Source organism: Dendronephthya gigantea, unplaced genomic scaffold, assembly GCF_004324835.1.
Source record: "Dendronephthya gigantea isolate DGI-Jeju-01 unplaced genomic scaffold, DenGig_1.0 000019F, whole genome shotgun sequence".
Lineage (NCBI taxonomy): Eukaryota > Metazoa > Cnidaria > Anthozoa > Malacalcyonacea > Nephtheidae > Dendronephthya > Dendronephthya gigantea.
In genome coordinates this window covers 1,334,401-1,406,489 of record NW_021163029.1, presented here as the reverse complement: position 1 = coordinate 1,406,489, position 72,089 = coordinate 1,334,401, and the positions used below count along the sequence as shown (strand labels likewise).

The 72,089-nt window shown below is 36.8% G+C and overlaps 1 protein-coding gene and 1 long non-coding RNA gene across 4 annotated transcripts; one reads left to right on the top strand and one right to left on the bottom strand.

Annotated features, from left to right (window-relative positions):
- The first annotated feature begins 11,126 nt into the window (after nt 1-11,126).
- On the top strand, nt 11,127-12,842 carry LOC114521070. Its single transcript, XR_003686753.1, has 3 exons — nt 11,127-11,540; nt 11,871-12,068; nt 12,304-12,842. It is a non-coding gene; the product is annotated as an uncharacterized LOC114521070 (long non-coding RNA).
- A 19,607-nt stretch (nt 12,843-32,449) lies between these two features.
- On the bottom strand, nt 32,450-46,840 carry LOC114521069. 3 transcript variants are annotated; one of them, XM_028541468.1, is made up of 12 exons: nt 46,691-46,840; nt 45,409-45,558; nt 44,901-44,990; nt 44,458-44,624; nt 43,283-43,557; nt 43,014-43,092; nt 42,432-42,771; nt 41,853-42,304; nt 41,287-41,352; nt 40,478-40,689; nt 38,066-38,125; nt 32,450-34,220 (listed from the first exon to the last, which is right to left on the bottom strand). In XM_028541468.1, the coding sequence occupies exons 6-10, from the start codon at nt 43,027-43,029 to the stop codon at nt 40,601-40,603; spliced, it is 963 nt and encodes a 320-aa protein (XP_028397269.1). In that variant the 5' UTR covers nt 43,030-43,092; nt 43,283-43,557; nt 44,458-44,624; nt 44,901-44,990; nt 45,409-45,558; nt 46,691-46,840; the 3' UTR covers nt 32,450-34,220; nt 38,066-38,125; nt 40,478-40,600. The 3 variants fall into 3 exon arrangements, 2 of the variants coding, with proteins under 2 accessions (XP_028397269.1, XP_028397270.1); XR_003686752.1 differs by lacking the exon at nt 43,014-43,092; XM_028541469.1 differs by lacking the exons at nt 32,450-34,220; nt 38,066-38,125 and adding an exon at nt 39,741-40,371.
- Nucleotides 46,841-72,089: the final 25,249 nt, after the last annotated feature.

Genomic DNA, 72,089 nt, shown 5'->3' with positions numbered 1-72,089 from the left:
CGATGAAGATCACACAACCTTGTGCTTAGATCAGTGTGAAGACTCATCGGACTCCGTCTATTTCAACGATACACACGTAGTCGAAAATATGGCAGTTCCACATGAAAAAACACCTCCCTCTGCAAAGACTGTAAACCCCCCATCTAACCTGGAACAACTTTTGCTCGAGCTCGAAATTGATACCAATCCCAACCTTACCAACCCTCAAAAAGTTGAGCTAAAAAATCTTGTCAGTGAATATGCTGACATTTTCCAACCACCAACCCAAGGCCTTACGCAAACTGATTGCGTGCACCATCACATTGACACAGGAAATGCTCAGCCCAGCAATTCACCTCCGTACCGAGTCAGCCCAAAGGAGAGACAACTTATCAGTGAACAAATCGACAGCATGTTGTGTGATAATATCATCCGTCCTTCACAGAGTCCATGGGCTTCGCCAGTTATCCTCGTTGCAAAAAAAGACGGAACTAAACGTTTCTGCGTGGACTACCGGCGCCTCAATAACGTAACCAAACGCGACGTTTACCCTCTCCCACGTATTGACGACGCCCTTGACGCTTTAGGTGGTGCAAAGTTCCTGTCTGTCCTCGACTTGCGATCTGGCTACTGGCAAATACCAATGGCCCAAGAAGACCGCGAAAAAACCGCCTTTATCACACACGAGGGATTGTATGAATTCAATGTGATGCCCTTCGGCCTTTCAAACGCACCTGCAACGTTTCAGCGGTTCATCGATGCGGTTTTCGCGGGATTGAAGTGGCGAATCTGCCTGCCGTACCTTGACGACAACATCATCCACTCACCGTTCTGGCACCGCCATCTTACCGACCTACGCCTGGTGTTTGATCGACTACGAAAGACCAGACTAACTCTCCAGCCAAAGAAGTGTAAGCTTGCATGCCAGACGGTCGTTTTTGTTGGCCACGTTGTCACTGCTCAAGGGGATATTAAACCCGATCCAGCTAAGGTAAAAGCTGTTCTTGAATTCCCCATTCCTACTTCACTGAAAGCACTCCGTTCATTCCTCGGATTAACCTCGTACTATCGACGATTTATTCAGGGATATGCAAAAATCTCATATCCTCTCCGTCAGGCTTTACAGAAGGAACACAAGTTTGAATGGACGAAAACGATGAACCACAGCTTTGACGAGCTCAAACACCGGATAACTAGCGACCCAGTGGTAGTTTGTCCTAACTTCGACTTACCTTTCTTCCTGCAAACTGACGCATCGCTACAAGGACTTGGAGCAGTGTTAGCCCAGAAGGACAACAACGGCGTGGAACACGTTATTGCCTATCTCAGTCGCTCTCTTTCACCTGCAGAACAGAAATGGCACATTCGGGAACTAGAGGCGCTGGCTATTGTCTGGGCCTGCGAACTGTTACGCCCATATTTGTACGGCCGAAAGTTTACAATCCAAACGGACCACGATAGTCTACGGTGGTTCTTAAATGTGAAACATACCAGCGGTCGTTTGGCACGATGGGCTTTGAAATTGGGCGAATACGACTTCACAATCGAGCACCGCCGAGGAAAACTGAACGACAACGCCGACGCTTTGTCACGCTCGCCAGCTGGTGCAACCAACACTCCCACATCTGCTACAGACGTTGTTCCGCCTAATATTGAACCACAAACCGAGCCCCTCCTTCAACCAACTACCCAGCCATTATGCATGAATATACCAACGACTTTCCCTTCACCGCAGATTATAGGCGAAGCCCAGCTCACGGACTATAAGTTACAGCCACTTATTCGGTACTAAGCGGCGAAGCACTCCCCACCTCAAATCCAGCACGCGCCGCCGTTCAGCGCATGGCCCGCCATTATACTATCGAAGATGGCTTACTTTATCACCACGACGACATAGGTGAAAGCCAACCAATTCGGCAACTTGTTATCCCTAGTTCCTTAAAATAGAGGATTCTCTACGCATTTCATAATTCACCGCTAGCTGCCCATCTCGGACGTACTAAAACTTATGATCGTATTCGACAGCGTTTCTTTTGGGAAGGCATGTATGCTGACGTTAAGAAATGGATAAAAACATGCCTCGATTGCCGCAAAGCTAAAACGACTTTACAGCGTCACTCTGGCTACCTCCACCCTCAACTTTACGAGCAACCATTCGACACCGTAGGCATTGACCTTCTAGGTCCGTTCCCTTTAAGCAAACGCGGTAATCTTTATGTTCTAACGGTCATCGATGGCTTTACCCACTGGCCCGAATTTATTGCAATTCCAGACGCCACAGCAAAAACTATTGCCCGCGTTTTTTTTGAACAAATCATCTGTCGTCATGGCTGCCCGAAACGATTGTTGTCCGACAGAGGACCGCAATTCCTCTCCAACCTGATCAAAGAAGTATGTTGTTTACTAGATGTCAGTCAAGTGTATACCAGTGGATACCACCCACAAACTAACGGACAGACTGAGAGAATCCATCGTATCATCTCGGCAACCTTAAAAATATTTGTAAGTAAATTCCAAGAGGATTGGGACCAGTACCTCCCTACCTGTGCATTCGCATACCGGAGCAGTAAGATCGAAGGTCTGGACTACAGCCCCTTTCACCTTATGCATGGCCGCGAACCAAAAGTTCCAGAAGATATTCTCTTTGGGCCAAAACCAACTCTACCACAGGACCGTACCGTCTACGCCACAGAACTCTCCAACCGTATGACGATCACCTTCGAACATCTTAAAATGGCTCAGCGAGAGGCTCGTCGAGCTCAGCGCGACAACTATGATGCTCACCAGCATAGTACCATTCTCCAAGAAAACGAACTTGTTTTACTCTATAAACCGTCTCGTCAAGTCGGACTAGCTACAAAGCTGCTTACACATTGGAGTGGTCCCTTCAGAGTTGTTCGTCGTGTCCGGGATGAGTTATATATTATAGAAGACGAGACCACTCACGCTCGTCAATCAGCACACATTCAACGCCTCGCGCGGTACCCGTATGCCGATCCTGCGCCTCCGGACCCACCTGAACCGGTAGAACCACCGCCCGACAGTCAAACGACTCCGCCTATTGAATGCGAGATTGGTGACTTCTTAATCTTCCGTGACTCCGATGACGACTCTAAGTGGCACTTAGCACAAGCCATCGAAACGACTCGCGACAGCAATGAAGTGACTATTCACCTTTTTCAAACTTATAATAAAACTGCTCCCATCCACCGCCGCAGTTACAAACCCTCTTATGTCGATCCCAAGGATGGTAAACAAGTTTTCACGCATCGTCCCATGCCTCGTTACCAAGCAGTATCCGCTACTATTTCCACGGACAGAGTCCTCCGTTGCAAAATCCAGCTAACCAAATCGGGCCATATCCCGAAAACTGTTTGTAAAGACCTGCCAGACAATTAACTGTTGGCTATAACATGCGATAAACCTTATACACCTATCTTGGTGACCTGTTCCCTAGTTAATATTGTTTTTGTAGTTGGTCGTTTATAGTCTTCCTTCTAACAAGAGGAGAATCGTAGCGAACTGTTTCATATTGTTTCGTTGACTCTCATAAGCTGAGGACAGCTTTCTTCTAACAAGAGGAGAATTGTAGCGAACTACATGACGTAGCACATAATGTTTATATTGGTGTTCGTGGGCGCTAGGCCTACGTTTTGGATACGTTTGGGGGTGTTCTTAAAGTTCGGACAAGTCTTGTGTAGTGTAAAAGAAATATACTTATAATTTACAGTTTTGTGTTATTCGCGTACCGTCACAATATAGGCCATTAGGCCATAGGGCTATATATAGGCCATTAAGCCTTTTTGAAATGTCAAGAAGCTTTTTAGTCTAAGTTGGGCAGTTGCCTAACCACAGTCATGCATTGGAATCTTTTGACAAAATAAAAAGTATAATGCGGTTATCGATGCGCCATAGTTAAGCCTCTTTTTCATTCATCACGAAGACTAACATGGAAGTTCGCTACAATTAAGTGTTTTTCTTGAGGGAGGCAGGGGTATATTTGCGAGACTCAGGATTTCCCATTTGTGCGCACCGTGATTCGTTATACTTAAACGATTATGCATGTGAATCAAATACTAGCTACGTCGTTTAATTCAAAACGTGTGCTGAATGCAAATTTTTACGAGCTCAGCTTATACAATTGCCAAATATATAGCAAACTGCCATTAAATTTTCCTCCTATATAGCTATATAGAATATTCATTGGTAACTATTCTTCAAGAGGTTCAAATCTTTTTGTTTAGAAACGTTTCGAACAGTTTTAGACAATCTTCAGCTACAACAGATACAACGTCAACAATCCTAACATTTATATAAAAGTTGTAGCCTGACGGCGGTACGCTCCTCGGTGAGTTCGGGAAATTTCATGCGATCTCTATAGTATAAGGGAGGAAATCCCAGAAACATCTCCATGCATTTATGTAGTGACAGCGGATCCATAGAGGATGAATGAGGCAGAATATAAATTACTAAAGTTAAAATCGCAATCGCATTGGTAATTTTTTATTCTCATTTTCATTGGTAATTTTTTATTTTTTTAGATACGTTCCAGTATAACCAGGGAGCAGCGTGGCAGCGTCTTCAAACAACTTAGCATCAAGTGTGGTATAACAACTGCCTAAAATAAGCAAGAACACTTCTCGACGTTTCGACCTGAGGGGCCTTCGTCTCTAACTCTAATGACGAAGGCCCTCAGGTCGAAACGTTGAGAGGTATTCTTGTATATTTTATAGACAGTTGTTATACCACATGCATTTGATGCTAAAGTTACGGTATACTGAATTTAAAATTAAGCTGTAATTTATGTTCTGCCTAAGCTTTGATCCCTCACCGGGTTATACATTGATATATAATTTTTATCATTCTTGAAATTATATTGATGTTATATTTTCAAGACCAAAAAAAATGATATGGTTCTAAATGGCTTATAGAGCATGTGCGAATTAGAATAATGGTATAAACATATTGTGTATTAACAAAAGGCACATTTTTAATGGTCATTCGAAGATTGGCCTGTCTAGAAAATATATTTATCTACTTAACTCCGCCCATGCAAATACAACTAGATTCTACCTTACTTAATCGCTGGACTCTATACAAACAATACAGAGTACATATATATTCAAGCGCGAACAAGTCTCAGGAAACCTAACATAGCATGAGCAATTACTGCGGAAGCCTAGCACAAAATTTAAAGACATGCACATAAACGTGCATGACGTACAATATAAATTATATCAATTGAGATTGCAGAGTATAATCTGTGTCATACAGAATGTAGATTTCATCGATCAAAGAAGGAATGCTAATAATTATGTGTAAATTAAGCGATTAAAAACTTTGTTATTTGCAAAGTGCTATTTTATAACTTCAGCTGGTGTTATTTTGAACTACACTGACACTGTAAATTTAACCCGAATATTGTGTTAAATTTAATAATAACAACAAATGGATATTTAGTTTGAAAACAACAACACTATTTCATCAGAAACGGCGTTCAAAAACAGGTATAGAACGCAGGGCCTTTTTTTAAGAATTTTTTAGTGGGGGGCGAAATGACAAAAGGGACTTTGTATTTTTTTTAAGTAATTTTTTAGCACTTACTTGCCTCTTCGGAAGTTTGTTTCGTTTTCTGCACTTCGCTTAGAAGCGTAAAGGCCGACACAGACCGGACGCGAAGCGGCAACGCGGCGCGAATTTTCAGTTTTCAGAAGCATATATAAGTTAAATTCTGGGATCAAAATTTGGAATCTATGGACGCTAGACCAATCAAAATTTATTATTTTAATGCAATCTACAAGAAAATTTTAGTAAGTTAAAATTTATTTGCTTTTGAAAAATATAAAACGTTGAAAAACGAATTCCTCCAATGCATAATGATCATGGCGGCTGCTGGTCAACAACGGGTCGTCTTTATATTTTTTGGTTATTTAATTTTGTCCTTGCTCAATACTCAATCAAATTGTAAGGGAAATGCTTTTAAACAGTTTCCTCAGCGAGATATTGATGGATTGCTCTACGATGGTTATCCTGCTTGGAGTTATCTACAATTTATTCAGGCACAAGTTGGTTTCAAGCGTGAGTCGCTGCCACCTAAATGTGGAGTGTCGCTTCCCATTTATAAAAGTACCAAGCATGGCAAAGTCTGTTTATCTCTACCAGCCAGTTTGTTTGTTATGGATCTAACGATATATGTTGATATATCCCGTAACCCTGGACCTTCTTATGAGTCTATTCATCGGCAAAGTTTGCCTTCTTTTCCAAATACACCTCGGTCATGCTACGATGCCCACACTGCTCAACAGAATGTAAATTATTCTATGGAAATGCTGAGTTCAGGTTCAGGTTTTAAACCTTTTAATGTTGCTCTGAATGTACCTAACATATGTGTGAATATACCAGTTCGTGTTACTAATAGAACAAGCGCTCGCAACTATCGTCATGTAAGACCTAGAAATCTGATCAAAATTAAAATTTCTACGTCTTGTTTTGAAGACAAGACTCGGACACAGACTCGGAATACCAATAAACTTCACCTGTCTGTTCTTAATGCCAGGTCAATCAACAATAAGTCCTTATTGATTAAGGATTATGTTGTTGAGAGGCAGGTTGACATTTTGGCTATCACTGAAACATGGTTAAAAGCGGGTGAAACCAGCGATTATATCACGCGTGATATTTGCCCAAAAGGTTACAAATTTATTCATTGCCCAAGGGAGTATGCTCGTGGGGGCGGTACTGGTTTACTTTTCAAACAAAACCTCAAGATTAAGAAGTTGAAATCACGATCTTTCCAGTCGTTTGAATTGATGGAATTATTGTTAAATGCAAACTCGTCTACTTTCAGAATTGTTGTTATTTACCGTCCTCCTATATCATCTATAAACATGCAAACTGACATATTCTGCATTTTTTGAAGAATTTACAACGTTACTGGAGCATATTTCTCTAGCTTCTGGAAAACTTATAATGGTAGGAGATTTTAATTGTCATGTAGACGAAGGAAAGTCGTCCAATGCTCTCAAGTTTTTGGAGCTTCTGCAGATTTTTAATCTTGAGCAACATGTGAATTTCCCCACACACAATAGTGGTCATACACTTGATCTTATTATTACCAGGAAAGGTGAAACTGTCATTAACAATCTTAAAGTATTTGATGCTGTTATTTCTGATCATTTTGCGCTGCACTGTAATGTAGAGCTGGCTAAACCTCGTAACATGAAGTCGGATATTTCGTATCGAAAGCTGGGAGACATCGATACAGCTAAGTTTCGTCAAAGCGTTCTTAGTTCGGAGTTATATACAAGACCTGCATCTACTCTTGAGGAACGTTGTGACCAATATGATTTGGTATTATCAGCGTTGCTGGAGAGCCATGCTCCACTTCGTAAAAAGACCATAACGATCCGACCGATGGCCCCATGGTATAATGAAGATATTAGAGATCAGAAAATAGTACGGCGATGCAAGGAACGAAGATGGCGTAAAAGTGGCCTAGAAGTTGATAGAAAGGCGTATGTTGACCAGTGTATTCGGGTAAAGAACACAATTAGTGAAGCAAAAATGGAATATTATTCATCACTTGTCCAGGATGCTGGTAGCAGACGACTTTTTCAGATTGTTGATCGACTCCTTCATAGGAAACCCGAAAAGCTATATCCTGCATCTGGTTCTTCCACAAGGTTAGCAAACCAGTTTGCACATTTCTTTGATAATAAAATTTCCAAGATCAAGCAAGGATTGCAAATTCTATCGTCAAGGAACACCTTGTCTTTTTCGCGGCTGGATAATCCAAAGCTAAGTTGCTGTTTGGACAAGTTCACCAACACAACAATTGAGGAGCTATCTGAAATTCTGAAAAAAACTAAACTTAAATCCTGTCTGCTAGATCCCATACCAGCAAAGGTACTCTCTTCCAACATTGATGCGATTTTACCTATTCTTATGGATATTGTTAATTCATCTTTGGAAACTAGCCATGTTCCATCGTCTTTTAAGAAGGCCGCTCTATACCCTACTCTCAAAAAGTCTGCCACGGATTACGAAGAATATTCCAATTTTCGTCCGATTTCGAACTTCAAGTTTGTCTCGAAAATGACTAAAAAAGTGATTGCTTTACGTCTACTACATTATCTTCGTAGCAATGGCTTTGAAGAATTATATCAATCTGCCTACAAGCAATTCCATAGTTGTGAAACTGCACTCATTCGTGTACAGAGTGACATTTTACGTGAGATAGACGGAAACTCGGGTGTCATTCTGCTACTATTGGATATATCGGCTGCATTCGACACGGTGGATCACGCGATCTTGCTTCAACGAATGTCTACTAAATTTGGTATCAAGGGTGAAGCATTAAACTGGTTTAAGTCATATCTATCTGGTCGTTCCCAGACTGTCTATGTTAATGACGCTACCTCAGACAGTTACGATGTGTTCTGCGGTGTCCCCCAGGGATCAGTTTTAGGTCCTATCCTATATCTGATCTATACTTCACCGATAGGAGACATTTTACGATCTCATGGCATGAAATTTCATTTGTATGCTGATGACATTCAAATTTATGTCTCGTTTAATTATAAAGATCAGAATGACCTTGAGCAAGTCAAATCGCGCGTGGAAGCCTGCCTCGTGGATATCATGAACTGGATGTCAGAGAATAAATTAAAGCTTAACACTGATAAGACGGAACTACTTATTTTGAGTTCCAAATTTCGGGCTGAGCCTGCATTCCCTTCGTTGACTGTGGGCCCCGATATCATTATCCCAACAACCCACGCTCGTAACATTGGTGTTACATTTGATAAATTTCTTACAATGTCTATACATATTAATGAGATATGTAAGTCAGCATTTTATCACCTACGGAACATCTTCTGCTAGAAGATACCTGTCTTTCCATACTACCGAACAGCTTATTCACGCTTTTGTGACTATTAAACTAGATAATGGGAATGCACTGCTGTATGGTCTGCCTAAAGATCAGATTGGAAAGTTACAACGCGTTCTAAATTCAGCAGCACGACTGTTAACCGGATCTTACAAGTATAATCGCATTACACCTATTTTAATACAACTGCACTGGCTGCCAGTTGAGCAACGGATTATCTATAAGATAATTTTATTGACATTTAAAGCGTTAAATGGACTTGCTCCGCAATACATTGCAGAGATGATCAGCCATTACGAACCTTCTAGATGCCTTAGATCCTCTAAAGCTAATTTACTTAATGAACCAAGATTTAATGTTAACAGCTATGGCGGTAGAGCCTTTCATGCAAGTAGTCCTAGGTTATGGAATAAACTACCTGCCTCTATCAGAGCATGCACAGATTTTTCCGAATTTAAGAGTGAACTCAAGACTCGCATGTTTAAAATAGCTTATGATTTATAGATGTATATAAATAATTTTAGTTTGTCATATTTTTATTGTAAATTTTTAGACTGACGATTGTAAAGCGCTTAGATCTATGTGTTATAAGCGCTATATAAACTTGTAATAATAAAAAAAAAACAGCTTTAGTTATAGTGGTGCGGTCTTGTGGAACAGCCTACCTACTAATATCAGACAAGCTGCAGAATCCCTAAATGAATTTCAAAGATTGTTGAAACGACATATTCGTTGAAAACGGCATTCATGGAAAACAGGTTTATTTGTATTTGTATTATATATTTTAGTGTGTATATACACTGTTATTTTCAGGGAGTTATTTTAACACCCCCAAATTTCATTTTTCGGGGTGTTAAATTTTGATGCTATTTTGACACCACTTTTAGAGTTATATTAACTCCTCGGTGGAGTAACGAGGTCTTCGAACGTTGATTAGTATGCAAAAATAATCCCATCTAGAGGGGTTAGAGGAATTAACTCCATTTTTGGAGTTGAATTCCTCTCATTATATATTCATAATGGAGATTTGAAAACAAGGAGTGAAGATTGGTGATGCACATCGCGTTAATGATAATTTTTATTGAAATTGAACAAAACCTTGTATTGAAATCATTTACTACATCAGAATACGTGATGAAAGATTGCCTCGGATAGTTCTGGTAAGTTTATAACGATAAATGTCATAGAATCAATCATTAAATAGCGAAATACATGGTCGATCGGCTGGAGTAAAGCATTGACAACCGATCGTTATACATCGTATAGCGCATTATTATATAAGGTATTCAGCGCATTAAAAATATCATAACTTACGGTCTTGTAGTTCTAGCCTGGAAGGCCTTAATTGAAGTTTTTTCGAAATCAAATTTTCAAACAAACTATATAAAAGAGCTCATTTGATATATTTATGGAATGCGAATTCCCCAGGTTTATTTTTGGTACTTTAAAACATGATTTATTCATGAATTATTCAATAAAACTATTTTTAACCTCTTTATGTGCAAGAAATCCAAGCATGCTTGTTTATTTCAGTTTATAATAAATCAAATAATAAAAATTTTCCTGTTTTTTGTTAATTATTTTGCCATGAATCTTCTTTATTTTTATATTCAGGATCACCTTAAAATAACCAGGTAATATGGGACATTGTAATATCCATTCCTGGTTCTTTTTAATAATTGTCTGAAAGGTGGTCAATATTTGAGTGTAATGCTCAAATGCACATTAGCTATTTACACAACCAAGAAGTGCTATAAACATTGATTGGTGCATTTTTGGATAACATATATATGTGAGAGTTAAGTGGCATTTAAAAGCTTGGTGATTTGCAGTCTTCCATAAAATGTGGTCTTTTATGCTACAAAATTTTAAGTAATACATCTCTCAAAACTGACCCTTAAACATTTTATATATGATTATGAAGCTATATATTCATAAGGCTACAAAAACAATTTTTTGAAAAAACTATTTTGTGTTAATATTATCTGTCAAGAACCATGCATTGAACAGTGCAGATCATGTGAATCAAGCATTAAACTGTGCAGATAATTTAGAGCTATAATTATACACAATATGTATTGCAAGGCAGGTTTTAATCAGAAATCAATTTTAAAAAATTTGACCTTTTGAATTAATATTCTTTAGGGCTCATGAAAGTTAAATTTTCATGTATGAAAAATAATTAATTTATATGTCTTTTCCATATTCCCACTTGGAGACCTCAATAACATTTATACAAATCACCAACAACATCAAATCAAAGATTAATTAAACTGAAGAAATAAGTGTTTGTTAGGTACCACAGAATATGTTCATAAATTAATAAAGCAAAAAACATTACTGATAGTATCCTAACATTAACTTTCATTTTAAATTTTGACAGTTGATTTTAAAATCAAGACAAACTGAGTCAACTAATGAAGAAAAAGAAAACCTCATGATGTGGGTTGAATTGCCAGGGATACCTATGCTAAGACTTCAGGTCTTTATACAGCTCAGTGGCCGGGTCTTTCTTGGCGAAATATTTGCAAAGTACACACGAAGCCCTCGCTTGCTCCGTAAAAAGTTCTCTTTCTCGGTACTTTTCATTCGAAAATTGTAAACTTGGTAGAAGACTTGCGATTTTGGATGCGAAAAGCTGGATTTGGCGACTAGTGCGAGCTTTTTTAAGGTAAATATTTGAAGTTTTTCTTGCATTTAGTCTTCCCGCCTTTTTATTGTGTTAACTTGGCCTGCAGAAACAGACAAATTTATTGCAAGATTCTTATAGTTTGATTCTAAAATGTTTTTCAAATAGTTGTTTCTATAATTTTTTATGCGGTCGATTTATTTTTTCTGTGGGGCTGTTGCCAAAAGAGTTTTTCAGTCGCAAAACTGACGGCGAAGTATTTTTTTGTTTCTGATCAGCATGAATACATGATATCGCGAGCCTCCGATATTTACCTTAAAGTTCCTGGGATATTTTAATGGTCTATAACAATTCGAATTCGTATCTTTTTAGAAGCAGTAGAAGAACAGAAGTCCACAATGCCCGGTAGAGGGTAGAAGAAGCAATGCCAATGGGAAACTCAAACACAAATTTCAATACAAGAAAGCCCTAACCAGGCCCTAACCTAGCGAAACGATGTTGAAAACAACCCCAAAATAACTGTTCAATTCTCAATGGACGAAGCAACTTACCATGATGCAGTAAATCTAGGTATGTGGAATTTTTTTCTTATTCTTTTTATATTAGCTAAGCCTAAGTTACTTGAAATTATTCCTTCCTTATACTCACATGTTTCTGCTTATTTGTTTGAGTATGTTTGCATTGTGGATCACATAGAACATATAGATTTTGAAGGTCTGTTGAACAATGTGCTCTGTTATATGCATACAAAGCACACTACTCGAATTTACACTCAAATACATGCAATTTTTCTATTTGTTCGTAGATTGAAGACTCGTTTCGTGCAATTGGCACAACAGGAAACCTCCGAAAATTTTACTACGAGGAAAATTGTAAAAGAAGAAACGTGGATCAGTATTGCTTATACAGCCAGGTCATCATCTTGGTAAAGTGAGTCTTAGCTTAGTAGAACTCTAGTAGAACTGAACAACCAGTGTCTTAATGACTATACCATTATGTTTTAGGCATGCATGGTACTCCACTTAAAAACATTTTCTAAATTTTTTGCAAATGTGCATGTGTGTTAAAGTGTAAATAAAAAGTATTAAAGAGCTATACTATAGAAGCAATTCCTTTAATGCGTAGTTGACTTGCTGTACTCAAACAGAAATGTAATTGATCTCATGTATTCAATATTATAATAATATAATAACGATATTTGTGCTGCATTGTTTGTTGACTCGATCTGTATTATAGGTAGAAATCTTCGATGGAACGGAATATTTCGCTCAATTTATTTATCTTTTCAATTGTGAAATTAAACCGAGGCAGATTTACTGGATAGATCACAATTGAAAAGAAAATCAAGCGAAAAATTTCCTTCGATCGAAGTAATTTACCTATATAGTAGAAAACCGGCCTAACACCTAAAACGGTGTTAAATGTGTTTAACTCCAAAAATGGAGTTATGTTTTAAGTCCAGAATTGGAGTTAAATTAACTCCAAAAGCGGTGTTAAATTATAACACCAGAAGTGGAGTTATTTGTTACTCCAAAAAGCTACTCATTTTGAACCTTTTTTTTTTACCCCTTTTTTGGTGTTAAAATAACTCCCTAAAAATAACAGTGTATTCATAGTTTAATGTATGTAGAGCATGGTGAAATGTCTTGAGTTTTGGAAAATCTCTTCTTTTTGTCGGTTTGATGAGATCCCTTGGACTCTGAACACCACCACTAGTGGCAATTGAGGGAGCATAGGTGGGAAAATTTGCCTTTATTATCACAAAGCTTGCTGCAAAAATATGACCAATATATTGATCTATGATGACTGCCTTTTGTAAATAAGTTTGCCATTCTAGGTTATCGAGTAGCTCGTTTTGAAGACCATTTAATTACCATTACTGTATGATATGACGGATCATGCAGTCATGCATGCTTGGAAAACCTTAGAAGAATTGTATTTTACTCTCCGTAAAAATACAGGATTTGATCAACTTTTCCGTCAATCATTTTATTGTGGGTAGCCTGCGCATGCGCGGCTAACCACTATGTAGTCGAAAAAGTGTCCGGATGTGTGTGTGTGTTTTGGGTGCCACATCTTCGGCAATCGTCGGATATACGAAAGATGATAAACGGTACGTTCGTTTTACGATTGCCAATGGTCCTTCTACCGGAAAATTTCGTTGTTTTCGAAGAACGGAAGCAACCGAAGTCACGTTAATACGTTTGTCAAATTTTAAAGCGAAGGTGAGTAATTTAAAGACGAAAAACAGGGACCGCGGAGCGTTTTTCGTATTGCTGGGGCTCGGAACCGCGCAGCTGTCAGGGAAAATTTTGAAATTTACATATAGGCCTCTGAAATGGCCGCAAATGCCTCTCAATTTAAGAATTATTGGGAAATAGTAGATACTCTGTAAATTTCCAGCATGTTTGGTGCTCATATACAAACATTAAACAATAAAACCATGCTTTGCTTATGATGTCAAATATTTTGACATTGATATAACCACGCTGTTTTAATGGTCAAATGCTTTTCCTATGCAAAGTTGCAAGCATGTTTCATGCTCATATACAAACATTAAACAATATAACCATGCTTTGGTTATGACTTATGATGTCAAATATTTTGACTTTGATATAACCACGCTGTTTTAATGGACAAGTGCTTTTCCTATGTAAAGTTGCAAGCATGTTTCATGCTCATATACAAACATTAATATAACCATGCTTTGGTAATTTGGTTATAACAATATAACCATGCTTTGGTTATGATGTCAAATATTTTGATAACCACGCTGTTTTAATGGTGAAGTGCTTGTCGTTTCTGTCTCTATTTTTTTATTTTTGCCAAACATATGTACTGAACATAACTAATTTCAATCCATTTGTAAACATGGCGGATTTATTACGACAGATATCGTTGGAATTAGAATACTCATTTCTTTGAATTGGTTATTAAAATATACGTTGAAGAAGTAAAAGTTACAATAGCATTCAGGATAAGATACACTGGATATACTTGTAAGCAAAAAATACAAATTGCTAAAAATATCCCTTGTGAATTTGAGCGAACTAAAAAATATTCGAGATTAAAAGCTAATTATGGAAAAATTATTGGTGGGGCTAAAGCCCAGCGAGCCGGCCACCCTGCTCCGCGGTCCCTGTAAAAGCGGTGATCGGTGAGCGTCGATTCTACAACTACAAAGTTACACTAATATAGAAAATAAATAAAACATTACTTTATTCGGCAAATGGTAGTAACAAGTTGCCCTGTTTTATAAATTATAATGCAATATTTCACCTGTCAATTTCTTGCTTGTGGACATGCAGCTATTAAACCAAACGCTTTGGAATTTAAAAAGAAGCTTTTATTTGAACATAACTAACAAAACATATTTTTTTAAAAAACAAAACTTATTACACAAGTGCATTTCAACTGAACAAAAATCTTTATAATATTGTTCAGATACGTAGATGACTCCTTCAAAATTGTTATGCTGAAATGTTTGAAACAATTTTGGACTCTTTGTTATATGTGACTGTAAAATGATCTGGCAGATCAAGTAGTTTAATCCTCAATGATGGCATTCAATGTTGACTGATTGTCGGACTGATTACTACAGTGATAATTATTGTCAACTGATAAATTTAAACTTGGAAAAAGCCACGCAGTTTTTTTCGACCTAAGAACTGGTGCTATTATATATCCGCTATAATTGATGCTGATAAGTTATCTGTAATCAACATTGCAAACCACCTGTACCTTCCTACTGGATCAATGAAATCATACTATCTTCAGTTATAATAGTGAAACGTATTGCATGTCAATAAACTTTGGCAAACAATTGGTATAATCTTACTGGAACAATAACGTTTAACCTTTATTGAGTATTAACATAACTATAACATTGATTTATCAACAAAATAACCAATCTTTTATGTAACAAAGACATGCTGATAATCAAGGGACATCAAAACGAAATAATTTGAAAAAGTCTGAAACCTTCTTTTTCTCCTTCTAAACCAAGCTTTATGTTATCAGACGATGTGTGCCACCATCCCGGAACCTTACTCTCTCTTTTGTTCGTTCACCTATTCTGCTTAAAAAAATTCCATTTCCTATCTCTTGTAAAAATGCTTTTATATATGTTTTGATCTGTCGTAAAATGTATTTAATACAATAAAAAATTATAATATATAGATTGTGTGATAAATCGACTTCGTTATAACTGTATTCAACCACTATGGCATTAGAACATAAGACTAGAAAATAATATTTTTATAATTATTGCATCAGTTGATATTTACTCGCCACTATAGCAACTTTATCGCAGTTAATAATGTTATACAGGCTACCCACATGTACGCATTCCGTAACTATTTTCTATATTTTCAAGAAACTTATTAGCCGCCACACTGTTTTGCCCGACCCAGATGGTCCAGATATCTGCAAGCAAAAGCAAGCCTTAAGTCTAGGGTCCATAGTAGTCTAAAACAAAATGAATACATTCTGCCCTGCTTAAGCAATTTATGTATCGAATTCACGGAGACATTTTTAGGCAAAAAGATAGCATTTGACGCTTCGAGCAAAAACGCGTTCGGACAAAGTCGGAAGATGACAATGTCAGTGTGTTTATAGTCATTAGGTTAATTAACGACTTTTTATTAATTATATATATTCAAGCTATTTCGCAGCTTTCTAACCACAGTATCACCCGTTGAACAGACCGCAAAAAGATAGCATTTGACGTTTCTAGCATTAAAGCGTTCGGACAAAGTCAGAAGATAACAATGTGTTCAGCCATTAGGTATAATTAACGACCTTTAACTGATTATATACATTCAAGCTATCTCGCAGTTTTCTAACCACAGTCATCACCCGCTGAAACCAGGACAGTTTGCTTTCGTAGTTTGCCGAACCTTTTTAAAATTTTCAATCGACAAAATGTCTCTAACAAATCTCGTTTGCAATCATTGATATGGATGAATATCTTATCAACGAAATTTTTTTGTAAGGAGCTGGGTGTGTTCATAGTTGGCGAGGTCTCGGCAAACTCCTTCTTTTTCGACATTGGTCTACGGTCTCTGCTAGAGTGAACTGACGGCAAAAGAAAAGAGTGTCTCATCGGGATGTCTTTCTACCCCCTATCGATGCTCGAAAAGATCATCAAAGACATTTATGACAGTCTACGGCGGAACTGATATTCTGCAATTGCCTACACTGAATGGGAGCAATGGGAGAAAAATGTCCTGAATAATCTTGGCATCCCTTCCGTGAACCTCGAAGATTATGGTTGTTCCAAGACAAGAGTGCTATTGGACGGTTTGATACGGAAAGAAACCTGTGGCAACCATGCACTGGTCATTTCAAGACTACCACCATTGTCCAAAGGTGGAAGGCTATGGCTATGTTTAGAAAGCAAAATGTAAAATGCAAAATGTAATTATTTAAAAACCACCATTAATGCACATAATTTATAAGAATAAATGGACATTCAAACTATCTCGCCACTTTTTAGCCACGGTACAATATCACCCGTTGAAACCAGGACAGTTTAATTTCGTAGCTTGCCAAATTAACGTGTCTAAAATCATCAACAGTTATTCGAACAGCTTCACAAAATGTTTCACGGTCACAAATATCCTTTACTTTATAAACTAAAGCCAAATAGGCCATGATTCTACCAAAATTCAAAGGTCGCAATTCTTTTTACTTTCAAATAAAATTTCAAAGTGCTCATACTTAATTCTACATTACTTTCACTCAAAACATCTAAAATTAGCGCTTTGCTCGTTTTTGCCATCGCGAAACAAAATGGCGCAGGGTCGGAAAAGTCTCGTTGTTTTGCCATCGGAAAATGAAGTAATTATAAAATATCTATTAATAATTAAGATGATCACCTTTGAATAATTTTACCTCATTAAAAAATTATACATTCATTATTATATGCGCATAAAAGGGATGGATTTAGCCATAATAATAATACTACTGCGGTCCTATAATGTAAACTAACCGGCGCTTTGTTTACATTTTGAACTCTTATATTTTTTGAAATACGACAAACAATCTGCTTATCTCATACATCATTTCACTATGGTATAAATAAATATGAACTAGAGTCTGTGTCTAAAAAAATCCGATAAACACGAAAGTTTTTCAGAAGGGCCTTTTTCCATTACGACACAAGGCGAAAATTTTCGATCGCACGAAATTTTTCGTCCGATTTTCTTGTCAAATGTGCGAATTCGATCGTAGCGGATCCCCTTTGCCCCGATAAATTGACCGGTCACCATAGAAAAGAAAATCTAGCGAAAATTCCTGTTCGATCAAACAATTTAGCCTAGTGAAAACAATTTTCGAATTTGCGAACCCCGATGCACAAAGCAGGACTAAACATTATCATTAAATTATAATTCGCAGTACATTTACAATTAATATAAATATTTCACTTGCAAATACCTACCAAGATTATTTGATTCGTAAATTGTAGATCACAAAAATGCACGATTGCAAGCAAGTTTTACAAGTACGCCACCCTCTTTCGCTTTCAATTCAGTTTCAATTATTGATCCCATTTAATTGTCCCAACCTCGTTCCCGGGTTTTCGCGTATGGCATGCGTGTGCGATTGGGTTAGGTAGGATCCATCCTCGTTCCCATGTTCCAGCTAACACCAGCCATGCAATATCCCATTCTAGTCCCTAGACCTCTTATACGTTCCTTAGTACGCAATCTTACAGAAGTTGATCATATTGATCATGTGAGCAGAATCAAATCGCGGAAATTTGGCCCAAGACAAAATTGCAACGTACTGTAGATTATTACCGCGTGACATACGATCTTCAGTGAACGACGGATCCAATGTCCGGTCAAGCCCTGTGTACAATTTTGCTGCAGGTTCACACAATATTATTGGTTGGCATTGAGACAACAGTCTGTAGGAAAAAAGATACGACCTCAGTCTCGTTTGCACGAACTGTTCAGGTATAAGTACCTACCATGATGTTTTTAATCACCTCTTTGAGGGATCCAAGCTCAGACCCACGTCTTCGCTCATAAAATTTGGAACCCCTTGTGGCCTGGTCGCATCGTTGATGGTGTCTAGTTGTAAAAAATGTTATTTCGTAAAAATCATTTCTACTTCACACAAGATATGTTTCTAAATTGCTAACCTTCATTTGGCAGATTTACAGCAGGTGATCCAGGCCACAAACTCAGGGTCCAGCAATCTTTGTGGTATTTTGATGCCCTGGCAAGATGTTTGCAGATATTATTATTATTATTATTATTATTATTATTATTATTAGTTTCATATTTAACCAGGACACCACGTCACCGAAGTGTTTTTCAGTGGGGTCCTGCATCTATATGTTATATAATTTCAAAAGTAAACATGCATTATTTACAGCAACACATATATACAACACAATACAATACAATACTGAACGATACCATCCCATACTATGCCAAACAATACAATACTGTAACATGTTCGCAATACAATATAATACTATATAATGCAATAAAATGAGGAAATTGGATTAGAAAATGGTATAATGGAAAGGAATGAAGAAAGAAAGTCTATAGCCAAATGGTATATTCGATCACCGTCTTTTCAATAGGTTCTTAAAGTTAGGTAATGAAATACTGTTTTTTAGTTCATGTTCCAGGTTATTAAAATCTATTAAAGCTTGATAAATTGGTCGTTGTTTTCCTTTGTTTGTCCTTGCTCGTGGAATGTGTATGGAATCTCTGCGTCGTCTTGTGTCTATGTAAAAGCCTGTAGTGTTCCTATATTTCATTTTATTTAAAGCGCCTGGGAACGAGGCTGGGTCATGGGTGGGTCCGCATTTCAGTGACCAAACTCATAAAAACTGAAAATAAAATATGCAAATGAAACTCTCAAAGGTCATGCAAACTACAGACACAATCAAGTTCCTGAAGGAGGAGTTTCGTTATATGGTTCGACTCAACCAACGCCAGTTTTAACCAAGCGTGCATATGGCTTGAAAATGCGCATCCCGACCTTGGCATGCCAACAGTTGAATACCTGACTCTTACCACTTGTAATGCAGCATACTGTTCATCAATTCTGTGGCGGAGTGAATGAAAAACACGTGGAAGTTCGCTCAACATGCTGCGTATCTTTAAAAAACAGAAAGCAGTGAAATGGCTAATGAGAATTTAACGGTTAGAATTTGAATGCCAAAGCACTCTGTTGGGCCCCACGAATGAGTGTAGTAAAAATACTACGTATATGAATTATTAACATAAGCATTTTTATGCAGGATGATGATCATGAACTCTCGTGCAACACGGTTTCATGAAGGAAAAATCAACAACAACCCAACTGTTAGAAGTGTATCATGAAGAACGACTCGCGACATTCTGGAGCATGTCGCGAGTGGTAAAGAAGTTGATGCTATTTATCTAGATTTATCAAAAGCCTTTGACAAAGTTCCACACAATCTGCTGTTGAGGAAACTCGAGAATTCTGGTATTGGTGGGTCACCTGAAAGCTTGACTACACAATATGATTGGTCGGAGGAATATATCGTGCATATCTACAGTCTAAGTCATTCGGCATATCTTTTTCAACATCGATATCAGAATTGAGCCTCTTCACCAGGGGCGGAAATCCTTGGAAGGGGCATGTCTTTCTCCTATTTTTTGGCATAATAAAACGTTTTGTTAGGAAAAGTACAACTACAACTTTGTGCAGTTTACACTTTTCAAGACAGATTTGCGCCCTTTCTCTTTACATTGCACGTTTTAATAAACAATTGTACAGCTTCAAATGTTTTACTGAATGTTAAATTGATTTTACTGACAAGAAGAAAACCTGATTTTTGTAAGCTTTCCTCAACCGACATGCATTATATGATTAGTACTGAAATAAACATTGTATCGATTATATTCGTTTAAAAACCCCCCCTTCGTTCATGACCGGCCAAAAATCGATCACCATTTGAAATCTTCAATAGAAGGAAGGATTTTGACATTCCATTGATTGACCATCCTCCTTAATATGGTACCGGACATCATCGCTGGTTGAGAGTTGCAATGCCTGGTAAACGTTTGCTGGTTCTTTGTTGTCATTCAACGACATGTAATCCGATGATTCCTGTCCTTTAAATTCTGTTCCACGTACACCCTCATTTCGCTCAATTTCTTCAATAACATCATCTGTAGTCTCGTATACTCTCTCATCATTTATAAGCGTATCTGGTTCTTGACCATACTTAATTGCCCCTTTCCGGACCTACGTTTTAGAATCGAACATACAAAATTATGCCCATAAAATGTTAGCTTTTGATACATTCGATAGTAAAAACTCAATAGTACCTACCGTTTCAAGTCTGTCATCTGGGTTGTTTGTTCAGAGGTTTCATGGCCTTGGTTCGCTTTTCTGTTGTTATTTTGAATCAGACGACGTTGATAAACAACAACACCCAGTAAAATCAGAAAACATAAAGCCAAAATAACCAGCGGTATGACAAGTTCAACCCGTGTTTCATCCTCAGTAGAATTTTGAGATTTTTTCCTCTTCAAGCCATCTACAAAACAAGATCATTCAATTTGCCATGGATCTGCATGTCTTGAATATCATTGATAAAGTCGTGCACTGAACACATTCGAAATGGCTGAGGGTAAATCAGATTCGATTTTTGGCACTTCGCTCGGTGGGGGATAATTTCTGAAGGGTTTAAGGTTCTTAAATTCGAGTGGAAATCATACACTTACAACTAAAATTCAAGCCAGAAGTTGAGAAAAATGTATCCACTGTCAAATTCCTGCCGAAGAACTGATAGCTTGAAATTAAACCGTATCATAATCATTTGATCATGCATATGACTCGAAAGTGATAAGTTTATAAACAATATATATATTAACCAGCGGTTTTTCCCATAGTTTTAAAACTGCTGCTCCAGTCTGTTGAGTAATACGAATCCTATCCAAAAAAGTGTAACACATGATTTATCATAATTTTGAAAACAAGTCATTCAAATAATCTCAATGACAATAATTTTGATTTATATATAGATCAAAATATCATATATATGATCTGATCGAAAAGCTCCAATCTTTAACTCACTTACCTTATTTTCAAAGTATCTGAGAAACACGATATAACTTGAATTGGTTGTCAAAGGTTGGTTGAAGTATTTCTCTGTTTTAAAATTATATTTTTTGCCATCGCCGATCACGAACAATAAAGGAAGATCCTCAGCTTTTAAATAAGCAGCGACATAAGGATCTTGGGAGTTTTTCCGATAAGGCCCGAGTTTGTTTGTTTCGATATTTTTAGTTGATGTTTGCGATAACCATTACTTCTCTAAATATTAAAGAAAATATATATTATAATATTTATAGTATATATTAAAATATCCTGTATTCTTCTTTATCACCAAGCATAAGAAAGCATTGGTCAGCATGAATTTTTGACGATACAATTATCATAACGCATAAAAATAAAGGCAGCATGTTTTCAATGAAGTTAAGTACGTCAGAAACTGATAAAAACGCTTTGCTTAAAATAAAGTTAGACAGTCTTTATACATACCGTATATTCGACGGTAAAAATCTTTATACATACCGTATATTCGACGCTGGTTTGGATATGGTTAACTTAAGATCTAAGTGGGACATCACAACAAAACTCACAGGCTCTATATATAAATACAATAGAAAGGAGCATTTTGCATCGCCGGCAAAAATAGTGAAAACAATATTATAATGTCTGTTCTTCAACAATGATTTTCTTAAATTTCTCGAGAGTTTTCGTCTTCACCTGCATTGGTCATTGCGTTAATTTCAAGGCTCTTGTTTCCATAACCAACTCTGGTACCGCCTGAGACTGTTACAAAGTATTTGGTTAATGGTTGAAGGTTAGGGATTGTGTACAACAGGTTTGACAAACTTTTCATGTTCAACATTTCGGCCGTTTATCTTTTTCTTTCGTAGAATAGCAAATATGGTAACCCGTCAGTTCGCCATTCCAAAACATTTTATCAGGAGCTTTCCAAGAAATTTGCAGTGAATTCTCACTACGAGATTCAATTGTAACATTTCGTGGAGGTCCGCTTGGAACTATGATTGAAAACATTGAGTTAAATGAATCCTTATTTAAATTAAGAAAATGATCTCTTATTTGGTATAAAATGCCACATACCTACCAGCTTCTGTGGTCTTGAAGTGTTGGTAAACTATCGGCTGAGTGTTTATTAAAACACCATGCTGTGTTTTTATCCCAACAACATAATTGGTGTAGGGCTTGAGGTCTCGGAGAATGTATTGATTTGCATAATTTGCGCGCGATATTCTATTGATGTCTGTACCGTTTAGGTAAATGACAAAATGTGTGATGTAATTGGATGTCACAGTTGATGGTAAGGTATAACATATAAAGTTATTCAACCACAGGGCAACATTGCTACAGAAGAGTGTGTATTAACTACATTTTCAAACTGTCGAGTTTGCCCAACTACTGGACGAAGATTCCTGTAATTTACCTATCAGTTATTTATATTTCTCATAGACAGATAAAAAAGTTTACACTCCTGCAATTCAGTTATTCAATACATCCTATATAATTATCTTAATTGTTTACAAATATAGGGGTTTCCAAAATTCGGACACCCCTATATATCTTCATATAGGGGTTATAGTTTCCGAAGTTCGGATACTATATTTTGCTTACAGATTATAGGGGGTTCCGAAATTCGGACACCCAATGTCGTATCTCGCAAAACGTTGACTCGATCGGGTTTTTTCTGAAAAAGATGTCTAATCTTGTCCGCCGAAAAAAACAATTTAAAAAAAAATTCTAAATCCTCAGTTTTGGCAAATCTGCTTACTTTGTGCGGAAAATCTCAAATTTTGAAAAGTTCAAATTTCTTTGATTGGTCTTTTACCTCCATCTGTTATTCCGCTGACTGCTGTACTTTTCGGGCCAACACCGCCAACTGTAGCAGCCGAGACTGTCACGAAGTACTTAGTAGAAGGTTGAAGTCTATTTATAGTATATGACGATGCCTTGGTGGCGGATGTCGTGGTGATGAAAATGCATGTCAGACTATCTTTATTTTCATGAATATAATGGCAAACTTTATATCCAGTCAGCTTTTTAGCATTCCATGTTCTTTTATGAGGAGCCGTTCAGGTTATATTTAATGAGGTTTCACTACGGGTTGTAAGTTTAACATTATAAGGGCGTCCACTGGGTGCTGAAACAGAGGTATCAATATAGGCCTGTGTCACGCAAAGTTTGTTTGGTAAATTTCTAAGACATCATTAAGAGAAAGGTCTATTATTACATGCCGTAAACCTAGCAAGGAATTATTTACGTATATGTTCAGTATTTTTAAACTTAGGATTAAAGTTAGGTTTAGGATAAAACCTAACCCCCCTCCCCTCGTCACGCACGCGACGCCCCTGCACGCAGACTCTATAATCAAAGCCCCGCGCAACTTATAAAATTTTGCTAGTGGCTTTGAACGTGCAAAACATATGCAAAATATATAGCACCCCCAAACTCGTGTCCGGTTTCTTTAAACCTAAATAATACCTAAATAAATAAAAAAAATAAAAACTATTGCGTTTTTGAATTGGCGTATTCTGCTATGTTTATAATTACCTGCTTCTTTTGTCCTAAATGTTTTGTATACTGCTCTGCTCCTCCCACCGTAACTGTCTTCGGCTTCAATTCCAACTTGATACTCAGTATATGGCTGAAGATTACTGATATTATACTCATTTCCTCGTGGAACGGATAGGAGATAACTCATGTCCAAATATATTTTGAGATTTTTTATATAACTTGAGCTGGAGGAAGTTGGTAATTTCCAAGTCACTAGTGCTGAATTCTTGGAAGGATTAATTCGAACATCGTACACCGAAGCTGGACTTTGAACTAAAATCGAATGAAAAAGAACACTTCGGATGTAATTCTATAATTTCCACTGCACATCTGATATATATTTTTAAATCCTTTATTAAACTTTTTGTGATAGAATACGAGAGTAGCTTCATCTAAAATAAGCAGAGAAATATATATACTTACCCACTCCACACATTTCTATTCTAAGACAGAAGTCTGTGTCATCAGTTGATATTTTTACGAATCTCACATTATAAATATCAACGTCTGTAGTCGATGCTTGGTAACCATTCGTGTTTCCTGAAATCTTACATAAAAATTGAATATAAAATGATAAAATGCCTATAAAACAAGAAACAATGTTTGCAGGTTTGGCGGAGCCATATCATGTGAAGTGAAAACCTGCAATAAACGAGTTGCGGAAAAAAGAATTTTGACTCTGATATATATCATGTTCAGTATCATCGTTGTATTGCTTTAACTACCTGTACTGCACGACTACCATCCACCAAACTTCTATCATGGCTGTATTTCAATGAATATGGCCCACTCCACTTTGTCTGATCTTTATCACCCATGACTACAACTCGTGTTATGTGATATTCTTTTTGAAGTTCGATGGTGAGATATGAGCCAGAAGTCGAGGAACACCAGCCACCTTTAGTAAACCTTGCTTCGTGAAAACTATTACCTCCACTGCCACCAAATATATTATCAGGAAAATTCCCCTGGTCGTGTAATAACTGATTGTCACAAATCTTACCTGCAGATAAATAAATGATAAGAATCAATAATATGCTTCAATAACCGAAGGGTAGCAAAGGGTGTTGTCTGAGGGAGAAAATAGGGTGCATGGATATAACTCCGAGAAGTAAATCTGGAGCCAGTGGAGGGGCTTAGCCCTCAAAAAGACATGAAGATATCGTCAAATTATTGCTCCTCCGTTCAAAATGCAAATTTATATTATCACGCAAATTTGAGCAGTGTATTCTGCCGATGCAAAGTTAATTATATTAATCACGGATATCGAGATGACCCTGGGTACGTTCGCATATGACGGGAAAATCTAAATAATTTTTTCCAAATTACGTGCCGGATTATCAGCAAGAAACCATGAGTAGATTTTTAGGCAGGCATCTTGGGTGTAATAAAACATGTCAATCCCAACAATTGGAAATACTCACATTCAACATATGGTATTTTATCAGCTGATGTCGCTGTTTTAGGTTGAAGATCAGCACAACATGATGTTCCTCCATACTGAGTGTTATAACAAACCAAGTCACCAGCTACGATGCGCAACCCATCAGGAGCTCTTGCAAAAATATTTCCATGGTTGCCACGGTCTTGAAATCCAAAATGTTGACATATCCACCTCTCACTGTTTTCATCCAAATTTTTTTCAGATACTATCACCCATGTTTTTTCGTGTATGTAGAGGTAGCCTCTGTAGCCGCTTGATAATCTAATTTGAAGTCCTGAATATAGACGAATAAATTACAGAATTTATTTATTATGTCACATCCCGAAAACAAAACGGTTTTTTCGGAGAATTTCAACGTTAAACTTGAGTGAATCGAACGTAACAATAATCGTGGACAATGATGTGAAACCTCGAGTATTATTCGCTCCTTTTGAGCGACCTACCCGTAACATAACAGCAAGCGGAAGGATTATTTACATTGAGTTAAAAGATGATGTCAAACATACGCGAGTATTGATTTATCAAAATTATTTATAAAATCCAAAAAACTTTTTCGCGAGATAAGTTGTAAGAGCCAGTAGCATTATCGGAAATGGGGGAAATGATTGTTGGTCCATTTCGTTATTAAACTAAATGCTGGTCTACGAAAATTTATCGGTTCTGAGCTGGAAAATGTTGTTTAAAATATATAGGAACGTCTGGTTGCAAAATGTTGAAAAATATGAAAAAGATTAAATATATAGGCGTGCAATGTTGGCAAATTTAACGTATCATGCGGTTTATTTACATTTTTAAACAATTGAACTTCTATAGTTTTAAAGTACGACGTGCTTCTGATTGTCGCGATCGAACAACATTTAGGTTCGCAAGGCATCTAAATGAGTATGAACTGTATTGTTCAGAAGCTTTATATTGCAGACTGGCACGTGCGCGGCACGCCGGATTTGTCTTGTTGATAAATTACTAAATTCTGCAACTAGAAGTAAAAAACTCCAGTAATAGTTGATTTATTCATAGGTATAACAAGTAAATCAGATGGTAGTGAATTCTGCACTTTACCTGTCGTTGTTATGGGGCTTGTATAGTTATCCACACAAGTGTACTCAGTATAAAGTTCTTTCCTTGTGTTAGAACAGAGGTGTGGCAATAATAAATTATTGTCAACGATCAGTTCACAAGATTTCTTTCCACCACAAAGAGTTTTCAACCTACAACTTGTCACTGCAGTGCATTGTGCATCACTGTAGGCTCTGCTCTCAAATGTACCGGTATTGTTAAAGTTGCCATAATATGCTTTGTGGATCACCATACGTTGTTTTGGGGAACAATGAACATCTTTCATTTTGTCACCGAACTGTGTCACTGAACCTGAAATGGAGTTTTACAGAAAAATATACGAATAATTTTCCGTGTTGTTTCTTGATCACACAAACTGCATGAATCGAATTACCAATGACTAAACATAATAACAGTAAATTACGTCATCTCGCAAAGACAATGTTAACTATACATGCAGGACATATACCCTTCATATAAACTCGGAAGCAACACGTTTATAATTAGTTACTTACCAAATGTAAATTTCTGGCCAGATCTGTCGCAATATGTTCTTCTTGACACATAACTTCCAGAAGGCTCACCACATCTCCCGTCATTGTAGAAATATAATGATCCAGCGTCTGTTTGTTTAAAATTTTGTAAACTTTTGATCTGAGTGTTCTTTGCTCTTGTTGATATTGCCACATATATCGAAAAACGATTCCTATATGAGCTAGACGAAGAAAAATGCAACGCTCCCCCAGACTCGATATGCCACAATATTTCTGTATCGTTGTAACGAAACTGCGCTTTATCGTCCAAGCAGTTGTCTGTCATTATAACCCAGTAAGGAAGTGCATGATCAGGATAATTATATATCAGACCATTCCTTCTAGTTATACACTTTCTAGACGCACTACTTTGCCGCATAAAAAAACCTCGACAATCTAAAAGTGAGAAATATGGTAAGAAAAACGCACCTCACATGCCGATTATATTGAAATGATAAACTTTGAGATAATCATTTATATATTTACGAGATTATTGACTTACAGATAAGTCTGTATTTGCCTGCATTAAATCTGCTCTCCACGACGCAAACTTTATTATGCACGAAATCAAATCAAAATTAATCGAAGCATGCAACCTAAACTAGTAAGAAAGTTTAAAAACTACAGTCCTTGAAGAATTATTTGGTTGCATTATTCTAAGTGACATCGGTTGATTAAGACAATGGAAGCAACTGCAATTGAAAAATGTATAATACGAAATCGAGGCTCTAACGCTTTATGTTGTCGGGCATGTCTATATATCCGACCCAGCAGTAATAACAAGCCGTTTCAGCGTGTATATATAGCAAATTAACCCATTTCAAATCACATGGTCTGAAATGGTTTTATTGGCTATTACAGGCAAGCTGAAATGTTTATTGTTCTACTGTTTTGACACTTGCATTCGCCTTATACTTTCTGTCGCTGTTAGGAATAAAAACACATGGTGATTTGTTTGATGAATAACAAACAAAACCCGAGATATTACGCCGGAAGTCCTGTCTAAAAACGTTTATGTCCTTACGTGCATTTTTTCATCCTATGTATAATGCCTGCAAAGGATTGTGGGTAAATCAGCATGCTGCTTTGCTCTTCTCCAGAATTTACCATGCAAGAATACCTCAAATGTTATTATCAGTTTTTGATATTTGGAGAAGGATAAAAGTTATCCGTCAGTGAAAATCGAAACCACATGTATATGGCTGTTTGCCATTATCGCTGCACGGCCCTGGCGTGCATTGCAAAACGTCTTCAAAAGATTTGTTACCTTGATTGAGACGTTGAGCAACTCAGATAATTACTAAACTTAGTTTTTATTGAGGATTATGAAAAAGTCCCTTCGAAGAAAAGTTTAAACATCGTTATTGGAAAGCCAACTGGATATGATCACTACAGTACATTACAATTTTGTGATTAGAATGCTCGTGTAGAAGCAGGTATCATAGTTTTCGACCTTGGTTATCAGTTTAAAGGTTGCATAACTAACAGTTTGAATTTAACGTCCTTGATAAAAAGAAAGTTGGTCGAGGTGGAATTTTATCTAATGAAATTTTTCGCTTAATTTTTTTGGATTACATGTGGGAAGTCTCCGAAGCGAATCCACATTAAGAAAAAAATTTAAAAGCGAAAAATTTGCCTCGTGGAAAACCACCTTGAATTAAGCCGCTTAAATAAAAGTGGATGCAATTCGCAGGATCTTCAACGAGATAGTAAAATATTTTACCTTCAAACGCCAATAGCGACATACCACAGACGATTAACCAGGTATAAAATAGCAAAGACATCTAGTTGCTGAGTTTTTACTTAGCGCATCAATATCGTTATGCGAGGAGTGAAGATGAAAGTTTAAAGCAGCGAGTGACTCTCAAGTGTCGTGTTGGACTGAATAAAATCCTGCGGAAACAGGAAATGAGGTGATAATGTTAATGAAATATCAAGGATTGATTCGGATTTCGGTGAAAATTTCTAAACCAATGAATAATGTCTTGTTACATCTTTCAGATTTAAATTCTACTAGGATCTGGTATGGACCCAAAGATCATTACGTTCAGCTACAATTCCAACTATAAACTGAAAAAGATGGTTTATCACAGGTTATGAACGCATGCATGATCAGCTATTGCATGTTAACCCAAACAAGACTGTTCAATTCACTCATGCAATTTTTTCATTCATGCATTTGGCTTATGAAAAGGTTTAATTTCCTGGCTGAAATCAATATGCTTCTAAAAAATTTTTTTTCGTTACATTTCGGCTAGTCTTCTAGAATTAGTCCATGTATTATACAGACGGATATTAGCAAAAAAATTGCTTTGTCCATCTTATCCTTATACAACATTATCTATGATGAATTAAACATATTCACTAAACTCTGTATTAAACACCCCTCTCCATTAAGATGACTTTGATTATCTTTCATGCCGGGATGTTTCAATACCTGGTAAACGTTTGCTAGTTCTTTGCTCTCGCTCAACGTCATGTAGTCCGATGATTCTTCTCCTTTCTCAGTGCCACGTACACCCTCATTTCGCTCAATTTCTTCAATAACATCATTTGTAGTCCCACCAATGTACCCACCTTTGCTGACATGTGGGGACACCTACTTCTGGGGACATAGCTTTTAATAGCTAGTACACATTTCATACTTTTGCTGCAATTTATTTAGGTGTCTTACCTTAGGTTTTTTGCTTAAAATCCTGGTTTAAATCAAGTTTATATCACACAGAATTGTGGGGACATTTTTGTCATCACTTGTGGGGACAAGGTGTGTACCCACTAGTGGGGACAGTTGTGTATTTAGATTTATGGGGACACTTTGTGTGTTCCCATTGCAGAATTGCCTGAGTTTAAAAACTTGCGGGGACAGTTACTTTTTACATGTTCCGATGGTAGGGGTAAGGATGATCCTACATCTTTCAAGCTTTATTCAGGTGATTTTGTATTAAAAAGTTATCGAAGAAGATTTAAGGGAATGTAAGGATGACTTTCGAACGAATATTATAAAAAAACCCATGTTATTCAATGTAAACATATGACACCAACGACACTAATCGGCAAGTAAAATCAAATCTAGTGATTTAAAGACTAGTCGTGGGCATCTTCATAATTTTATTGATAATTCAACTACAGTCCATTGCTATTTATTTGCTAAATGAACTCAATTTAGAATCTAAAGTACTGATTTTACAAGTCGAACTTCTTTTTCAAAGCTATGTAAATTAAGGTGATATAAGAAGACATAAGAAGAAATATATAAAAAGCTTTTCATCCATGCATCTTGATCTAAACTATTAATTTATTAGAATAATTTACTAATTTATTTATTAATTTAAGAGAGTACATGGACTATACAAAAACGTTTAGAAACGGCAAATTAGAACTGAAGCAAGAGGCAGTAATTTTCGTCTAATTTCGCCGTGTGTAATCCTATAATCGTATCACTACAACCCCAACGTTCAATCCTATATACTTATGTCCCCACAAGTCCAGTGTGCAATCCTATACTAATGTCCCCCCAATTCCAGGGTGTAATCATATATACTTATGTCCCCACAAGTCCAGTGTGCAATCCAATACTACTGTCCCCACAAGTCCAGTGTGTAATCCTATACTAGTGTCCCCACAAGTCCAGTGTGCAATCCTATACTAGTGTCCCCACAAGTCCAGTGTGTAATCCTATACTAGTGTCCCCACAAGTCCAGTGTGCAATCCTATACTAGTGTCCCCACAAGTCCAGTGTGCAATCCTATACTAGTGTCCCCACAAGTCTAGTGTGCAATCCTATACTAGTGTCCCCACAAGTCCAGTGTGTAATTCTATACTAGTGTCCCCACAAGTCCAGTGTGTAATTCTATACTAGTGTCCCCACAAGTCCAGTGTGTAACCCTATACTAGTGTCTACACAAGTCCAGTGTGCAATCCTATACTAGTGTCCCCACAAGTCCAGTGTGTAATTCTATACTAGTGTCTCCACAAGTCCAGTGTGCAATCCTATACTAGTGTCCCCACAAGTCCAGTGTGCAATCCTATACTAGTGACTCCACAAGTCCAGTGTGTAATCCTATACTAGTGTCCCCACAAGTCCAGTGTGCAATCCTATACTAGTGTCTCCACAAGTCCAGTGTGTAATCCTATACTAGTGTCCCCACAAGTCCAGTGTGCAATCCTATACTAGTGTCCTCACAAGTCCAGTGTGCAATCCTATACTAGTGACTCCACAGGTCCAGTGTGCAATCCTATACTAGTGTCTCAACAAGTTCAGTGTGCAATCCTATACTAGTGTCTCCACAAGTCCAGTGTGTAATCCTATACTAGTGTCTCCACAAGTCCAGTGTGCAATCCTATACTAGTGACTCCACAAGTCCAGTGTGCAATCCTATACTAGTGTCTCCACAAGTCCAGTGTGCAATCCTATACTAGTGTCTCCACGAGTCCAGTGTGCAATTCTATACTAGTGTCTCCACAAGTCCAGTGTGCAATCCTATACTAGTGTCTTCACAAGTCCAGTGTGTAATCCTATAATATAGTGTTCCCACAAGTCCAGTCCTATAATCGTGCCATCAAAAGTCCAGTTTGTAATTCAATAATCGTATCGCCACGAGTCCAGTGTGCAATTCAACGCATATGTTGTTGTTCCCACAAGCTACACAGGTTTGTATTTTGTAGTAATCTGTCCCCAGAAGTTCAGTAATCTAAAAATTTGTGTCCCCACAAGTCTAGTGTATAATTGCTCGTGTTTCTGCAAGTCTAGGATTCTCTAAGATGTAATGTATGATGATATGTTAACAAGGACAAATATACGCCGATTGCAACGAGAAAGTTGTATCGTTTATCTGAGAGTAACTTCAATTATTTCAATAAAAAATGCATTGAACCTTGTTAGTAATATCAAACATCTCTTCATTCTAAGAATTTATTCACCCGAAAAAAGAATGGTTATATGATGTAGTTCTATTATAAATGTATTGTTCGCCTAAACTCAACATTCAATGCAATTGAAGTTATTGGACAAAGGAAAAATATTGCCCAAAGTATTGGACAAAGGAAAAATATTTTAATAACAAACAAAAAAGGGTATATTTTATCTAGTATACAAATAACCTTTTTTTAAATACAAATAACGAAAGTAATACACTGCCAGTAAACTGCGTGTTGGAAAATATATTTACAAAATAATGTACAATGTAATATGTATAAGAATGTAGTACAAAATTTTCGACAATATTTGGATGCTCTGGTACCACTGGTATTTGGTTTCGTGAGATTTAGTTCACATGATATTCATTGCAAAATTAAAGGACTATATTAGTAAAAACATTTCTACTGACTTTGGGATCGAATTTAATTTTTTCTGAAAAAGAATAAGTCCGGCAGCATGTACATTTTGTATTTTCCGTGCAAATTGGGGTAGTCGATGTGATAACAGTGCTTTAAATATAGCTAAAATCAGAATGCCGGATTTACAAAATAACCATGTAGTGATTTTTGAAGTAATTCTAAAGGCAAAGCCATTTTAAGTTATTACAAATCCTTATTATTGCCAGTGTGCAACTAGCTATGGAACTTTGTAAAAAATAATAACACTTATTGCTATGTTTGTTCATTAACAATTGACTAGATTAATTTCAAACCAAAATTGTACGCAGGAAGTAATTATCGAATTATCGAAATTATCGAATTACATTATAATTTTGATATTTAAGATAACTAAAGCATGTAGTTTGTCATGATTAATTAAAGTGACATTGACATGTTTCATCCTATTACGAAAATTGCAGCAACTCTAAAAAATACCCAGAAATCGGTTGGAGAGCGCTAAGATAGTGTTATTTACATATATCTGCATGATTGTTTCGATCTCTTCGTTTTTGACGTGGCAAAACATGCAAATTAATGAATGACACTCTTAATAGTTACGCGATCACAAAAGTTATAGGAATTGAAGTAACGGCTCAAACTACATTCTTATACACATTACCTCAGATACATCGCTATCTAGCTCTAGCAAACACTTGGTGAAAGTGTTCCTTCCCAGATAATTTATGTTCGTTTAAATACTAAAATTGGGCAAAAGTGCCCCACCCTTGTCACAAAAGGGTTCAAATTTTGTGTGCACCTAGCTGTCAATATTCCTCCCCATCTTGACCAATTTGGCTTTTACTATTTCGGCAATTGACAATTTTGCATGCTTTGTAGCGAGAACTTGTCAAATTTCCATCAGAAATTCAAGACATTGATTATCATAATGCCAGGATTTCGTAATCAAAGATACCTAACTCGTTATAAAAGAGTTATATAAGGCACGAGATAAAATTTGAAATTAAAGCAATTTTTATCTTACATATTGCAGTTAGCTCCAGCAATATGATGGTTAGCAAGTTGCTAAAATGACATTACTGAGGAATCTGTTAAAGATAAGATGCCGTGCTTATATAATTCTATTATAACAAGGGAACCATCTTTGATTGCGAAATCCTGGCATTGTGGTAATTAATGTCTTGAATTTCTGCTGATGCTGTCACAAGGAAATCTATTTAGTATCCCATATTACTTGTATGATATTGAATAAAAGCAGAACCGCATAATGTCATCTTGTAGGCGGCTGTGCGTTGTTATGAAATAACAGACGAACGTTTTAGGGAATTGATTCTGTACCTGCTTCAAATTTTAATTCATAATGTTTAATCGATTATCGTAACATTCGATTGATTGTCACGATAACTTAATTCATGATTTGATAATTAAATAATTTTGTGCCAATTGGTTGTTTGCAATGACGTAATGCAAGGAATTATTAAAACGTGTAATTCAAGGTGTAAAAGGTGGTGACTAAACACAGATCATTACTTTAGCTTGTGACTTAACTCTTTGTGTTTTTTCTTTTCGTTATCTGATTTTTAATCCAATACTTCACACTTTTACAATCGCGATCTTTCAGGACGTCCTTTCCTTTTAGGATACAGTCACAACTTTCTTTCTTATTCGGCACCCTTCCTTGTCGAATAAGATGGCCCAAGTGGTCTAATACACACTTCTTTTCCTCCTTTGACCACGTTAGATCTACTTGTTTACCTAAATCAAACATAATAATGAAATCTGATCCATGCATAGTGTCTTTAGCATTTTATTTTAGCGTTAATCCTGAGTTCTCAATGTTCGTACAAGGTAAAGAACATCTTTTAACTTGAAGGTGTTTTTGAAAGTCTGTATGTGAATTTTATGTGCTTTTAGTCGATAATTTGTATTAAAATTTTGAAAATATACTCCCAAAATATTTGCAGTAGATTAAGGAAAGATTAGTGGAAAAGTGAGATCGGATAATTTAATAGTCAAGTACAAGTATTACTACATTCAAACCAAATTTTAAAATTGATCAATTTCTTTCCTTATAGTTTGGTATAGAATTTATATCATCAGATGCATTAACATTTGGATTGATCTTATTTTCTACTCTATAAATCCCAAGAGAAATACAGAACAGGCGCTTTAAATTTAGAAGACGTTATATAGACAGGAAATTTATGCTAGACCTGCTTCAAAGTATTTAACAATTATTGAATGAAGTTCAACATGATACGAAGAATTATCAAGTCAAAGTTTGTGGTTGAACATTACAAGAATGAACAGTCGCCGTAGAATTGATGTCGTCGCCATTGGACTGACGTAAGATACGACTATTTATCGCTATGACGTAATAGCGTGCATGAAAAAAGTCGTATCAGACGTTATGACGTCACACGTTGGATATGACGATTTCACACATGCCTATTGGCCAATCAGAGGCAGTGAATTCTTCTAAATAAATAATAATTTTAAATGGCATGCATGACGTCCGGTGAAATGGAGTGCAGTTATTGCTGAGAAGAATTTTCATTATTTTTCAGGTTAACCATAAAATTTAATATTTTGTTTTGTTTTCTAAAATACCTCCGTCCAATATTTATCGGTAAAGAGCTCGTGCTCGGTTAATAAGAAGTTAACAATGAAAGGAACGACTAGTTTGGGGTTGATTTGCTGATTAAAGTTTGCTCGCCTGCAATGACGAGTAACGCTACAAAGCCGACAAATGGCGACAACAGAAAAATTTGCCGGGTGAACACGACAAGAAAACCAAAGAAGAACCAAATCAAGTGAGACCGCGCTTCTTACACTATATCGTAAGGGTCTGCCACTAACTGTGGTTGTAATTTGTTGGTGGCTGATATCGAAGGAATAAAACTCGACATGGTAATCATGCAAAGGCTGATTGAGTCAAATAACGTGTCTCAAATTTATGTGCTAAATATGCTGCTAAGCGGAAAAGATGAAATAGTCTAAAACTAGACCTTTAAAAAGAAAGAGAAAGGCGTAGAGAGCTCGAATATAATTATCTTGGTTGAGGCAAGAAACGGGGAAGAAGAAACATTAAACAATAATATTATCTCACTTCAGATCATATACCAAAGTTAGGCTCAACTGTTCAACCAGAAAAAATACGTGTCAAAAGAACCAATTGCAGGAGCCTCTCTAGACAATCTGCAATCTGCGTAGACACGAACGAGAATACTGTCCATTACGAGAACAAGAAAGAAACATGTCTCAAACATATTCGGACAGTCAAGAAATATAATTCCCTGACGATGTCTCAACAACTTCTACTCAGCAATCTGGAAGTTCGACGAGGGCTGGCTTATAATCTAGAGAAGAAATGGATCCCTGGATACCACTAATAGAAGCAGCAAAACAAAGAAGTAACACAGCTTTCGAGGAAATAAAAGAACGCCTTATAAACAGTGGTTTCGATGAGCACTCTGATATAAAGAGAAAGCTTCTTGAATATTATGCCTAGACTCCAGAAAGAATTAGAAAGTATCTATTTAGAACGCCTTTTGTGGATGAGGCAGAAAATACAATAGCTCGGTGTCTCTCCAACAGTCCACAAATGGTTCAAGAGCTATCTATCGGAGAGATCCCAATATGTCCGAATAGGAACCACCACCTCAGCACCTGCACCACTAACACATGGAATACCCTCAAAGAATTCCTCAAGGCCGTTTTTGTTCAACCTCTACACGGACTGTCTGCCGTCAGTCCAGGAAACGAGCATTATAGAATCTTATGTGAATGATTCAAAATTTTTCTATTCTACTCTCTACCAACCCTGAATTTTTCTCTGTGAAGGATACAGGGGGACTTGCATAGAGTATTCGAATGGTGCTGTAACAACAGCGTACTGATAAACCCTGACAAAACCAAAATGATGGTGTTTGGTTAACAAAAATTACTTCAATTACAACTAGATGATTTACCCAGAGTCGACTTTATCGGGAAAATATTTGAACCTGTCCCGGAAGTTTAAGACCTCGGCACAATATTAGCTTCCTTCTTTAACCGTATAGTCAAACCCTGGAACAGAGTGTGCAAGGATGTTGATCCTAAAACTTTCTCCAGTCCCATTACTTTTACAGCCTTTCTTAAATGTACCTATATTCTCGTCTTCTTCAGACAGTCTATGATGATGTTTTGTCCTGTGTATGTGGTCCTTGGTACGCGACTGTCCTTGTCACAGGACTTTGTTTTTTTTGTTTTGTATATTTCTAGATGTATATGTCCTATTTGTTTTTTTGCATGTCTTGAATTTAATAACTTTTAACATACAGTATGTGCAAGTAATTTGTAACATTTATGTACATAAAATCTAAATTCTTGGGAGGTGCCTTGCATGGGTCCTTTTTCAAGTGTCCCGTTCGTACCTTGCCTTTTTGGATCTTCAATGTTTATAATTTCGTATGTGACTTGTATAATTGAATTATTATGCCATATGTAGAGTATTTTGATCCAAATAAAACTTGTAAAACAATACTCGACTACAAATTGAAATATCAAGAGCACGTGAAGTATCTATCATCATCATGTATATCCAAAATGGGCCAGATTAGCCGAGCAAAGCACTTGTTTGACCAATCAACACTAATCACCATCGTAAATTCTCTAACTATGAGCAAAATACACTGTAAGCTATTGCTCATCGATATGGGCTAACCACTGAGTCTAACCTGTCGTCTAACACCTCGGAAGTCAACATGCAGAAAATCCAGCCAATTCAGAATTGTGCGGCCAGACTTAATTATCTCAGGAAAATCTAAAAATGACCATGCTTCTCCATTGCTCAAAGATCTGGGTTGGCTACCAATAAAAGAATATAAATAATCAAGCACGCTCATATTTATGTGAGAAGTTTCCAAAAAGAAATCAAATTAATGAACTCACCACCCGAAATCAAAATAAACTTAATTGACATTCAAAAGTATGGGGCTGCGACAGGACAGAAAACATTCAAATATAGAGGAACGAGTATTAGGAACTCATTAGATGAGGAATTAACCTCAATTCACAATCTAAATCATTTTAAATATAACAGGTCTTTTGGAAGGCAACATACGATTATAACCTGTAATTGACATGATAGAACAAATTGTTTTTAGAGCTGTAAAGTGTTTATGTGCAAATGTAAATAGTTTTAGGAATAGACGATGTAAATAGTTTCTATCATTTGAATAAATGATGTGAATACTTATAGTAGTTTAGTTAATTATTCTTCTTTGTGAATTGTTATCTAAAACCCCGATCTGGAAATAGCATTGGATTTCGTTTTAATAATAATAATATTATAATAATAATAACCCAATCATTGGATAACTAAACAATGTTGTGCCGATTGGTTGTTTGAAAGGACGTAATGGGAGGAATTTATTAACGTGGAAATAACAAAAATTAGATATTGTAATAAAGGTCCCAAGCATAACTTGTCTCTTTAGTTGACCCTGTTTAATTTAATGTTACTAATCACTAAATTGTGCATTATAACAGCATTTATACCTTTTTGTATTGAAAGTAATAAAAAAGGATAAATAATATTAATAAATAAGGTGGCTTACATTTAGATTTTGCTGCTGAACCACTGCGTACTTTTGAACCATGTGCCTTGTAAGATTGTCCTATAATAGGAGACCATATACTTTATATCCATTGAATAGGGAACCATTGGTGAACAAAGAACTCCTCAAATTTCAGTGAAAATTTTTTTTGCATCGTTCTTTGTTGTTTGAATGCGAGTTATAGCGTCAAAAGCCACCAGTAAATGTTTTAAACGTTATGATAACGGGTATGCCACACTGATACTATGGTCACATTGATTGTAAATTATAGTAGAATTATAGTGACGTGAAGAGGTATTTAGAGAGCAAGGTGAATGAGGCAACTAACATGAATTACCTAAGCTTTTTTATGTGGTGTACATGTAGTCTGTGTAGTCAACAAACGCTTTGAGCCTTTTATTACATTTCCAATTTGCTATATAACTTCAAATATCATATCATATTTTTTTCGCTATACTAAAAAAATATGTGATAGTATAGAAATCGCTGGCTTGGTGACAGGGAACATTTGCGTATTAAAATTAATAAATTATCCTCAACAACTATGATCAGTATCCAGTGACATGCCAATTTGGCACAATATCAAAGTGCTCATGCATTATTTAAATCGAAAATCATATATTTCTGGACAGTACTGTAGTTTTGAGATCGTCTCAAAATCTTGCATTTTTAAGCTGCCTAGACTGGTTAAACGCAATTGATTGAGAAGATCTGGAATGCACATTATTACATCATATCTCTCGCTATGCTTGATGAGTTTGGGAAACGTCCAGCCCATGCAGGGGCGGATCTAGGGTAAGTCCACTTAGTCCAGTCAGTCGCGCGGTCGGCGTTAGATCATATCGAACTAACGTACCATTACGTCCTACATTGCGATACGGAAGCATGATACCGGGAAATAATTAGAATTTGATTTTGTCACGGAATTTTAATTTATTGCGTGAATCGTAATTCGTAAAATACAAATAACGTGAGATGAAAATGGCAGAAGTTTGTTACGGTTTAGGAATATTCTATTAATTTCTATTTATTATTACTCAATATATCTATATTTAACTCACTATTTCCCGAGGTGTAGCGTACATTAAGTGTTTTGTTATAAAGGAACAGAAACATACATGTTATACACGATAATTTCATTTCAAAAGAGTTTGTTGACAATATGCGGGCAACAATTTTTCACTTGTTTCTCTAGCGGGAAACATTGCATTTATTTAAAGTCATGTGACTGCGAATGAACTAATCACATTTAATTGATTTAAAATACACAGCACCTTTATAAAAACATGGAATTATTTTCATGTATACCTTTTGTTCAGAAAATAATATGTTGACTTTATTATGAAATAAGAAAGAAATTGGTTTCAGAGATTTCAAGATCTATAATTTTCTCAAGGTGAAATGATATTCCAATAAATATAGGCATAATAAAATATAATGTACATCTATCATCATATATTTATCTTTCATAATCGTCCTATGCTCAGTATAATTATCATGGTTATAAAACTAGTCCCGTCGTAAAATGGACTAAAATGGAAAAAGGCTTCTTACTCATCACTCGTTGGAGTCGTTGGAATAAGTGTATGTAACTCGTTGCAGTGTAATTTGCATTATATGGAAGTGTGCGATGCATTTTATAATATTCGCGTCTATTTATAGCATATTATGTTTGTTATGATTTGCATGGTTTTAGGGTTTTGTAAAGTTCTTGTACGCTTAATCGAAATATTTCTGCTTATTTCATTTGAGGATATTGTTTAATTTGTGTAAAATCAACTATTGCTATTATAAGGGGGGAGTACGAAGTTGTGTGTTTTGAAATATGACCCTCGCTAGTCACTAACTTTGTTAATAAATCCACGAGGCATCTATAATACGCTGTTTTTTATTAAAATAGCGGAAAAATTGTGATGAACCCTAAAATTACCCGAAATAATCAAACTCCGATCTGCCAATTTGAAAAATTTTCTCAAAATTTCTGAATCTGGACTTATGTTTGAAAAATTCTAGATCCGCGCCTGGTCCAGCCTTCCTCCGTACATGCCTTCCTGCAATATGTTCATTTTAGAATTGTCCGAGTGGCAGTTACGAGGAGACCTTGGCGTATCAGAAGTGCCTCAAGATGTTTGGTTGGCCATTAGATCTCTCGCGAGCTCTATAAATTGTTGGTTTGACAGAGGTTCTTTCCGCGCCCGTTTACGAATTTTATTGCCATTATTTGCGTTGCTAAATATCGTATAAGGTCTCAACTAAACCCAACCAGTTGTTGTTTGGCCTTATACAATATTATACACAATATTTAGCTGTAAAATGAAAAAAGGCATCCGTTAATGTTATGTTAATTATTGTGGAAAAGTAATTTGCCATATTTAATGCAATGTTGTTCATAAAACAATCGATTAACCTTACCGGGTAGCCACTCATCGTCAGCCTTGTCAAGAAACCTTGGTTTCTTTGATTTGGATGCTGAATAAGTTGGGATAAGAATACGTTGAATTGAGCCCCTCTGACCCTGTCATCTCTCTAGCAATCTCAATATAATATACTCAGCACCAGTCTTTGCAACTGACCCCCTGTGGTGTAGCGTCGCAGAAGTTTGTGGTTTTTCAGCATGTACAGTACTATTACAGAAAATAATATAACATCTTAAATTAGTCTATATACAGGGTGTATGAAAGAGGGCAACCACTTATATTCATGAATATCCAATGTTTCCCAACACAAAAGACAAGGCATGATAAGCCATTTTATATTAATTTTAGAGGGTATATATAGGTTACTCCAGTGAACTCTATATATATGGAAGGCTCGCTCTCATTGCGTAATCTAAAAGTCAAACATGGCGGATCATGAATGCTGCTTGGTTACCGAACTAAAATTTGATATGGCGACGTATAAAAGTGCAACTCGATCAGTTTTGTAAACACAAAACAAATATACGACACAATTAACCTATGTATATGTATCATATATATATATATATATATATATATATATATATATATATATATATATATATATATATATATATATATTTCGTGATAATTTTATAATTCGTGCCTTTTAACGCCATTAATTTCCACGCGCAGTTCGCGCATTTTACGCCTCGTGGAGGTCTGGTTCGGTACCCAGCCTTCATGATCCGCCATGTTTGGCTTCACACTTTGAACTGGAGTGAGCCTTCCATATATAGAGAGTTCACTGGGTTATCCGGTTACCTTCGTCACTATTAGTTTCCTCGCAATCACCTTTCTCATCTTCACTCAGTTCTGGCTCGGATATATCTACAGAATTAACAGCAATATAGCATTGATTCATGCCGTTCGAAGAATTGCAAATCGCAAAATTAGATTTACTTTTCTGATAAAAATATTTATACCAAAAAGTTGCGATTTTTTTTTTAATTCTACCCCTATTTTTTTGTTAACATAGTTTAAAGTTCCATTTTTCTGAGTAGTTTCATGAAATGAAAAATACGGCAAGGTTATAGTGGTGAAATTTTGTTCCTAAGTAAAGACGGAAAGAGGAAAAAAGGCCACCCCACTGTAAAAGCCTGGCTCCTTTGAACAAATTTCCGTAAAATATTGATTAATAGATGGGGGGTAATTTTTTCTTGTAACAAGAAACTCGCTTTCAAAAAATCAATCTAAGTCATGTTAGATTTTGATAAATTGTACAGTGCCTTAAGACATTTTGATAAAGTACTGAAATGAGTGTTATTCTTAAAGATAATATGGTTTAATTATAGGAATGACTTTGTGTACATTCCGTCGTAATAAGTCACCTTCGAGTGTTATTTCCTCTAGAGATTTGCCTTTCAATGAACATGCCCTTCCACTATCCACAGCTAGCAGAAGTTTGCTGATTTTCGCAATCTCAATCGTTGATCCGTGAAGCCGATAATACTCTCGATGAGTACGGATGTCGTGCCCGAGGTGCTTTGCTAGCCAATCTAGTTTCTTTTCTTCCAGAGAAAGAACCTGCGTGATGGTCAAGATGTATTTTCGCAGTTTTGTACTGGTTATGGCGTCGGGATTCTTTAACTTGGGCTGACATTCCGTAGCACAGTACCTCAGGCAGTCCCATCCTCTTAGTGGTTCCAAGGAATCTCTGTTTACCCGAGCAAAGACATACCCATTCTCCTCGTTTATTCCAACTTTAGATCGCAACGAGTTGAGAAGGTGAATGATGGGAACTTTGCGACCTCGTTTCCCTCTTGTTTCAACCATATTGAGGCTGTAGTGATAAAAATATGTAAATATATATAAGATTTTATAAATGTTGTTCATTGGACGACTTGCACTTTAGACTAATTTTGACCCAAATAATAATAAGAAAATTAATCACCGCAGCTATCACCCACCTACGGAAAAACCCCAAACAAAACTCGCAGGGTAAAAAGTCCTCAATGCGGTACTTCCCGTCTTCCCCAGGTCTTCGCACTATTATTAGCTCTTCTTCACCCGTCTCCAAGGTATTCATATTGTGGTGATAATCACCCTGGAGAAGCTTGTCTAATATTGTTCTTCGTTCCGATGATTTCTTCTTATGTGCTAAGGCAGACATCACTTCTTCTTCCATCTTGTGTTTTGTGACAAGATGTCTTGCAATCTTCGCACATAGCTGGCCGCAGTAGGTAAACGCGTGCTTTCTATCATACACTCGGGCGTTATTTTCCGTTTTTTTCGTGACCTTTATATGTGCTGCAAAGAAATGAAAAGCATATTATAATAATTACCTATAGTAAAACCACTTATTCATACATTCTCTCTCCCAGACGCTTCTTTTGTAGACCAACGCTTCTTAAAAAAATTGTAGGGGGGATTAATGTCCGAATATACATCCCCCCTCAATTATCGCGCTAGTCGCTTGGTGGTACGTATGACATGCACTTTCTGATAGGTCGTCTTTGCGCATTCAACTTTTCGAATTCGTCCTTTTTTACCTGAATGACAGGACATCTATCGTCTTCAGAAGCGATGTGTTGCCACTTCTGGATGCCATTCTATAGCTTTCAAACGAGCCTTGGAGAGATACAGTTTATATATTCATTAAGAGTGTTATTCGCTGGAGACAGAGCCCTGCCTTAACTAAAGTGTTAAATCCACAGATCTCAATGAAAACCATTTCATACATGTCTTTCTTAATCCAAATCCAAAATATATTGGTTTGAACATTAAGAAGTAATTCGGACGACAAACGTCTTCTACTAACCATGGATCCTTCTTGGTCGCTGACTTTAATAATGGGCTCGTTTTTCCTCAGGTCCCACACTACACAGCGTCCGCAGGGTGATGTTGACGCAAGGATATGCGTAACTTGTCTGTTCCATCCCAGACAACTTATATTATCAGGGGGGAGTGATTTAGCTCCAGGTGAGTGGGGATTGTCTGGGGATTTAAGGTCCCACACGTAGATTTCAGAATCACAAGCACCTGAGGCAATGAGGTTTGGTTGAAATGGATTGAGATCCAGCGCTTGCACAGCACCTAAAGTGAATTTTGAGGAAATATAAATATGAATCTGGTAGCCAAAGAACAGACACAATATGGAGCTTTAGATTTGCGACAAATACGACTGCGAGATTTTTCTTTTAAAAATCTGCTGTTCCAGCCTTGTATTGTCTTTCAGTTTACACAACCCATCTGTTTAAAAACTGTTGCACCAAACCTCGTACTTTGAAAAGCTTCTGGCAGAAGACATTTAATAAATAAAATCTCGTAGTCGTAATAGATTTCGTAGTCGTACTAGATTTCATAGTCGTAGCGAGTTCACTAATAAGAGTCTTTGTCATGTGTTTTGTATAAAACCCTGGAGAGGTCTCTGTATATACAATTTTTACTTAAACAGACGTCGGGAAAAGAATACATGTTGAACCATGAAAGCATAGGCTACGTATGTGCACACGAGCGTCGTTTTCGAGCGTCTTCCAATTCCTGTCCACGCGATCCAAGGAAAACTAAGCTCAATACGTTGAATTAGCTTCAACTTCTATTGTAAATTGACGGTGTTTGAAACCGTTTTGGCGTGAAACGAACGTAAAAACGCTCGATAACGTTACCGTGTGCACATAGCCTTAGTCTTCACCACACCCGTTTTTGTTATTTCAAAATGAAGATTTGTGGTTTTGTGTTTAAAATACTCTGAGACCTGACTTTTAACTCGCAAGTACCGTACTGACGGGCACGCGCAAACAAAGTGGGCGATGCAAGTTCAAGTATAACATTCACCAGGTGATTTGAGAGTAACTTTCACCACGTGATTTTTTGACTTTTTGACTCTGCAAACTTTGTGACACCGATGTATCAGAAGTCTCTGTATAGTAACGACTTCTAATTTAAGGAGTAATATATTGTATTACATTTACAAGAAAATATTTACAGAAATACCTGTATGTTTATCACTTTGAAACAAAACCGCATCTTCTGTCTCTCCATTCAGTATTTTCAAAGGATTCCACATAACCAAATCACCACTGTCGGTTCCACCAACCAATATCCCGTTGGGTGTTTCTTCTTTCTCCATACCATATGTACCCCAGACTAATTTATTGAACCTAAAAGTTCAACATCAGTGACTTGTGAACATCTCAGGGGAACATTTAGAAAAAAAGTGAACAAAAAAATAGTGAGGGTATCCTAGCTCTAGTAGTAACAGAAAAAGTAGGTTTGAAAACTGCATTTTTATTTCAAATACTGTATTTTGATGTGTTGGTTGCTATTCTTTGGTTGCTATTTGTTGGTTGCTACACGTTTTACACCATTGTTGTTACACAATTTCAGTAATATAGGTTACATATATATGTAGATGAACATTACATTGTAGAATATACCTGTGCTCAGAAGAAAGTTTGCCTTTCACAGGCATTTCTCTGTCACCGCTTGTAAGATCAAGAGCAAAAGGCTCCAAGGCTGCTGTGGTGCTTTATAGAAAAATAATATAAAAAAAATTAAGAAAGATTTGAGTAATTATTGACACTGCTATGTAGCATATATACTTCAATCAATTCTAATAAGCTTCAGCACATACACGCCCCTGTTACACAAAACGAGATTAGTTTTTGAGTCAGATTATCTATGTTGATTAGATATACATATGGTATCAGATTTGTCTTGATTAGAAAATATCGGATTGATTCAAAGTAGAAAAAGAAATTTTGGAATTGGTAACCTTTGCAAGCATATTTGATTTCCATTTATTTTTCCCGCTAAACATATTATAACCTGGATAGAGCGATTACACAGATCATTTCGGTATTGTGTATAACTCAGGCCACTAATTGCATACTTAATAAGACAATGAGGAAAATATGATTAATTTCTTTTAAAAGCTTCGCTTACCTAATTGTGGCATCTAGTTGCTGTGCTGCAGTTCCTGCTGCAAGATATATTGGATGATGGGATGCAGGTCTCCATGCAATATTTGCAGTTCTGGCAATTTCCTTCACCTTCATTTTTGAATAATGTTGTTTAAAACCTAGTTAAGTCTCCCTATGAAATAACAAAAAACAGTTAATGCTTTGGTGGAGCACGGTGAAGGTATTGTATGTGAATGTCATATTATTGTAAATCACACAATTTAAATGCTTAACTAATTTCATGGCTAAGTAGAAATATTAATCTTTCCAATCATTTCACAGCTCATTAGGCACTTAATCTATAATGTATAAAGCTACATTTCTGTCACATGATGCTTGAGTTCTAATACACCATGTTTATTAAATATAATATACATCAATGGCCTTACTTTTTTGGGATAATCCAGGAAGAATAATCAGTAAAATCAATTTCTACTTCTACTGTACCTATCTTATATTACATTATTTACATGGTTATGCAGACAGCCTTTTTATATGTATCCAAATTGGGTTCCATGAAAATTAATCGAGTGGAGAAAAACATGAGAATATCAAGTAGCCTTTCTCACAATGACGAATGTACCCCCATTTTTGGAGTACTTTATTTTTAAATTGTGAACACAAGACTTTGTCAGGGTGTCTTTAATTTTAGGCTTAATTTATTGTTAAGTGGTCTGTGGACTCTTAAAAAATGCTTCTTACATTGCTATTATTGTTTTAAACACATTAAAGAAAATTGAAAGTACCCCCAAAATGGTGGATATTCGTCATCGTGAGAAAGGCTAATAGTAATAACCACTAGGGAACATCATTTGCATGTTGCACAAACCACTTGCATGCGCTTCTCATCGAGTGATTTTTAACTTGACTAGCAACCCTCCTAATTTCTATTGGCGGTCATGTTTTCCAGGCAGTGAATACAATATAGAAATCCAACAACGCAATGTGGATCTATGGTGTCCCACATATTTAGTAATAAGTAAACACATTATATGACCTATTGATGAAAAGATAAGCAGTTTAAATATATTCATATTGCATGTATACAGTACAGTGGTGGCACCAATACAAATATTTCAATGCAAACTCACTGATTACAGAACACAAACTGCAATATCCTCTATTGAGAAATGAAAATATCTTTTCCAACTTACTTCATATAGAAATCTCCTATTTTATCAAATAGTATGTCACCAGTTGAAACGACACCAAATATATATATACTGACACAAAAAATTACGATACAATACAATTTCAAAATATACCTTGTCTGCAACTAGAGGCATAAAACCCGACGACGCAGCAACGACAACACTTATCAATAATCCTCGCCTCACTTTATATCAAAGATCGCGCGATCTTGTCCGGGAAAAACAGCAAAATAAATTTACAGACACAATAAACCGTTCATTCGACCTCCATGAACGAGCGATTCACGTGGGGAAATGGGTACGAGTAAACGTGGCAAAAATGAGTGTACGCTTTTTTGTCAACATCAATGCGATCATCGACAAATTTCTCGCGATATCTTGAAATTAATACTAAGTTACTAACACGAATTGTGTTTATTCAATTTATAAGGTTAAATCGTTCATGTCATATGTCAATAGCTGAAAATTATAAATTAAAGTAACAACCAGTGAAATAATCAAACACACTCTTTGAATTTTATACATCGCCTATTAACATGTCAATGACTACATCACTCTCTTTTTTTTTTAACAAAACTCAGCAGAATAATTATGAAATGTTTCGTATTGTTCCCAGTATTTTTAAGTTCTAGGATACTAGTCCAGATGGTATTGCGTTACCAAATTTCCCTCAGTGGTGCTGGGATCAGATGACGGCTCAAATAATCAGCTTTCCTTCTTGTAAATCACAAGGAAGTTGTACTGTCTGTCGATTGCACAGTCGTGACGATTGCACAGTCGCAGAAAGTATATCCCACCCTTCCAATACTAACTTGCAGAACATAGTTAACGATATTAACAACTGGGCGATCCTGGAGTCGCTCCTTTTTTGGTCGATTCTCGCCTATTTTGTCGCGACTCGCGCCTATTGGCATTATTGTCCCTATTTCCTGACAGATTCTTTCATTTGTTTAGTCCTATTCAAGTTTTATAGACAGTACTGTCCAGTTGCGGTTGCGGTTCGGTTGCGGTTCGGTTGCGGTTCAGTCGTGGTTCGGTCGCGGTTCGGTTGCGGTCGAGCGATAGAAACTGCAGTGTCTGTCAGACCGAGTTAGGCCGGGGTTTAACCTCCGTCTCACCGCGGTTGGACCTCTGTCTGACCTCGGATCAACCGTGATCAGACCGGAGTTTGACCTAGATTAACCGCGGTTTTTGTTAGGTTATTTCTGGACATGTATGTAAAAAATCAATTCACTTTCCAAGATCTTGAAGGGTTATTGTTCCATCATAATAAGATCTTTAACAACATGACAAGGTCCTATAGGATCATCCACGATAGTCAATACTGTCGGATTTTGAAATGATCCTGCTGGATCTTGTTTCGTAAGATCTCACGGTATTATGGTAAGATATTTAGAATCATGGTAAGATCTTAAACGTCATCCCAAGACATTTAGGATCATGATAAGATCTTTAATGTTAATCATGATATGATGCTTACACATTTAAATTATCATTAAATTATTAAGTTTTGTAACATTGTGATAAGATGCTATAAAATTGTAGAAAGACGTTGGAGTATAGGATTTAGTAACTTCCTTTTGGATCATGGTAAGGTTCATAGGTTCATAGTAAGATCTTACCGCAGCATAACTATCATTTTGGACTAGGTGAATGCAATCGCATGAATTATATTTTAGGAACTACTTTTTCTGATGCATTTAAAAAAGATCTTGGAACAAGAAGATTAGAAAATATTTCCTTGGTTGAATTGCTAGTTTTGCCTCAAACATTTGGGTCAGTAACTTTGTATCTACCATGGACATTCTACCTAGATTGATGCAAATACGAAAATTAAAGTTGAGTTCAGTTCACTGAGGAAAATTGTTTTCAAATTATATATTAAGAAATACTGTTTAGCAATGTGGAACAGTAAAAAATAAATGAAATGCTTCTTTTTATATCTAATTGCGGTCAGTGCGATAATTAATTACTACAATGCTTTGCGCGGACGCGATGGCGTAAAAAGATTTGACGCAATAATTAGCTTTGTCATAATTGACTGACTGCGCAAGTGAAAACACTACTTTTTACGCGTGAAAATTCTTTTAAAATGGCGAGTAATCAAAATCGATATCGATTGGATAAATACTCTGGAAGAAAGTATCAGCCACCGCTTCTAGAATTTCTACAAATACAAAACTACGTCTTCTCTTTGATTAACAATGCTAAGAAAATCTTGATCGAAGAGGAAATGAACAACAACAAACTCCAAGATAGTGCAAAAAAAGACCAGGGAGAAAGTAAGAATAAATTTCTAAATATTTTAATAATTTAATTTGCAGATTTGCGATGATTTACGGCGTATATTTTACGCAAATTCATTTCAATAAATTTTTTATGTAATTAGTTGCTAAGCAAACAAAGTAGTTGCCTAGCAATAATTAATTGCCTAGCAACTGCCTCATCAATTCGCCATTCGTGCGCGCCAGTGAACTCGCGCCATTGACTCGTGCGCGCTAACGTTAACTATCACACCATCAATTTCATTCGCCAATTGCAAGCGTGAGATTTCTTAACGGCCACAGTCTTATTCTTAAAATGGTCTGTTGATTCCAAAAGAATTGCTTTTCATGTTAAACGATAACTTTTAAACCCATTTCAGAAAACCCCAAAACGTCATCGTGAGAAACGCTAATTGTGTCGTATCTGTGGTCGTATGTTAAAATATATTTCATTTATTTTAAAAAAGGTTTCGAAGAACCTCGTGAGAATGAAAAGGGAGAGCATGAAACGAAATCTCTTCACGAAGAAAGCGTTGATAAAAGTCTCCCTAATGAACCTTTTCCAGGCTTCTGTAATGAAAGTTGTGACGATGAATTTATTAATGCAGAAAGCGAATGTCCTCATGCTGGAGAGCTGGAAAATGAAACTGATCACCAACCTTCGTCGCTGAACACTCCTGGATTTATCGTTGCACTTTGTCGTGAGGGAGAACAAAATAATTTACCGACAGTTGAAAGTGAAACGAAAATCACCGGCGAAAAAGAATCCGTCGATGACCTCAGCGGCAATGACTGTGTTCAATCCTGTAGTCAGACAAGTCTCAGTGTGCAAGAGATAAACGTTTGCGACGTGCCTGGTGTTGAGGCTGACCCCACCCAGGTGTTGAGTCCCGCCGCGTCTTCGTGTCTCGAGAAGCCTCGGTCTGACTTTGAAAGTGCTTTGCCATTGAAACAGGAATCTACTAATGATCCAGTAGTGATCAGTGAGAAGGCAATCTCTCGTGATTCAGATGTTATAATTCCTGAAATGAACAGTGTTGAGGATACAGGAAATACAGGCGATGAGGTAATAAAATAATGCCTATTCTTTATTGTTTTCCAAAAAACAGCACTCGATCCCTTAAACTGCTTAGGTATGGTCACCCAAATGATAACATCAATCGAAGGGTTGCGGCACCCGACGCCGTAAAAAATCGTAAGGCTGGTAGTAAAGGTTTGAAACAGAATACTGGAATAATTAACAATGACTTTTGTTTTCCTAGAGTGAATTACCTCTTTTGCAGAGGAATTTGTTGTAACAAGTAGTAGTGGCTTTATGACAAAGAAAAACAGGAAATATATTACCTGCAAAAAGGAAAAAGAGAAAGCCAGGACGAAGGAGGTGGCAGATAAGAAAACTAAGACTAAGAACAAGAATGTTAAAGCAGATAAAAAGGGGAAAAGAAAATTTCGTCAAAGACTTCGTGATTTATTCTGCTGCTGTCTTCGCCATTCAGAAAGAGGACATGAATAGGATTGTTTAAAAATATTGACATTCCGACAGGAAAGGACCTGATATTTAGACTAGACTGTATATATTTGTAAATTATAATATAATGTATAGAAATAATTTTTTTTATATAAAGAAGAAAGACTTTCTTACCTTTTATTTGCATACAGTACTGTCCAGAAATAACCTAACACTGCAGTTCGGTTTCCGTTGACCGATAGAATGTTATGAACAGCTGAGAACGGCAACACAATAATCAAATCGAAATATATTAAGAAATGTCTGTCAGAGTCAGTCAGACCGAGTTTCGGCCGAGTTTCACTGCGGTTCGACCTAGATGTCTGACCTGAGTCGGTTTAACCCTGGTGTAACCGAGGTTTGTACTAGGTTAACCGCGCTTTTTGTTAGGTTATTTCTGGACAGTACTGGGGCCGGTTGTTTGAAAGTCGTTTAGCTTAAACGGTGGATAAGTTCAAAATGGAAAACAAATTTATCTATTTACTGAATAACTGAGCTGAAATACTTTGATGCAGGTAGTTTAATTTTCAATGGAAGTACATATTAAACGCATTCATAAGATCTATGAGAGTATTTTTGAACTTTGGCTTATTCACCGTTTAAGCTAGCTAAACACCTTTCGAACAACCGGCCCCAGTAGGTGTGGTTTTACTGCATTATTTCTGAGGTCTTCCTGACTATGCCTCCAACTTCTCATTGCTTTTCTTTTTATTAATAAGTAGCTCGCTTAGGAAGATAGCATTACCAGGGCGTATATGCCCTGGCATGACGTAGTGATCATGACCGGGCTGCCTACGTTAAGACACAAATTTCTGGCGAAACTCTTTATCAATATCACGTTTTTCTAAAATCAGTGAGGCCATAATATCAGACACTACGTTTTGAATGAGAGACACATCCTTTGCCCATTTACGGTTATTGCGTGCACCATTCTTTTCCAGAATGCCAAATAATTCATTGATTTTATCTTTCGTAGTTTCCGCGCCTTCGCGCAACATGGAAACGAGGCTTATTGTGCAAAAAACAATAATCGTATGTAATTTTTGCGGCAATTTCTTTAACAGTTTTTCCAAGATGGCGTCGAAATGTGAAAGTGGGTGAAGGAAGCTCATCACTCTCATCAGTATCGAAGGCAACTACCCAGGTTGTGGTATCTTCCTTGCAGGCGATTTTATCGTTTTAACTTTGAATGCTAGCGGACTATCCACCCAATTTAGGCTGAAACAACTTATTTGTTCTCCAACTAGAGGCGATCGTATTCTGGATCTAGTTTTGATTAATGTACCTCAAATGTACGACCAAAAAAGTGTGCAAATCTTACCCCCGTTTGGTTTGTCCGACCATAACATTGCACCCTAAAATCAGGTCCTCTCGCGAAGGTCCAAGTAGGAAAGTAATAACAGGACGGGACAACTTGGTCGGTACCTTACCTCATTAAATTGGTCTACCATTTGTACCTCTTTAATAACGTTTCGAACCATATTACGCTATCTTAGATAAACAAATTTTTGATCCGATTACAATTGGTGGAGAACGCAATTCCGGTTGTCTCCAAAGCAAAAGTATTAGGCCTCACAATCTCAAATAACCTTTTGTGGAACAACCATATTACGGAGACCATTAAGAAAGCAAATAAACGTTTGTTCTTTCTTATCCTTCTCAAACGGGCTGGTATGTCCTAAGATCAGACATCAAAAATTTTTTTTGTGCAACCATTAGACAAATCCTAGATATTGCTAGCATGTTTTTCATCATGCTTTGCCGCAATACTTGAGTGCAGACATTAAGAGAGTACAAAAGAGAGCACTATCAATTATTGACACGAGTAAAACTTACGATTCTAATATGAGCTATTTCGGTCTATCCATCTTATATAAAAGGCGTCAACAACTATGCGATAATCAGTTTGAATGAATTTCAGAACCGTCGCACAAACTCTCTAGCCTTCTACCGCCAAGACATGGCTCTAGCTTCAATCTTCGTAGATACCACGGATTTATTCAGACAGATTCAAAAATTCCTTTATACCAGCAATGTGTGCAAAAACGTTTTTAATGACCTTTAGTTCCTACTTTGGGCAATATAATTCAGTAATTACGTCACAAGATTTTTACTTATTTATTTATTTATTTATTATGCTTTGCCACTTGAATACAAGATACAATATTACAAACACGAACAGCACAAAATTAATACAAATGCATGAATATTCACAATAATCGAGGCAGGGTATTGCTACAGCTCACGCCAATTACAGCAGCCCTTACAAAACAAATGAAACAGACATCATACAATCTCCACACAATATATAGTTCACACTCAGGAAAATCTTCCTCGTGATAGGAGCAGAATAGAATTGTATTCCGAGAGTAAAATGACTGGTCACATCCCACAGGAAGATCCACCTGTGAGGAAATTTACGTATAACAATGCTGGACAAAACGAACACAAAGACACACATATGAATTAACAGCAGCATGAGTTAGAATTAGACAAATTACAAGACGCGTTACAAGACAAACAAACGTCACAACGTTTTAAATTTAGAACCATTTTAAAATTTAAATGAAATGGATTTTAAGTTTTAAACTCTCACGAGTGACGTGCAAAGATGGAAAAAATTCTTCTTCAAGACATGCATGAAATTTTTTTTTGTTTTGACCAAAAATGTGGAAATAAGCCACAACAGGAGAATAAGGCTGAGGGACCATGAGGGGCGAGCCTCGTTCCCGCGTTATGGCTTATTTCCATACACGTATTTGTCAATATGAAAAATTATTTTTCATGCATGGGTTATAAAAGGATGTTTTGTATCTTTCCACATAGCTTGTGAGAGTAAAACTTGAAATCCATGTCATTTAAGGTGGTTCTAAATTTGAAACGATAATTTTGTGACGTAATTACCGAAAAGGTCTATTTGTTGGATCCAATTCACTTCTGGGGCCGGTTGTATAAAACTCTTAACTACATTTTAAGTAGTTAACTAGAAAATACACGATTCTGATTGGCTAATTCACCACTAACTATAGTTAAAAGTTAACTACCTTTTTATACAACCTGCACCTGATTGATGTTTTTTAAGAACACCCTTGAACGTTGACAACTTGACATGGAATGATGGAAGAACATTTTAAGTAAAAAACGGAGAATTTATAGATAAGAACTGGATTTATTTTTTTGGCACTAAATGTTCAGCAAATGAAGGGAATCATGATATATGTGCTGTGTTATTTCCATGGGACAAGGAAGATCTACCAACACCACTTGAACTGCTAGACGAAATCTCCATTTTCACCCAAAAATATTTGCTTATTATACCAATCATCCAAATGATAAGGGGCAGTTACGAAAAAAACAAATTAAACTTTCGAGATAATACATCTGATATAGCTCAGATTATGAAGAGGATGAGGAAAATGACTTGGAGGAAAAGCCATGTCTTAACAGGATTTTTGGAATGGATTTCCCTGATAAAGATACAATGTGGAAGTTTGAAGATTCCCAAAAGTTTTACGAATGGTTGCAGCCTATTATGTCTCCGTCATTGACTGTATAAATTATGCTGGTGAAGATAAATTTAATCCTGTTGCAGTGTACATGGTGACACACCTTGTCCCAGGATGGGTAGGTGGTGCTTTAACTGCTTTGACTTATACCTAAAAATACATAATATATCATCAAAAATGAGTGTACACTTTTTTGTCAACATTATTGCCTGCCATCATCGACAAATTTCTCGCGTTATCTGGAAATTAATATTTCTAACACGAATTGTGCTTATTCAATTAAAAAGGTAAAATCGTTCACGTCAGATGTCAGTATCTAAAAATTATAAATTAAAGTAACAACCAAGTTAATCTCGATTCGTCCAAATTTACTCGGAAAGTTGTAAAGTCGGTGCAGTTTCGCACAATATTATTGGTATGCATTAAGACAACAGTCTGAACGTTTAAATTTAGATTTGCTAGCTTTACTTTTTTTTGCATGTCAATATAACAAAAATGTGATATCGTTTTTTATTATAACAAGCGCATTCGTTGACATTTTTGGTTTTAACCAAAACTATAATCACATTTTTCTGCAACTTACAACTTTATGTTAACATATAAAACAGGCTTTAATCACACACCGCCTATGCCTATGGTTTCAATTTTTGCCCTTCGTAAGAGCAAATAATTGTTTAAAATTACTTTGATTAGTTGCAGAGAGAATACAATTGTAAAAATGCAATGATCAAAATACAAATAATTCTCTATTCTAACTGATTCCTACAATAGTACTACGTGCAAATTATTGTTAAATGTACATACTGGCCTGGTCTGGCCTTGAGTTATAATTTATGAGTATACATAAAAGGATATATATATAGGTTAACAGCTTGCTCGGTCTGTAGGAGAAAAGAACATGCAGACCTCAGTCTCGTTTTCACGAATTGTTCGGGACCAAAGGGCTCGTTACAGAACCCATTCAGGGTTAATAACTATGAATACATGTAAACAATAGTACAGTGCAGTAGCGAAGCAAAGTTATTTACTTAAAATGGTCAAGTACATGTTTAGTGCCAGAATATTTCCTGCGTTGTCCTTGGTCGAAAATTCTTCATAACATCTCGGGCACTGGACTTTTGTCAGCTTTCCGGTAAATTCAGTAACTAATGACTCTTCGTGGCATTCTGGACATGTGTATTTTGCACTTTGCAAGCCTTTCAACGAATCCATCAATTTTTGAGCTACTTCATGGCCATGTTTTCGATAATACTCTTTCTCCCTTTCAGTCAGGTCCTTCAACGTCCAGTAAACATCAAAGAATTTTAGTTTAAGCACTTCTGCATTTTGCACTCTGAAGAACCCATTGTCGGCCCATTCTTCTCCCCACGAATTCATCAAGATCAAACATTTGCTGTTGTAACTGGTCAAAACAACAGCATGGCCACTAGTGGTCGCGCCATTGGGGCGTTTACGTATGTCAAGTTTATTTCGTGTGAGCACACCCTCAGGATCATTGCGGTAGAATTCTGAAAACTCATGCCATTCATCTTCTGTGAGAGAAAATCTTGCTACCACTGGGCGCTTCTTGACAATAGCTTCCTTCGCTTCCGTGATACCAACCTTTTTGCTGTGCAAACGATACTTCGAGCACATTTCCTTCAAAACTCTTTCAGTGTTAGCACCATCCTTTCCATACGCATCTATCATTTCCTTTCTCAACGTGTTAAACGCAGGATAGCGACCTTCTCGACCAAGAATTCGATGCATTGCCAAATGCAGGGCTGCAGCGGATGCATTCGCGTAACAGGTACCTCCTTCTTGTTGCTGTGCTTTAAAACCACCCGTCGTTTGGTTGATATAAATATCAAGATCAATCGATACCAGCAATTCAGATAAAAATTCAGTACAACAGACATTTTGAGCCATTTCGCAAGCTTCTCTATAAAAAAATACCAGGAGTCAACCAAATCTAATCATATAACATCTTCATGCATGTGATTAGTCATGCTGTCTCCTAACCCAGTGCACCTATTTTACAAGCGAGTTTCTTTCTTTCAAAAAAAGTTGTTGTAAAACTGTTTAGACCGTGAAAAGATATACTCTTATAACATACTCTGACAACCGATTCCTCCGAAGGTTCCATTTTGTGTTAATACCTCTCAATCCCTAATTATTGTTCAGGAGCCCACGAAATTAATAATTTCGTGTTGGTCGCGCGAGTTTAAGAAAAACTAGTTTTACCAGTTTTGGCATGGAAAATCGGTTTAAATCACTGAGTTGTTGACTTGTTGTTTTTTCGAGTGGTTGTTTTTCAATTATACGCGCTTAAGAAAGGGTTTGTTTGATTGTGTGTTTGTTTTTCTTTGTTTTATGTTAAATATATAACATTGTTAAAGAATCAGTTTTGTTTCAGTTTTGTTCAGAGTGCTCTTTTATCGGGAGTTTTGGGATTTTTGGGATCCAGCCGGGATAACGGAGGCGATAACACATACCTTAAGTTGTCGGGATGATTGACATGCATAAACAATTTCGTTTCATTGTTAGCAATATCGATTTTCCAATCTTGTTTGACTAAAATTGCTCGTGGTAGAAGCTGTGTTGGCACTTCAGAACTTAATCGAAACAGAAACTTGGCTCCGGATTCCCAAGAAGGTTCCAATGTATCGTACAACCGTTTTGGCTGAATATCTCTGGATCTGGTGATGAAAGACGATACAACTTTCACGTCTGCTTCTTTTAATATGCGGGTAATTTGGTTGATCTTCTCGATATCTTCATTACTGCCATCTGTAGGGATTCCATCTGATACGATGAAAAGCAATTTATTTGTCTCGGAATTGTTTTCTTTGAAAAACTTTACAGCTTCTTGAAGAGACTGATACAACGGTGTTCTGCCATAAATAAAAGGCTTAACATTTTCAAGCAATTGTTGCGCTCGCTCTTTCGTAAGTTCTTTTTCATCAACATATCCACGGATAATGTTAGAGCATAGACTATCGAAGGGACTTCCCTTCGATAGTCTATGGTTAGAGGCATCCTTTACACTGAAGATGGAGTTGCTCGAGACGCCTTTCAAAAATAAGCACTTTACCTTTTCGATGATTTCTTCGATGTCTTTTTCCGTAGCTTCTCTGAATGCGCTAGCACCCACTTTAGCTACATCTTCAACTATGTCGGGGGAAAATATGGCCGGCGCCATCGCTGCTACGAGAAAAGGGCTGAAAACTAGTCCTAAAGCCGTTGTTGTTAAGACCTGGCCAGCCACTGTAGCAGGGTGTCGTTGCGTAATAGGGTCAGCGATGTCTCGACAAGCCTTTGGTAAAATTTCGTAAACAAATTCCTTGAGAAACTGTTCATCTGTCTTAAGTTTTTCCAAAATCAGTGAGGCCATAACATCAGACACTACTTTTTGAATTAGAGACACATCCTTTGCCCACGTACGGATATTGCGTGCACCATTCTTTTCCAGAATGTTAAAGACTTCATTGATTTTACTTTCCTCAGCTCGACTGTCTTCACGATAGGCTGGCATTTTCATGTTACCGAGTTGGTGAATCGTTCCAATAACATCGAAGATTTCTCTGTTCTGACAATCTGCACCAAAACCAACAGCGAAGACACGATTTTCAGAAGACAGGTCGTGTTTGATAAGATCATCAATAACTTTGAAAATAGATTCAGCCCATGGTTTGCTTTCTTCATCAATATCACTTTCAATGTTCTCCTTCATGGAACCAGAAACGTCAAGTAGTATTCCAGTTAAAGACATTTTGTCTGTAACGAAAAGTCAAATAGTTAAAGCTTAGGTTACACGGGCAATTTTTTTCTCGGGCTGGCAACGCAACGGGTCAAATTTCATCACACTGCCAGCACGAGGCAAAACGTTACACGTGTGTCATATCCTGGGCGGCAACGCATTCGTAATTCGATACGTTCCGCAATCGTTGCCGAAAGTTAAAATTATTATTCGGCAACGATTGCCGAAGATATTATTGCATTGTATCGTATTACATTGTCACCTTCTTACGATCTTAGCCAATGAAAATCGTCAATTTCGTACGAGCAATCGATGGCGCAGGCTCATTTTTTTATTATCAGTACGCAAAAATACCATGGATTCGCGTAGTCCAGCCATTTTTTCAGCAACATGGATGCCATGCGAACAACTTCAAGGTGACGATAAAATATCGCTAAATGACCAAAAATCCTTACTTTTATCTTATAAAACAATCCAAATTTGTGGAATACAGCACACCTGCACTATCTGAATTGGTTTTAAAAAATAAAGCGAAAGAAGAGCTTTTCAAAGCACTTGGTATGAAATACCAAATCCTTCACTAAAGACCTTTAGTTTGACGATTACGGCAATGGCCAAACCGCTAACAAAGTTTCTGTTTTAACTCCAATATCTTTAAGTGTGCGGCAATTTCGCTAAATCACAAACGTTCTACATAAAACTTGCGATGTTCAGCAGTAATGTAAGAAAGCAATAAGCTATTTCTGATGTATTTAGAAAGCAGCAAATTCATGCAACTTTGCCGTACATGCTTCACGTTCGCTGTATAAAATTTAATGCTTGAACGGCTGAGGGTGTGTTCACGTCCGAAATATGTGTTTAAGTGGTAGGGTCCGTAGTATTATCACGGGCGGTGGTCCACTACAGAAAAAAATTTGCAAGTATGAAAATTTGCATATTGCAGCCAAGTTGCTCTGAGCGAAAAAAGCCCAAACACATGCACAATGGTGGAAAATAGACGATTTTTGTAAACATGATAACAAACTAGGTTTTAACTCTATAACCACGAAATTGGTTTTATTTAGTTCGAAATATTTTTGCCTCGGAGCTGAACTAGAGTAAATAAGACTTGTACAGTATTAGACATTTTCAGGCTATAAATATAAAAGTTCTACGATCTATCTGAAATAACCAGTCGCTATTTTACTTAGACTGAACGGAATACAAAACTTTTAGTTCAACTCCGAGCCAATTGTCTTTAAAGTCAACCATGAAAATTTTATCCGGTTAGCTTTATTACTTTTTGAGTTATCGTGCACGAAAGTAAGGGGAATGAGAATTTTAGTTTGCTAAGAAAAGCGACGAAAAAGGTTTTGCAAATATTCATAAATTATAGAGAACCGTACAATAGAACAATGAAACAATAGAATAGGCCAATCGACCCCTTTTGTTTTCTCGGGGTAAAACCCTAATTAATAAAACGTTTTGTGGCTAGAAAGCGGTCAGATAGTTTGAATATCATGATCCGGCAACGTTCCTAAGATGTATTAAAAACACTAGATAAAAAAAGATATCTTAAAAGGTTTTAAATGTAGAAGTAGTAAGCTAAGATATCAAACTGTCCTCAATGGGTGATACATGCAATACAATACAATACAATAAACTTTATTTAGACAAAATCTTCAGTTACAGAGAGTTATAGCATATAAATATAAATCTAATAGTTACTGGTTTACAAGGTTGCCGTGTGGGAGTCGTTTCAGGTTTGCAAATACCTATTTATGCTTTCTTAAAGTGATAGAAACATTGAAGCTTTCGTACGTTTTCTAGCAAAAGCTTCGTTTCAGATAATTTTTCGCGGCTTGGGCAAGTTTAATTTCATTTCAGAATGTCGTACATTATAGTCCAAGCTGCGAACAGAAAAAAGATCTTGCAGATAAGTGGGCATATTTCCATTCTGTATCTTGAACACTAACTTAGCTTTTTGTTTTCTTCGTCGTGATGAAAGGACTGGCATCATAATTAGTGCTCAAGATGACCCTTGCTGCTCAGTTCTGGAGTTTTTGTAGTTTATAGCTTAGTGTTTCACCAAGACTGTCCCAGACCAAGGAACAGTAGTCAAAATGAGGTTGAATTAATGCTCGATAAATTTGAATAGCTCTGTCAGTTGTCATAAACGGTCTTACGCGTTTTAAAGCACCAATGGCTGACGGAACCTTTTTAGACATTTTATCAATATGCACTGCCCAGCTGAGATGTTGGTCAATAATTATGTGTTCCTATGGCCTTAACATGCAGAGGTAACCCTTTTGATCTTATGGTCATTTACTTTACTCCCTAGTTCACCATTTATAGTGGCCATTTTTTGCCGAGATCCAATTGTCATAAATTCAGTTTTAGCAATATTTAAGCTTAGCGTATTTGCAATAAGCCAGCTATTCAGATTTTTTAGATCCTAATTAATGACATTTTGTAGTTCATTAACAGAATTTGACGCGTAACTAACACTTGTATCATCTGCGAACATTCTCATGCAATGTTGAAATATAATTAAGACAATTTGGGAGGTCATTAATATAAACAAGAAATAATAATGGTCCCAAATTGCTGCCCTGTGGAAAGCCGCAGGGTCTGGAACTGAGTCTGATAATTGATCAATGACGCGACATTTCTGGGTTCTATTAGTAAGATAAGATTCAAACAACCTTTAACTGTTTTCTTAAATTCCGTAATTTTTAAGTTTTTTTAAGACTATTTGATAACTGCATTGATTAGGCCATTATCAACATTAATTTTATTAGACCAACTATTCGTAGCTTCGAGTAATGCCGTTAAAGTACTATGAAAAGACCGAAAACTAGATTGACAAGAAGTGAGATTGATATTACTTAGATTGCAAAAAAAGGGTTTTAATTTGTTCGTCCCTAAACAATAGGAGGGCTAGGACATAAATATCCAGCACATCAAAGAAATCTTGTCATCAACACAGCTACACAGCAATGGAGTGCTTACATGGAATGCCAGCGTCTTCAGTCTTTCAGGTTTGCAACAAGAACAACCCTAAATGTTGTGAATTCTTTTGCCCTGAGCAAGATCATTCGCTATTTGATACGGCTATACTGTATGATGATGTGGGGGCGAATGGCGCGATTCATCCGCTGATTGACACCCACCAAAGATCGACAGGATAAAAGTCGTGACGGATGTAAGTGAACGCATCTTTTTGAACGTAGTCTACATTTATCGTCTGTTTGCGCGGATGTATGTCTATACAAATAGCATTTTCCGTAGCATTTTTATAAGCCTTAATGGACGACTTGCGCTTTAGACTAATTTTTGATCGAAGTAACTAGAAGAAAATAAATCATCACAGCTATAGAAAGATCTTACTTAAATTTATTTAGTGCAAATGCAAAGTTTGGCTGCGAAATGTTGTAAAATACGGAAAATATAGCTACGCGAAGTTGGCAAATTTTGTATACTTTTGTATTACGTGCGGAAATGTGTAACTAATTTAGTTACACATTTCCGCATGCAATACAAAAGTATACAAAAATCAACAACTTCGCATCGCTATATTTTCCGTATTTTACAAAATTTCGCAGCCAAACTTTGCATTTGAACTAATTTAAGTAAGATCTTTCAGAAAATGTCCTTTTTATCGCCGAGGTAAGAAATTAGTCTAAAGCGCAAGTCGTCCATTAAGCACTTAAAAATGTCGAAATAACGGTTTGATCCCTTGGACTCTTGAACACCACCATGTAGTGGCAATTGAGGAAGCATAGGTGGGAAAATTTGCCTTTATTTTACAAAGCTTGCTGCAAAAATATAACGAATATATTACCATCTATGATGACTGCCTTTTACTAATTCTAAGTTATCGAGTAGCTCGTTTTGAAGATCGTCAATTACCATTACTGTATGAAATGACGGATCATATGCAGTGATGCTTTTGACAACTGGAAAACCTTCAAAGAATTGTATTTTCGGATTGTTTTGGCGGATTTCTTTAAAAATAGGCTCCCACTCTCCGTAAAAATTCAGAATTTGACCAACTTTTCGGTCAATCATTTTATTTATATTTTCAAGAAACTTATTAACCCGCAATGTTTTGCCCTACCTAGACGGTCCAGATATCTGCAAGCAAAAACAAGCTTTAAGTCTAGGGTCCATGGTAGTCTAAAACAAAATGAATACATGTCCGCCCTGCTTAAGCAATTTATGAATCGAATTCGCGGAGACATTTCTAGGCAAAAAGATAGCATTTGACGCTTCGAGCTTGATATATTCAAGCTATTTCGCAGCTTTCTAACCACAGTATCACCCGTTGAATTGCCCGCAAAAAGACAGAATTTGAAGTTTCTAGCATAAACGCGTTCGGACAAAGTCGAAAGATAACAATGTGTTCACGCCATTAGGTTAATTAACGACCTTTAACTGATTATATACATTCAAACTATCTCGCAGTTTTCTAACCACAGTATCACGCTGAAACCAGGACAGTTTGCTTTCGTAGTTTGCCGAACATTTTTAAAATTTTCATTTGACAAAATGTCTCTAACCAATGTCGTTGCAATCATTGATATGGATGGATATTTTATCAACAGAAATTTTTTTGTAAGGAACTAGGTGTCTTCAAAGTTGACAAGGTCTCGGCAAACTCCTTCTTTTTTGACATTGGTCTGATTGGTCAACTGACAGCAAAATACAAGAGTGTCCCATCGGGATGTACTTTCTACCCCCTATCTATGCTCGAAAAGATCATCAAAGACATTTATGACAGTCTACCCCGGAACTGATATTCCGCAATTGCCTACACTGAATGGGAGCAATAGAAGAAAGATGTCCTGAATAACCTTGGCATCCCTTCCGTGAACCTCGAAGATTATGGTTGTTCCAAGGCAAGAGCGCTATTGGACGGTTGGATACGGAAAGAAACCTGTGGCAACCATGCACTGGTCATTTCAAGACTACCACCATTGTCCAAAGTTGGAAGTAGGAGCCTATTAATAGGCTATGGTAAGAAGGCAAAATGTTAAATTCAAAATGTAAATGTTTAAAAACCACCATGTTTAATGTACATAATTTATAAGAATAAATGGATATTTTTCGTAGCTTGCTAAATTAACCTGTTTAAAATCATCAACAGTTATTCGAACAGCTTCACAAATGTTTCACGGTCACAAAGATCCTTTACTTTATAAACTATAAGCCAAATACACCATAATTCTAAGACAATTAAAGGTCGCAACTCTTCATATACTAAACATAAATTTTCAAATTATTTCTAGCAATACGACAAATCAAATATCTATATGACTGTTCATGGTTTTCCTAAACCATTTCAAATAAAATTTCAAAGTGCTAATACTTAATTCTACAATATTTTCACCCAAAACAATTTTCACCTAAAACAAATTAGCGCTTTGGCCTTTGCTCGTTTTTGCCATCGCGAAACAAAATGGCACAGGGTCAGAAACGTCTCGTATAAAATAACTATTAATAATTAAGATCACCTTTGAATAATTTTACCTCATTAAAAAAACAACTTAGCATCAAATGTGGTATAACAACTGCCTAAATAGACAAAACATGCACTTCTCGACGTTTCGACCTGAGGGCCTTCATCAGGAGAGTTAGTATTGATGCTAAGTTGTTTAAAAACGCTGCCACGCTGCTCCCTGGTTATATTGCATGGAACTCATTAAAAAACTATTCATCTCATTATTATGCGCATAAAAGGGTGGTTAAGCGCATGATAATACTACTGCGTCCTATAATGTAAACTAACAGGCCCTTTGTTTACATTTTGAACTCTTATATTTTTTGAAATACGACAAACCATCTGCTTATCTCATACATCATTTCACTATGGTATAAATGAATATGAACTAGAGTCTGTGTCTAAAAAAATTCGATAAATGCGAAAGTTTTTCAAAAGGGTGGTATTTCCATTACGACAGAAGCGGAAATTTTCGATCGAACGAAATTTTTCGTCTGGTTTTCTTTTCAATTGTGCGAATTCGATCGTAACGGATTCCCTTTGCCCAGATAAACTGACCGGTCACAATAGAAAAGAAAATCTAGCGAAAATTCCCGTTCGATCGAACAATTTAGCCTAGTGGAATTGTGAATTTTGTTATTTGCGAGCCCCGATGCACAAAGCAGGACTGAACATTATATTTAAATTATAATTCGCAGTACATTTACAATTAATACAAATATTTCACTTTCAAATACTTACCAAGATTATTCGATTCGTAAATTGTAGATCAAAATATGCACGATTGCAAGCAAGTTTTACAAGTACGCCACCCTCTTTCGCTTTCAATTCAATTGCGGTGCCCGCGCCAAGTTTGGCACCGCATTATATTCTGCCTGTGAGTTTGTTTGTTCGCATCAATACGTTTCCTTAATCGCCTATTAAAAATTCCTTGCACATGCTTGGAATTTATTCCTAATTTACTATTAATCTTGTTGTACGTTTGCCGAATTCTTTTTTTCGTGGAAAGTCTTTTTTTTAATTTCAATCTCAAACTCTGATGATTGCGTGTATCTCTGGTTTTATGCACCCAAGAAGGACAAAAATACTACCATTCGATTCAGCGTAAGAAATTATACTTACAGGTCTTAAATGTATTACTAAACAATAGTATTCGCTGCGATTTATGACGTTTGAAAGACAAACGAAATTGTATTGTTGACAAATCGCTCAAAATTGTTATGCTATACCTTACTATTGTTTCAATTTTTCCTCACTTCGATAGTATCTTGAGGCCAAAATATCTTATTTTAAAAGCTTTAAGCGCAATTTTGACCTTAATGTACCAACCAACCAGCGGCCGACAGGCGAATGTAGGCTGGTGATGTCGTTAGAAATGAGCGGAAATTTTATCTCTAGGTGAGCATCGCGGGCACCGCATTTTAGTACTGTGTCTGGTTTCGATTATATATTCATCCCATTTAATTGTCTCAACCTCGTTCTCGGGTTTTTGCGTATGGCATGCGTGTAGGATTGGGATTGGTTGAGATCCATCCTCGTTCCCATGTTCCAGCCAATTCCAGCCATGTAAAATCCCATTCTAGTCCCTAGACCTCTTATACGTTCCATAGTACGTGATCTTACAGGAGTTGATCATGTGAGCAGAATCAAATCGCGCATCGGAAAATTGGCCCAAGACAAAATTGCGAGACAAAGCTTTAACATACTGTAGATTATTACCGTGAAATACGATCTTCAGCGAACGACGGATCCTATGTCCGGTCAAGCTCTGGGTACAATTTTGCTGCAGGTTCACACAATATTATTGATTGGCATTGAGACAAAAGTCTGTAGGAAAAAAGATCCGACCTCAGTCCCGTTTGCACGAACTGTTCAGATATGAGCCCCGTTTACACTACAGTCAATTTATTGGCCTGGCACGGCTAAAATGGGTACCCGTGCCCAATTTTACTAGTGTTCAGGCTACCAAAACAAAGGCCGGGCGCGGATGAAATGGGCACGGGTACCCATTTTAGCCGTGCCGTGCCAATAAATCGAGTGTAGTGTAAACGGGGCTATGAGTAACTACCATGATGTTTCTAATCACCTCTTTGAGGGATCCAAGCTCAACCAGGGCGTCTTCGCTCATAAAATTTGGAACCCCTTGTGGCATGGTTGCATCGTTGGTGGTGTCTAGATGTAAAAAATGTAATTTCGTAAAAACCATTTCTACTTCACACAAGATATGTTTCTAAAGTGCTAGGGTCAATTTGGAAAATTTGCAGTAAGTGATCCAGGGCACAAACTCGGGGTCCAGCAATCTTTGCTGTGTTTTGAGGCCCTGACAAGATGTTTGTAGACTTGACTCCCTCTTGGCTCGCAGATCTCCCAGTGTCGCGGAAGGAGTCTTCGCGAACGAGATTGAGCGCGATGTTGCATTGGCAGCTTAACATCTTGCCGCATTAACTAACTCCTGATTTGCAAAAGAAAAAGTTAAACATATCGACTGACTCCGCTTGACCAGAGTTGGGCAGATGAGTTTGGATAAGAAGTTCGACATGGTGTCATTTTTCTTATAACTGGGTCATCAAGGGATTAAGAGATCTATATAACATAAAAAATTTCCTAGGAAGAGTCGATAACTGTCTGACACATTCACGTTAGCTTAGATCTTTGTAGTCGAGATGAATATTGATGCCATCTGCCATGACGATTCTAATCACCTCTGTAAGGGACCCTAGCTCGTCTTCGCTGATGTAATTTGGGACCCCTTGTGGCCTTGTCGCGTCGTTAGTGGTGTTAAGATGTAAAATAAAATTTCATTTAGTAATCTCATCATCCATTAGTTTTGTTAAAACGCTCCGCTGCAGCCTTTTAGTAGCACCGGGACATCTATCAGATTGTATCCAAGGGCATGGAGTAGTTGATGGAGCTCGGGTTGCTAACCAGCAATGATGTTGATCTAAAGGTAATAATAAAATACAGGAGCTGTACTTTGTTAACTACTTATCGTTAGCTATACCGATACTAACCATTATCCTGACGAGAAATAGTTTCGCCATTTTTTTTACCATAGATTTTCCGAAGACAATAATATACAAGAATGATAATATGATAATGATAAAAATATACACAAAGAAAAGAATAGTGAATAACACGTTTTTGTTGGCACTGATATTGTTAACTGGCAACAATGAAGCAACGAAATAACACTCGTTTGTTAAAACGAATATAAAAAGAAAATTTTACCTTCGCACAGCACGACTCCCATCATGGAATTCGGCCCTTCCAGTTGACTTTACGATCCATCGCCATTATGTCTCACTGACGACCGTAAGTTGTGCGTTCAATTTCATTTTATTAGCGATGGTGCAGTTATAGATGATATTCACAAGTCCTTGAAGTATGCTATTGCTATCTGTGACAATACTTTCAGCGATAGTACTATAGTGAGACATATTTCCATTGGTTATTCCAGTCTATGAGTAGGTCATTTATCATAGCGAGAAAAAGTACTGGCCCAGAACTGTTCCTTGTGGCACGCCTCCGTTTATAGTTTGCCAATTTGATACGTTTATATTTAGCTTGACGCGTTGTTTGCGTTCAAAAAGGAAACTTCTAATCCAATCTGTAATTGTTGACGATACTTTCACCCTTTCACCGGTTTTTGGTGCATCAGATTCATATAACAAATGATGCAAAAAGCTTAAAAAGGCGTGAGTTGGCGAGGAATTTTTCAGGAAACCAAATTGTCGCTTATCGATCTTTCCTGTATATACTCCAAGTAGCCAATCAGCAACAAAAGCAGTTTCTGGCAGCGTTATTTCCCTGTTGGATTTTCCTTATATGAACATAACACCGAATTGTGGTCGGTGCTTCCAATTGGTGGGATTAATTACCAAGGGGATGTTACAAAAATCTGACATTTTTGTCAACATTAAATCGAATATAGCATTTCCTGTCGTAGGTTGTTCAACAATCTGCTTTAACGTTTATATAATGTCTGAGAATTGTATAGATATCGGACATTTGTTAAAACCTCCAACTTTAATATTATGCCTGCACTTGGGTACATAGAGAGGCTTGTTCTATAGATAGGCAATGCTTTAGACTTCTTAATTGTCTAGGCCTCACATTTGTTCTTCTTTGAAAGGTAAAATGGCGATAGGTTATGCTGACAGGTATTTTTCGAACACGAACAGAATCCGAATTATGGTTGATTCGATCATTCATCATTTCCAAAAAGTGATTGCGAGCGCGACCTTCCAGTCGACTCTGCGATCCATCGTGTCTCACTGAAGACCTTCGGTTGTGTGTTTCCTCTCTGAGGGAGAGACTTTTTTTGCTGCTTCATTTAATTGTCCGAAAAGCGATCAATATTTTCGCGCGAAAAAACTACGAGTGAGAACACCTACGTGTGTTTCCTGCAATCCTTAGAGAGCTGGACGTTTGCTGCTGCTTGGTCCATGTTTGTTTCTACTTGGTTCACCAAAAAGCGATTAAAATAGTTACATTGTAGATGAATCTGAATTGCGAAACTTTACAAGAATAAAAAAAAAAACGATTTACAAACATATTATCACAATTGGTATCTTATCATAAAATTGATAAAAATACGCTAGTGCATGAAGTTGACAATATTGACATAGCGAGTAGTTTTTCTTTTGGTGCATTAAAACTTGATGTAGTTTTTGAGGTAGTAAGTTATACAATTGGGTTTTAGATTTTCTTAGATTGATTTGAAAATGGATTCCAGTAATGTTTCGAGGCCAGAGAACATAACAGCCTTGGTGTTGTAGTTGGTAGAGAGGTACCGATAATTATGCAGTGATTGAAATCGTTAATACCCCAGATTTTCCACGATGAACCCGTTGAATCTTTGAGCTAGAGGAATGTTTCGTTATTCTGCCTGTAGATGTTGGTAATAGGCCATAACGCCAAATTCTTGGTCTATACGAGGGTTCCCTGTTTTATATTTCCTTTATTATACTCTTTAAAAAGTGCCCCATTCTCTTTCCTTACTCTTCTCAGTTCCCCAGATTTTTCACGACGAGCCCGTTGAGTCTTTGAGCTGGAGGAATGTTTCGGTATTCTGCCTGTAGGTGTTGGTAATAGGCCATTACGCCGAATTTCCGATGCATCGGCGGATCCCCTTTTTCAGCATTCACTCATTGGAAGTTCTCAGTCAATTCCCCACCAGCGAAGATCATCTGTGCGGTTCTTTAGACGGTATTCCCTGCAAATAGGCGAGGTTTAGCATTAAGGTTTCGAGGCCAGAGAACATAAAGAACCTTTGTAAGTGCCCTAGGCGTTAAAAAGTCGTCGTTTCCTCACGAGAATGTATGCATGATTATGTCTCTGCAACAAGAATAGACCATGGAATAGAATTTATTTATTTAATTTATTTATTTATGTTAGGGCTTCAACCGTTAAATAAAGAACTATTTTCTAATCCTTCTTCTACCCGGATCCCAAATGTTGCTTACCCCACGTCAAAATAATTATGATCTAATGAAGATTTTCAAACTTGCAAATGATCAGGAATGCACGAAATATCATTACAAAATGTTAGAGTGAGCAATGTTTGGCTGTAATTGCATGAAAGCGTATTCAAATGTTTCTTTTAACTAAAGGTTTGCAGCATGCTTGCTATTAACTTTGTTTCACAGTTTTGTTGCGCCGGATTTTCATTCTCACAGACTCAGTACGTGATTGGTATAGGTAACGTTTGGTAGAGATGCGCCATCACAAGAACTTTAACTGATATTCATCTCAGTATTGTCTCACTTTAGGCCGTCTTAGGACGTAGAGTTTTCGATACTTTATGTATAATTATAATGTATAAGGACAATTCAATATAATTTTTTTCCCCAACTCTAACCATTGTCCCTATTTCATTATTTCGGTGGATGCTAAAACTGCGGTTGTTGAGCCTTTGTCTGCTGAGGGTTAAAAGCTAAATGTAAAACCAGCCAGGCGAGACAGGTCCTTGCAAAAAAGAACAAAACGTCATTTAATGATCCAATTTCGCTATTGAACTAAACTACGGAAAAGTTGTAGTCGAAACTGAATTTGTGTATTTTTACAGTCGTGGGCTATTATCTCGTACAGTTTTAAGATATATTTTAACATTTACTTTGTGTGAGCCGGCTTGCTCTACATTTTCTTCAGGATTGATGTTACTATTATAGTTCATCAATATTGCTTCTAAACCTACAATAAGGGCAAAAATTATGTGGACAAATAGTGGAGAACTAAAATATTAATATTCTTATGCAAACCTTGGCATGTTTTGATCCCCCGCACCCCTGTACAATGTTGACTTTGATAATGAACTTCACAAACCTATACCTTAACTATTGTATTAACCATTCAACATTGAAAAGGGGAGCGGGGGGGATGCGAAATGCTGTTTCTGCCAGAACGTGATAGAGCAAAGCATGTATTTTGACTTGCACGCGCGCTGTCCACAATAATTTTTGCCAAGATTGTAGCCATCTTTCACTCCAATCTTTCTTAATGTGTTGTTTGTTTATAACTACACTGTATTTGCGTGTACCGTCCCTGTACCGTCCTGTATTGTATTACACTGTACTGCACTGTGCTGTGCTATGCTGTGCTGTGCTGTGCTGTCCTGTACTTTACAGTCCTGGGGGCCGATTGTTCGAAAGGCATTTAGCTTGAACGGTGCATGCCTGGATAAGCCAAAGTTTAAAAATACCCTCATAGATCTTGTGAATGACTGAACTTGCAACTTATGCGTTTAATTTTTACTGCCATTGAAAATTAAACTTTTTACATCAAAATATTTCAGCTCAGTTGTTCAATAAATCGATAATTTTGTTTTTCATTTTGAACTTATCCTCCGTTTAAGCTAAACGCCTTTCGAAGAACCGGCCCCTGCACTGTACTGTCCTGGGAACGGTTGTATGAAAGCCGGATAGTGGTTTTAATCAATCGCTTTAAAATCGCCCGTTGTTTGCTATAGCTTTCTTGAGATCTTAGTGTTCCTACGTCGAGGGTCCTCTTTAATAATTGTTTGTCTCAAAGATAAAATTTTATCGCTTTTCGAGCATTTTTAAAACGGTTGAAAATATCACTATCCGGTGAATAGCGCTATCCAGCCTTCGTACAACCGGCCCAACTTCACTGTACTGGACTGTACTGTACTGTACTGTCCCGTGCTGTCGAAACTTGTATACTAATAAAGATTTATGAGAACTTAACACGAAACTTTGTCTCTGATTAACGTTTCTTCTTGAGCTCATTTTCACGTATTGTAGCCAGAGATTTACTTCGCAGTTATGTTTGGTTTCTCGTGTGTATTATTAGAATTCATTTTTTGAATATTGTAGTTCGTGTTTGTTATGCGGGAGTTGCAGAGTGTAGTGTTAATGTCTGGACGTTTGACAGAGAAAAAATATTGTTGTTAAAAGTTTGTTTGCTATAACATGTTTGCTATGACTATTCTTATATACAGAGGGCTGTTGATTCGAACACGAAGCATTTTTAGTTTATATTATACGGCTACCATCAGCTATTCACATGCACATACACGAGCACATACACCGCAAGCTAGCCGGCAAATTACTCTTCATTTCAGAGGTTCAGTGAGGATCAGCCAGTTACCACAGGAAAAACCTGAATTAAAATTTATACTGGATTGGATAGCTCTATTAGTTAAACCGTTCTCCCCAGACGTCCAGTAAGGATCATCTCTTATTGATCCAGTGTTGCAACAGGAGAAAACCTAAACTGAACTAACTTTATTTATACTGGATAGCTCTATCAGTTCTAAACTGTTCTTCAACCACACTGTTCGAAATCACATATAGCGAGAATTCTAAATATTAGATCACCTAATCACCTGGTGGGAGTTTTGGCTTAAGGTGGCGCGACACAATTCGATTGTCTGATCTTCGGTGTGCTTTAATATTGCAAAATAGCGCTTCAAACGCGACAATATGATGTTTTGAATGACCAGTAAAAAATATTCTGAGGTCGCACCATGAATCATCTCTTATTGATGCCGGATAGTAATTTTTCACTTTCTTTAAAATCGCCTGTTGTTGGGTATAACTTTGATTAAATCTTAGTATTCCTAAATTGAGGATTCTGTTTAATAATTTTTCTTCCAAAGCTGAATATTTTTTGGTTTTCAATTAAACATCCTTAGAACGGTTGAAAAATTCACTATCCGGTGGATAGCGCTATCTGGCTTTCGTACAACCGGCCCCATATCTAAAATAACTTTCTACTGGATAGTTCTACTAGTTCGAAACTGCTCTTTCTAAAGTTGATCATGAGTCTCTGAAATGCCTGGTTTCATTTAGTCGCGTGTGTTAAAAACATGTCAAAGTGGCTGGTGTTAAAATATTTCTATAGAGTACGCTGGTGTGCAATCAACAATGACCGATTTTAATACGTAGGTAAAAACAAATTGACTATTTAGGGACTATTTTTCGTCGGCGAAAATGACTTGACATTACGATTAAGGCGGCTCCCTACGGCTTTAAATGCATATCAAAGTTTTAGATTAAAACTCGTCTCAAGTAGGAAAACCAAGTATTTTTGAAGTAATAATTTTACTTTGGAAGGGGAAAATCTTTGCAGTTAAACAGTGATTTTTAAAAGTTCTACCTTTCGATCCTACCTGTTTGATATTTTATGGACAAACTCTTGCAAGAGTTTCCTAACAAACAAATACTGTGCGAATTGCTCTAAAACGAATGAAAATTTCAGTAAGCAACTAGATTCAATATTGTCAACAAGCTTTAAGCGGCAAACGCCTCGAAAATCACAAAGTATCCGTTAAAAATCTACCTGTCAAAAAACTACCCGTACCGTACCCGCGTTTTCGTGTTCGCGAAAGGAAAAATTTAAAAAACCAAGACCATGCACTGACAATGTGACCAAGACAGTTTAAGAATTTATCCAAAAATATTTAGACAAAAATGAACGAAGAAGCAGCAACAAACGTTTCTAAGGGTCCATGCCATGGCCCCTTAGTATTCGAAGTATTCGAAGATGATGACC

Bases quoted from the DNA above. Each gene is read 5' to 3' on its own strand.
- LOC114521069 (XM_028541468.1), bottom strand. The intron at 41,353-41,852 runs GTGACTTATTAC...TTAATTCTGTAG, and splicing joins AGAGGAAATAACACTCGAAG to ATATATCCGAGCCAGAACTG. The intron at 40,690-41,286 runs GTAACCGGATAA...TTTCTGTAATAG, and splicing joins GGAAACTAATAGTGACGAAG to TACTGTACATGCTGAAAAAC.